General features: G+C 43.9%; 5 protein-coding genes, 1 long non-coding RNA gene and 1 pseudogene across 9 annotated transcripts; 1 reads left to right on the forward strand and 6 right to left on the reverse strand.

Moving 5' to 3' along the window:
- Positions 1-16,208: 16,208 nt before the first annotated feature.
- Positions 16,209-20,421, reverse strand: LOC136459140 (jacalin-related lectin 3-like; annotated as a pseudogene).
- A 1,442-nt stretch (positions 20,422-21,863) lies between these two features.
- Positions 21,864-26,100, reverse strand: LOC136456648 (uncharacterized). Of its 3 annotated transcripts, none has more exons than XM_066456572.1 (7): positions 25,921-26,100; positions 24,649-24,790; positions 23,046-23,193; positions 22,894-22,969; positions 22,624-22,735; positions 22,447-22,538; positions 21,864-22,177 (listed from the first exon to the last, which is right to left on the reverse strand). In XM_066456572.1, exons 1-7 carry the CDS (start codon positions 25,954-25,956, stop codon positions 22,160-22,162), a joined length of 624 nt encoding a protein of 207 aa, XP_066312669.1. In that variant the 5' UTR covers positions 25,957-26,100; the 3' UTR covers positions 21,864-22,159. The 3 variants fall into 3 exon arrangements, with proteins under 3 accessions (XP_066312669.1, XP_066312668.1, XP_066312666.1); XM_066456571.1 differs by having other exon boundaries at positions 21,864-22,204; XM_066456569.1 differs by lacking the exon at positions 21,864-22,177 and adding an exon at positions 22,191-22,299 and having other exon boundaries at positions 22,399-22,538.
- A 4,018-nt stretch (positions 26,101-30,118) lies between these two features.
- LOC136459142 (uncharacterized) lies at positions 30,119-31,317 on the reverse strand. The gene is made up of 3 exons (XR_010760145.1): positions 30,873-31,317; positions 30,689-30,786; positions 30,119-30,596 (listed from the first exon to the last, which is right to left on the reverse strand). It is a non-coding gene; the product is annotated as an uncharacterized lncRNA (long non-coding RNA).
- Positions 31,318-31,844: 527 nt separating this feature from the next.
- On the forward strand, positions 31,845-36,179 carry LOC136459143 (cysteine-rich receptor-like protein kinase 34). 2 transcript variants are annotated; one of them, XM_066459040.1, is made up of 6 exons: positions 31,845-32,946; positions 33,258-33,559; positions 34,484-34,694; positions 35,115-35,352; positions 35,471-35,624; positions 35,716-36,179. In XM_066459040.1, the coding sequence occupies exons 1-6, from the start codon at positions 32,076-32,078 to the stop codon at positions 36,061-36,063; spliced, it is 2,124 nt and encodes a 707-aa protein (XP_066315137.1). In that variant the 5' UTR covers positions 31,845-32,075; the 3' UTR covers positions 36,064-36,179. The 2 variants fall into 2 exon arrangements, with proteins under 2 accessions (XP_066315137.1, XP_066315138.1); XM_066459041.1 differs by having other exon boundaries at positions 34,477-34,694; positions 35,716-35,854.
- Positions 36,180-36,900: 721 nt separating this feature from the next.
- LOC136456646 (uncharacterized) lies at positions 36,901-41,662 on the reverse strand. Its single transcript, XM_066456567.1, has 12 exons — positions 41,291-41,662; positions 41,085-41,179; positions 40,789-40,855; positions 40,444-40,588; positions 40,181-40,318; positions 39,011-39,150; positions 38,822-38,869; positions 38,429-38,539; positions 38,174-38,352; positions 37,982-38,103; positions 37,472-37,548; positions 36,901-37,380 (listed from the first exon to the last, which is right to left on the reverse strand). Exons 1-12 carry the CDS (start codon positions 41,492-41,494, stop codon positions 37,270-37,272), a joined length of 1,437 nt encoding a protein of 478 aa, XP_066312664.1. The 5' UTR covers positions 41,495-41,662; the 3' UTR covers positions 36,901-37,269.
- Positions 41,663-44,063: 2,401 nt separating this feature from the next.
- On the reverse strand, positions 44,064-48,777 carry LOC136456647 (purple acid phosphatase 2-like). The gene is made up of 9 exons (XM_066456568.1): positions 48,386-48,777; positions 46,834-47,034; positions 46,636-46,747; positions 46,318-46,544; positions 46,053-46,182; positions 45,785-45,851; positions 45,146-45,299; positions 44,713-44,834; positions 44,064-44,594 (listed from the first exon to the last, which is right to left on the reverse strand). The coding sequence occupies exons 1-9, from the start codon at positions 48,683-48,685 to the stop codon at positions 44,396-44,398; spliced, it is 1,512 nt and encodes a 503-aa protein (XP_066312665.1). The 5' UTR covers positions 48,686-48,777; the 3' UTR covers positions 44,064-44,395.
- A 5,022-nt stretch (positions 48,778-53,799) lies between these two features.
- Positions 53,800-56,664, reverse strand: LOC136456649 (uncharacterized). The gene is made up of 4 exons (XM_066456573.1): positions 56,326-56,664; positions 56,115-56,225; positions 55,513-55,581; positions 53,800-54,194 (listed from the first exon to the last, which is right to left on the reverse strand). The coding sequence occupies exons 1-4, from the start codon at positions 56,578-56,580 to the stop codon at positions 54,144-54,146; spliced, it is 486 nt and encodes a 161-aa protein (XP_066312670.1). The 5' UTR covers positions 56,581-56,664; the 3' UTR covers positions 53,800-54,143.
- Between the last annotated feature and the right edge of the window lie 13,925 nt (positions 56,665-70,589).

Genomic DNA, 70,589 nt, shown 5'->3' on the forward strand with positions numbered 1-70,589 from the left:
ACTCAAAATCTTCAGGACTTGCGGTGTGGTTCAAGCAATCCACAAACTCCTCATTTAGTTCTTCATTTTTAGTAAGGATCGGTCCAATTGTGCCCGAAAACTTGTCCATGATATGGCACCTGTGATTCCTGTGGGTTGTGTTTAGAAAAACGGTGCAAATGGCGGCTCTCATCGTAGCGTCCTAGTCAATGATTATGTTGAGGGGTGCCTTTCCATCCATTGCCTCCAGAAATGTTACAAACAACCATTCATAGGTAGTTGCCTTCTCATTCCTTATAAAGGCACATCCTAGCTGAAAAGTTTGGTAGTGTTTGTTGATTCCTATGAATGGTGTACAAGGCATCTCATATATGTTGGTCATATAGGTTGTATCAAATGAGACACAGTCGCTATATGCCTCTTTGTAAGCTCATCCTGCAGCGGAATCAACCAAAAATAGAATCTCAACCCTATGGTTGTCATCGAGCTTGATCTTGTAGAAGAAATCAAGGTCTTCTTCTTTCAAAGCTCTGAAGTAATCCAAAGTTTCCCGCATATCTTTGAATTTTTCTGTCTTGTGGATGGTGGAGCGAAAGTTCAAAACTTGTTTGCCCTCGTATGGCACTAGCTGTGCAGAGCCATAGAACTCACTCATCAACTGCATGATTCTACCCGTGCTCAAGTTGCATCCATGTAGCAAAACGATGAAATTCTTTTCCGGCTTCGGTATCCCTTTGTGGGACCTTAGGAACTTCTTGAGCGAGAGCTTTACCACAAGATCATGGTTGTGCTTAGCCAGAAAATAGATGACTTGCCACCTAGAGCCAATCATTTTGACCACCATCCTCGCCTTGCAGTTTGTATATAGCATTTTCTCCTTCTTCCTTTTCTTACATCTTTCAAGCTTCTTGCTCTTCTCCCCTTGATCATCCTCTTCCTCTTGTGTGTTGTCCTCCTCTTTGGCTTCATCATTGTCAAAGTAGCAAGTGATAGCTTTAATAAGCTGAGCAGCAACTCTCCTTTTCTTGACAAAGCCTTCCTTATTGCACACGAACTAGACCTTCTGCATTTCTCTTGTGATTGCAGACCGACGTGACGTGTTTGTTCTAATCGAGAAGCCAGTTCTCTTTGCATACGAGTTGTAGTACTCTTTTGCTTCGTCCAAGGATGCAAAAGACAGCCCATTGTGTGGCATTTGAGGAATAGACCACACCTCTTCCTCCTCTTCTGCTACTTCATTTCTAGCACCATTCAATTCATTATCAGCAACTACAGGATTAGTAGTAGAACCTTCATTCCTATCCTCAATCCTTGCCTGTTCAAATGATAATTTTATTTCAAAAATGATAGGAAGAACCTCTTCTAAAACTGTAGGAGCCGCCTCTGCTAAACTAGCATGACCAACTTCAGAAAAACTAGGCAAATCTGCTGGTTACATACTCATCATTAGGCTGAGGAATTTCAGGAATTGCAGGCACTTGAGTGCAGAAGGTAGGGTTGCCGGTCACATAATCCAAACCAAATGCATCCAAGAAATCTTCATCCAAATATGGTGGCAGCTTGTTAAGATCCATATTTGAGAACTGCATGCAAAATAGTAAGTTACATGAAATTAGGCAACTTAGTCAAACCCATTAGGAAATAATATTGTACAAAATTAGGCAAAAAAGGCCAGCAACTTATGCAGTTTTGTTCAGTACATGCTATCAGTTTTGTTCAGTACATGCTATCAGTTACATGAAATTTCATGATAGCTGTGGCTATTAGTTTTCCACAGTTACAGTGGGACTGAAGACTGGCTAACACTGTACCTAAATGTTACAACCTGTAAAAATGGACACATGAGAGTTTATAAACTTAAGACTGTCCATGGTACAAAATGCATTTCATTCCATAGTCAGTTTTCAACTTCATGAATCTACTCTTCTTGTGTTTCGCTCTTTTTGCAGAAAGTTGAAATTTGAGGCTTGCTTGTCCTCAACTCAGTTGATTTAAACATTTTTTTCTCAGTTCTCACTACCATCTATGTGCTTATCATGTACTTCTATTTAATTGCAGGTGTGAGGCCATCAAGCATCAAAATAAACATGTGCAACAACCATGTGCAGCAGCTAACACAAGAAAGTTTAATGCATAGGAGTAACCATGTGCAGCAACTAACACAAGAAAGTTTAATGCATAGGAATAACCATGTGCAACAGCTAACACAAGAAGGTTTAATGCATCAAGATGTACATCTATAGGAGTGGTGCATACAACATATATCCATATTAACTAGTAAGAACACCATCGGGTAGTAAGATGCGCAGTAAGAAAATTAGTTATTTACATGTTCAAGTTAGGATCAGATCTGCTAATGCAGTAGGAACTGCATTACTATTTGTGATGCAAGAGAACTGGATTGCTTATGCAAAACAACTGAATTGCTTATGCAAAATTAGTGAATTGCTTATCAGTTAGGATTAGATTTGTTTATGCAGTAGGAACAATAGTACTATCTGATATTAGAACTGAATTGCTTTTAGTAACAGATCTGGTTGGTTCTATTGTGTAATTCTAGTGTCTGAGAAGAAGCTGATTATCTGCATATGATAGTATCAAGTTCTTGCATATTTGTACGTACCTGCTGTTTGGATGTATTGGCCTGCCTTATTTGAATGAATATGCCGGGCGCCCGATGGTGGCGGCGGTCCTGAACGTCTCTGTTTTGTGTGTTGAAAGGGAAAAGCAAAACAGGGCGAGGGGAAGAAGCTTCCAGGCGGGGCGTGGACCTGGCCTCTGGTGGGCCTTATCCAGGAAGCGCGCTTGCCGCGCACCCGCCGTAGCGTTTTCGCGCGCGTGCATGGCCGCTGCTTTTCCCACGACCAGGACGAAAACAAAAAGTATATACTATTGGATTTCTTAATATGGAGTGTGCGCGCGGCCTGCTTAATGCATGCACGACCGTGCATTAATTGTTTCCTTTATAGAGCTACTGTTCTGCAGATGGCCATAGAATAACTTATTCTGTGGCCACTTTAAGTTACTATAGTTACTATGTTAATATACGAGAATACAGTAACTCTTTACTAAGTGATTTACTATAACATTATGCTAAATATCACCATGAGTTGTAGTAACACGAGTATCGTAAATGTATATTCATGTTATCGTAAATTGGTACAAACATTATCGTAAATCAAGGTGACTATAGAATAAGTTATTCTATGGCCACCTACAGAATAGTCATATATATATATATATATATATATATATATATATATATATATATATATATATATATATATATATATATATATATATATATATATATATATATATATATATATATATATATATATATATATATATATATATATATAGTACCCCATAGCTAGCTATAAAAATAACTTATTTTGTAGCCACTTTAAGTTACGATAATTACTATGTTAATTTACGAGATTATAGTAACTCCTTGCTAAGTGGTTTACTATAACGTTATGGTAAATATCCCCATGTGTTATTGGAACCCAACTATCGTAAATATGTATTAACATTATCGTAATTTAGTATATAAAATTATCGTAAATGGAGGTGGCTACATAATATACTCTCCATATATATATATATATATATATATATATATATATATATATATATATATATATATATATATATATATATATATATATATATATATATATATATATATATATATATATATATATATATGTGTGTGTGTGTGTGTGTGTTCGCCTTTCCTCTGACTGGCCGGCCGGTGTTGCTTCTGGATTGCACACAGGGCACAACACGCGCTAGCGCGCAGTAGAGGTAGCTAGGTAAGGAAACAAAGGGCCCCTTTTTTACGGTTTTGTTTTACAATGCAGACATGTACGTAAGCATGTACACCACCACAGACGCGCGCAGATGGATGTGTTTCCTTTGACACGTCAGGATATATACTAGTAGACAGTAACTATTATTTATTAAACTATAGTTTATTCCATTTAACTTATTGTTTTTCCTCCCAGCGAAACAAATGTATCAAATGATTCTTTTACCAGTATCTTAAGACGTACATGCACGGACCACGGAGTAGAAATATCGATTTCTTTTAAAAAAATTGAGCTAAAACAACTGTGCGTGGTGCTTTTGACTTTTCAAAGTCAATAAGACAACGACACGTCGGCCACTTGTCTTGAACAATATGGACACATATATACCTGAAAGTCAATACAATATGCAGTCCAACAATATAGAAGTGCTTGGGGATTTATATACGAAACAAATCCAGGAGAGTATCACACATACCTGGAACTGGGATCTCGTCCCTCATCATGCAAATCCGGCCGTGACCGTCCATGCCCCAACTCATGTGATGCCAGCGCCGGCTGGATCCAGTAGCAGAGCACCCGAACCACTGGATCAGCAGTACGTGTGGGTCGGGCCGCCCACTATATATTAATGCAACAACACGTGCAAAAAAAAAAAAACAATTCCAGAAAGACTTTTGTTTCCTAACGCTCCACTTGCACGCACAACCGATTCATGCTCGCATGTCTTCCTCAAACCTTTATGCTACTAGTATATAGCTCGTCGTAATTTATCAATTCAGCTTTATTTCACATGAGCTAGCTAGCTAGCTGTTCGTCGTCTGACCTCCTCGATGGCCTTATTATTGCGTGATGTAGTAATTATTATTTGGATCTGGACCAGATGATCTGCTAATGACGACACGCTTAACAGGTGCATCTGTACCCCTTGTCATACCTTTTTCCAAAGATTTACGTGACTAATGGCCAAATTTGACCGCCTTTTGAGATTTAGGTTATAATTGGTTTTTGATTACTAAGATTTGGAAATCTGATCTCTTCGTAAAACTATATTGTTCTTCCATTGACGATGTACTTTCGGGCCGGCTTAGCTGTACTAATAATTGCACTACAATGATATAATTTTTGGGACCATCCATTGTCTTTAAGTATAAATTTGCTCTCATCTAGAAGTTCTCTCCTTTGTTAGTATATCTTTAATTTTTTTTCGATGAGTGATGGCCAAATTTGGCTTCCTTTTCATATGTAGATAACGATATTCTTTTCCAATTACTATAAGATTTGAAATCTCGTCTCTTGACAAACCAATTCTTTTTGGGTTGAAAAAAAATACAGTCATGGGGCCCAACAAAGAGCTACATATGCTTTTTCCCCCTTGTTGCAGGAAATTTTCAAGGCAATTCTTTTGCAGTGGCGGAGTCAGAAATATGACTTTTACTTTTTCTAGGGGGAGGGGAGCTGTACAAATTTCTTCAAAAAATTTAGTCAGATTAAAAGATTCCAATAGAAATAGTAGGGCCTTATGTGGATCCCTCCCCCCTCCCTGCCCTGTCTCTGCTATTGTTCTTTTGTTAGATGGATTACCGATATGCACTCTAGCTTAAACACCCACGTGCACTAGCGCGCTCTTTTAGTTGAGGTTTCGACACTCAAAATATTGATGTCCCTTATATATATACATATACTTTGTGAGGTTCTATTTAGAACTTAGGAATTTTATTAAAGTTATATAGAGAAATAGTTTAATTTCATAGAAAAACTGAAGATCCAGAAAAAAAAATCCACATTCCAAAAGGGAGCCTTCCAACTTTGTTTCTGTTATATAGTTTTCTCTATGGAAACTTAATTTATGTATTCCCGTATCAGGACACTGCTGGTCCATTAATTCAAGGCAATTTGATCAGCAAAGCAATTTAGTCATGTGTGTTCACACATGCTGAGTACTAATTTCAGATGTTCCCCAGTGAGCTCGACCGCTAGATAGAAGCAAACAAGCAGCCGAGCCTAAACAAACTTTATTATCAGCTTGACAGCTTAGCTTGTACATCATCTGGTCAAAAAGGCCCAATTTGACACGACCAAACTGCCCGGCTCCACGGAAAGTTGGAAAGCGCACACCGGTTTTCGCAATGGGTAATGACCAAAGTGTAGTTAAATATTCGTCATCATCCACGCAAAGAATGTGCTTTAGCTACCTGAGCGAGTTACTACTAATACCTCGCTGTCACGAGTCACGACCGAGTCGTCGCCGAGTCCACAGCCCGGGGCCGCCGCTGCCTTCGTCCCGGGTCAAAGAGTCCACCCGCGTTCGCCCGCCCCGGTCTCCCCAGGTGTATCTATCTGCCTACATGGCGGCTCGCTGACCGGCGGTCAGCGCCCCTGGAGACCGAAAGCGAGGCTTCACTTGCCGCCCCACCCACAGGTCGACGCCACGCGTGGCGGCCAGCCACCGAGCCATCCGACTCGTGTCGTACCACCCCGCCCGTCACGGGGATGACTCATGGCTGTGCTGTGCACGACGAGAGCGAACCCCGGTCGGCGGTCTACGGGGGCCGCTCCTCTCCGACCGTTGGGCAAGCGACAGCCGCTGCCTATAGATGGCCATCGGGCCGTGCCGGCCCGGCACGGCAGCACGGCGGGCCGTGGCTGCCCGACGTGGTGTCGTGCCTCACCGGGCCACCGGGCCGGCCGTGCCGTGCCTATGGCGTGCTCGTGCCTGGACTCCGGCCCAAGGCACGGCCCGTGGGCCGTTTGGCCGTGCCATGCCGCCCGTTGGGCACGATCATTTTCACCGGGCCGTGTCGGCCCATAGCCCGGCTGCAAAAGACACCAGATTCAAAAACCACCAGACAAAATTCAATACCAGATTCAAAACCACCAGACAAAAGACAAGATTATATCATTATATGAATATGAGCTGTTTTGTGCAATGCTGCCTCATTAAAAATCTTTCAGGTAAAACTCACCCTTGTGAGAAACCCTAGAAAGGAAAAAAAATACAGCCAGCTCTAAAGTGTCAAAGTCTTAGTTCTTCTATCCTATTACAGTAGCCAACATCAGTGGCAACTGGCAAAGTCATTGTGACAATGTGACTTAGTGAGTTTACAGCAGCAAAAATTATATCCTATTACAATAGCCAACTGCCAACATGGCAACATCAGTGGCAACATTCATAGTAACTCACTGTCTCACTCTGTCACACCAAAAGTGCCTGCAAAAACGTACAGAAGCAAGCAATGTTAGTGAACTTGAATGTAAAGAAGCAATATGGAAGTTTCAGTTGAGTGAGTGACTACCTCTCCTCTTCTCTTCTTCTTCTTTTTCTATCCACCAGCACCACCAGCAGTACCGCTACTGCCGTTGTCGGTGCCGCTGCCTTTGCCTTGTTCATCGAGGAAGAGGTTCTTGAATGCCTCCTCCAGGTCCAGGTCCTCAGGTGTATGTTGTTCCCTTCTTGCACCTTGCTCCCAGTCCTTGATGCAGGTGAGCATCTCCACATGCTCAGGCAACAAGCGCCGCCGCCGTTCTTCGAGTATCCTGGATGTACAGCTGAAACAAGACTCGAAAGAGACAGTAGATATAGAGATAGACATGATATCTCGAGCCATAATAGATAGGATTGGATAGGTTAGCTTGTGGTCACGCCACCAGAGGATTCCTCATAACATGTGACAGGGTCACTGTCCAAGTAAGCTTTGAGCTCACTGACAGCAGATAGAGTAGATGAAGATGAGGGGGAACCGACAGGGGATTCACCAGGACCTCCAAAGATCCTTCCCCATGCCTGTTTTGTCTTACCAGTATGAGCTGAAGGCACTGAAACCCTCTGAGATCTAACTACACCAAATTTCTGTTCACACTTGGCATACAATCTATACAATTCATCTTTCACATCACCATAGTATACTTGGCATACAATCTATACAATTCATCTTTCACATCACCATAGTATACACTATAAATACATCCAGTTGCCTTACCAAGCAATTCAAGCACATTAAAGAACCCTTTCATCTTAGCTCTAGGATCAAGAATGAATGCATATGAATAAATCAGTAGAATTTTCTCCCAATATTTAAGAAATTTAAGCTTCATAGGAGTAGCAATCATTCTAAAATTAGCATCTCTTTCAGCATTTTGCAAATGTTCAGCCATGTCAAGCATATGGTGCAAAATAAGTGGAGCTGTGGAATAATAAACACCAGACAGGACAACAGTGGAATTATAGAAGAGTTCCATGGAATATCATTATTTGTTCAGCAACATACCAATGATGTGCAGTCAACAAAGTAGAACCATAATTAGAGGTAATGAACACATGAAAGACTTCCTTGTACTGGCAGCAAGTGTTTGAGCATCAAATAAGTAGAATTCCATCTAACATCCATATCCAAGCCAAACTTTCTAGGTCTAAGACCCTGAGCAGTGCAGTAGTTCTTAAACAATGTAATTCTTTGATTAGAGGAATTTAAAAAACTTATTGCAGTTCTGAAATCTTCAGTATAAGGTTTCAATCTCTTCATGCCAGATTTAACAATTAGATTAATGATATGGCATTGCACAGCGCTGATGCACAAGCAAGTACTTCACCTTGTTAGGATCATCTCTTATAGGTGCAGGATAAAAATCCAAATAACCAAAGAACATAGGTTGCAAAATCTCATAAGCCCTAGAATTAGCAGAAGCATTGTACTAGAGACACAGAAAAAAACCTTGTCAATCAAACCAAACTCCTCAACCACACTAGAAATCCTATCAGTAATGTTTTCACCAGAATGTGAAACATCAATCAGCCTAAGACCAACAACTTTTTTCTGTAACTCCCAATCTGCACTAACATAATAAGCAACAACAGAAATATAATCCTCCTTAACATTACCAGACCAAATATTAGATGTCAAAGAAACAGAAGATGCAGTAGGCAACATAGATTTCATAAGCATAGCACATTGTTCATCAAAAAGTTTACACATATCTCTAGTGGTGGTCTGCCTAGAAACCTTCTCGAACAGAGGATTATGAGCACGCTTAATGTAATCCTCCCAAGCCTGTGTCTCACCTATCCCTAAAGGAAGGTCTAGCCTAGCAATCAAACGGCACAACTCAGTGCGAGCAAGCATAGGATCATACACCCAATTTTTTAAACCATCAGGATTCAGAGCAAGCTTAGACTGGACCATACTAGCATGATTACGTTTTCTCATATAGGAATACATGTGCCATCTCAAATGGCCAGTGCCAGCAGACGATCTAGCAGTGTATCACGCCCGACAATGTTTACAGATGGCAGCAACTCAAATTTTATTCTCCTTAATGTCATGGAAGTAATCCCAAACAGCAGAAACTTTCTTACCAGAGGTGGTTGAGGTACCATGAGTGTCAGTGGAGACCTCAACTCCACCATCACCGTCGTCGCCATCGAGATCGATGGGCTGGTTGCCGTCACCGAGGTTGATGCCGAATAGACCGGTTGCATCATCACGTAGGTCGTCGTCGTCCTCGACTTCCAGCTCGTCGTCCGGGTGCGGCGCCTGGTCCTCGCCGTCGCCGAGGGGATGCTGATCCTCCCCCCGCGTTGCGAGGCCGGAACCGCAACTGCCTGCGGACGAGCCGGACAGCCGTCCACGACCTCGACCTCCAGCAGCTCTAGCACCGTCCCTCAACGGGCGCTTTGACGGCCTGGCCATGTCTACTCCAGAGGAGGAAGACGCGGCGTCAGGCACCAACCTGCACGCAAAGAAGAAGAAGAATGAGAGATGACACTTGGGAGACAAAGATCAGAGAGAGAGACAGAGCAGAGAAGAGCAGATCTAGGGTTAGGGAAAGTGACAAAGATTAGAGAGAGAGACAGAGCAGAGAAGAGAAGATCTAGGGTTAGGGAAAGTGACGAACCACGAACCTGCTTTCCCGGAGCCCAGTGCCGGAGATGAAGAAGCCAGCAAGCCAGCCAGAGGATGAGATAGACGCACGCAAAGAAGAAGAAGAGTGAAAGATGACACTTGGGAGACAGAGATCAGAGAGAGACAGAGCAGAGAAGAGCAGATCTAGGGTTAGGGAAAGTGACGAACCACGAACCTGCTTTCCCGGAGCCCGGTGCCGGAGATGAAGAAGCCAGCAAGCCAGCCAGAGGCCCAGAGGATGAGACAGACACCGATTAGAATCGACGGCGAGGTGGGGGAGGAGGGAGTGATATGAACACGAACTCACATGGTTCACCGATTCCGAGCGAGAGCGAGAGGAAACAGGAGAGGAAAAGGAGGGAGGGAGACGGGGATTAGCGAACTCAGTGCGAGGTGGAGGAGCGCCGGCGAGGTCACCGGTGCCAGAGAGGACGGACGACGATGGTCGATGGAGACTGGAGAGCGGCGGCGGCGGCTGGATCGCGAATGCGAATGCGAGAGCGAGAGCGAGGCAGCGAGCGAGAGCAGACGGCGCGGCGGGGGAGGAATGGGGATTAGGGTAGGGACTTAGGGTTAGTGTTACGGATGGAGAGGCCGAGAGGGAGCCAGGGAGGCAGCGCCTGCAGCGGGCAGCGGCTACGGCTTATATATGCGGCGGTCCATCGATGATGGGGGTGGGCTGCCTTGCTGGGCCAAATGAAGCCGGGCCGGCCTCTTTGCAACGGGTCGTGCCCGTGCCGTGCCATGGGCCGGGGTGGCGGCCCAGGCACGGCCTGGTGCCTCGGGCCGTGCTGTGCTCGTGCCGGGCCAAAACGCCAGGCCACAGGCCGGGCCGGCGGGCCGCGGGCTGCATGGCCAACTATACCGCTGCCCACCGGGGAAATGAACGTACTGTTTGCTTAGCTTATAATTTATATTTTTTCGATGAACGAATAATATTTTACTCTCACAGACTTACCGTCTAATCGATAAAGGCGGAAATCCGCGGCCTAGACGCTTGCTGTCAGCGGAAACTTCCCGGGCCGGGTGTCGGTCAGGTAAACCGTAAACGTGATATCGATGGCTAACGCCTGATGGGCCGGGGCAGGATTGCTGGATTGGCCTGCGTCACGACCTGCTGCATAAAAACATTTTTTTGTTTATTATATTACAGTCTGGTCATGTTGACCATATCTTTTACAGTAAGTACGGTGTAGCTTCGGCTCTGGCACATTTTTTTTTTGGATAACAAAAAGTGGTTAAACTGTTGGTGCTGGTGCCGCCAGGGTCCCGGCTCAAGTAGTGCAGCATCAACATGTGGAGTCCCGCCGCATCGCGCGCGGCCGGTTGATCGGGGAGCAGCGCAGGCAGCGCGCGGGATCCGATTATCCGTGCCAGCGTGCCCAGCAGGCCGGACGGCGGGCTCCACCGTGATGCGCCGGCGATGCCGATAAGGCAAGCGCGCGGCCATGGTGGCATGCAAGGAGCTTTAGCTCCGGCACGCGTGCTGCTGCTTTCATCAACCGGCACGCATGGCGCAGCGTGATGCTGCCTCCTGTAGTCCTGTTGCTGCGTAAGTGCGCATAGCTAGTACTCGTACTGAGCCTGCATCATGTCCATGACCTGCACTGCACGTCGATCGAAACGAACCAAATGCCCAAAAGAGCTTTCGACCAAGATTTGGACCCGTATCGGCAGGATCTCGTCACATGTAGTGCTGTGCTACCCGGGTTGCATGCGCGCATGAGGAGTTCGGCGCTCTGCCGGCACGTATTACATGCTGAGAGCGAGGTGGCGATCTTCGTCGAAAGTTAGAAAGACCGGATCAGAGGTTGTATCCAGATCCACCCATTAACGATCCGATCGACAACCAAATGCAGCTAGCGATGGAGATCGACTCACATCGACGTGTCTCTATAGGTTGTAGCGTGGTGCGTGTCTATCCAGTGGAACAATAATCCAGTCCTTTCTCTCGAAAGGCATGCAGTGAGGCAATCGGTAGCGATCGAGAGGATCGGATCGCCGGAACGACGTGTAGATGGATGCATGTGCCGATTTGCGGCCATGAGATGATGGCAGATGAGAATATGCGCGCGATCACCCGCCGCTCGACGCTCCACACAAGTTGAATGCAGTGTGCGGATCCAGAGATATGATCCCAGCGTCGGCCGCAGAGAGGGAGAAGTCTTACCAGGGGCTGTCTCGATTCATGTCCAAAGTTCAATCCGTGTCACGTCAGATGTTTAGATTCTAACCATAGAAAGATTAAGCAGAAGCTAATTATAAAACTAATAACAGAAGCCGCGACTAATTTACGAGATGAATCTATTAAGCCTAACTAATCTATCTTTAGCATATGTTTACTGTAGCACCACGTTGTCATAGACTAATTAGACTTAAAAGATTCGTCTCGCAAATTAGCTTCAATCTATACAATTAATTTTGTAATTAATTTATGTTTAATACTCTAAATTAGTGTCAAACATTCGATGTGACAGAGCTAAACTTTTGCCTAAAGGAAACAAACACCCCGAGTCTTATCCTACCTCCTGTCAGTGCGTCAGCTTTGCCCATTCTCGGAGCCAGCACGGTTTTCGATAGACATAACGACTGTTGGGTGGCTGAATTTATATGCTGCACTACTTCAGCAGTATTTTTCAGTAAACCAATAATATTTTTTTCTTGCAGCATTTCAGCCTAAGCCAAATTTTTACGAAACGAACGGGGCCATATTTATCCATCTTGTCCGTGCCGCCTCAAAAGGTTGTTCAACAGGATTGTACTGTCAAGCTGGTGTTCCAATTGGAGAGCACACGAGCTACAGCGTGGTAGGATGACTCGAATCCTAGTTTTTTCGCGACCATACCCTATGACACATATTTCATTAAACACAAGTGGAGATGGCGATCATCGAGATCCTAGGATTACTTGTAGGTACTATGTAACCTAAAAAGACTCAAATCCTACTTGACTACTCGTAAAAATAACTACTTGACTAGCATTTAAGAGAGATATACTATTAGAACTTCTAATTCTATTACTTCTTCGGTACTCAATTTCTAGAGTTATCTTAAGTCTAAGCTTTTTAATGTTTGACTAATTTTATAAAAAGAGGTACGTATATTTATGACACGAAATGAGTACATTATGAAATATATTTTATGATGTATCTAATGACACTGATTTAGTGTCATAAATCTTGGTGTTTTTTCTATTAATTGGGTCAAACTTAAGAAAAAATTAATTTAAGACAACTTTATAAATTCATTTATTCAAGGGTGGAGTGAGTAGAACTAGAGCAGAGGATCCTATTAAGAATAGGACTGTACTTGCATGTACGGGCCTTAGAGGAGACTAAAAAAAGGATGGAGACCATACATATCAACCAAGCTAATACAAGAGTCTCATCTAAAACTTGTAAGAAGCAATTAGAAGGATTCGAAAAAAATTAGACTAGACAATTCTATTGCGCTAGATTCATATATAGGACAAGAATTAGAGGGTTTTAGAGGGTCAAAGAGCGACAATCTGTACTCATTTGAAGTCAAGTAGGGTTGTGATAAAGCGACAACCATTTGTACTCTTTTGGAGTTTAGGGTTGTGAGAGAAGCAACAATCACTTGTACTTTTTTAGAGCTAATGCTTATAGAATTTGTGGTTGGTTTCATTAAAATCCTAATCTCTTGTCACAGTTGTTTCAACATCGTCATCTACGATTTTCTACGATATTTGTCTACATTCATCTTGATATGATACAATTTTGTGTCATGCTCCCAATGTCCTTCAAGTAAATCTGAGCAAGTAAGAAATTTATCAAGTACACAATTATAGATTACATTGACAACTACAACTCTTGTATAGACCGTGTCAACGTCCAATGCCGTTGAAATAATCTAAATTTTAAATTTTAAAAGCTGAGAACTTATTTTGAGTACTCTAAATAATTTTAAATAAAAAATTGTCAACTAGAAATTGTAGATCTTATTAAGCTCTATAATTTTGATATGAAGCTATCTTCATCCTACTTCATGTGCCAAAGTTATAAATGATGACTATTAAAGGTTGGGATAGAATAGCCAGAGACATAATAGCCACTTTAAGTTTCTCACTCTCCTACACTTTTGAAAAATAGCAGATAGGATGTTCATCAACAAAGACAATATTAAATAGTATCCATCAACAAATATTAAACATTAAATATGTCTACAACAAAATTTATCTACTAGTATATGCGAGGTGCAAAAGTACATCCATAGTTTTGCGGTCACGGGCCATTCTGCCGATCCTGCCTTTCTCTCCCGTCTTTTGAAACAACCAAGGAAGATACGGCAGCGGCGTCATCGCAATCTCGTTCCAAAAGGTGGGACTGCGGCAGGGAGACGGGAGAGATGTCACTGTGTCAGCGTGCGCCGGCAGTACGTGGCTCCGGATCGGCTCGCGGCAGGCAGGCTGGCTGGCAGGCAGCCGGCGAGACCGATGGCCGCAGGCAGCCGGATGGCAGCACAAGGAAACTAGCACGCACCTCCGCGCCGCCCGCTCCTGGCCCCCTTCGCTTTCTCTCTGCAAGATCAGAAGGCGAGATCGGCAGGCGGATCTCGTGCCGTCACGCTTGCGCACGCGCCGAGTTCCCGATTGGCAGGCAGCGCAGCGCGCAAAGAAAGGCGGCCCAAAGACGATAGGCTCCGGTCGCCAGTTCGTGGGTGCGTACGCATGGGCGGTGCGCTGCGGTACGACTGCGACTGCGAGCGGCGGGCAGGAACACGGCGTCAGCCTTCAGCCATGTTTGCTCAGTTGCTGCCGGCGCCGGCGACTCCGTCCTACTCCTATACCTGATAAGTGACGGGTGGAACTCGCTCGCTCGTTGGCCCGACCCGATCCTACGGCGACCGCCGAGATCCTGTTAGGGGAGCAACAAAAGCAAGCAACGGAGTTGCACTGCCGGGTGGTGCTCGTGCTCTGCCACGCAAAAGCGATCGCCCCGATACCTAACACTGATCCACCTCGTACATTTCTTTCCCTAGACAAAAGTTTAGCCCTGTCATATCGAATGTTTGACATATATATGAAATAGTAAATGTAGATTAATTATAAAACTAAATGCACAGATTTAGACTAATTTGTGAGACAAATTTTTTAAGTCTAATTAGTCTATGATTTGACAATGTAACGCTACAGTAAACATGTACTAATGATAGATTAATTATGTTTAATAAATTCGTCTCGCGGATTACTGAGCACTTTTATAATTTATTTTTTTATTACTATCCGAATACTCGATGTGACACCCTCACGTCACCGTCCCTGGACTTTGGCCCCTGGCCTGGCCCGCGACAGAATGAGACGCGAGAGCACAGCACAGGCAGGGCACATGCAATGCGATAGAGTTGACTCCCCACTTCGATACTAATGGTTCCTCCCACGATTACCAGAGGGCAAGTGTGCATAGGCTAAGCGCAGTGTGTCCGTTCCGGCAGGGACGGACAGACACAGCCCTGCAATTGTTTTTGCCGTCAATCGTGCGTCCTAATTATGTCCCTCTGGCCACCGGCCCCAACCAAAGTACCCACAGGGCATTTCCAGAATCTTATCTCCAGGGCGGTTCGCATGTCTCTGTTTCCATTAGCTGGAAACACACCGACGAAATCACCGGCATTTCGCTAGTTAAAACACAGTTGGGGCTGAGGGGCGGCACCGGCACGTCAATCGTCCGCCACTCGTGTCATCTGATTCATTCAATGGAACATGGGTTTGTATATATCTTGTTGGAGAAACATGGAACATGTATGGTCCTATATGGATTGAGGGGCTCTGCTGTACAGGCTTTCTTTCAGCCGTGCAATTTGCTTGCAGCCTTTTGAGTTCAGGCTTTCATTCAGGTTTGCAAGTTGCTTTGCACCAGTTCAGACTTCAGAGAGAGCCTGCCACTTGGTACATCGCTTGGGCTAGAGAGACACTTGACACTTGACACTTGGATGGATATTAATGTACTGCCTGTTTGTTCCTCGCCCACTTCACAAATTGGTTCTCTGAATCTCTCCGGCTAGAGTCACAGCCCGCAGCAACTACGCGAATCACTAGTCCTTTGAACACTTGGATGGATGTTAATGTACTGCCTGTTTGTTCCTCGCCCACTTCACAAATTGGTTCTCTGAATCTCTCCGGCTAGAGTCACAGCCCGCAGCAACTACGCGAATCACTAGTCCTTTGAACACTTGGATGGATGTTAATGTACTGCCTGTTTGTTCCTCGCCCACTTCACAAATTGGTTCTCTGAATCTCTCCGGCTAGAGTCACAGCCCGCAGCAACTACGCGAATCATTAGTCCTTTGAATGTTCCCCGGCTAGAGTCAAGCCACAGGGCGAAACCTAGCCATCTGCAGAAAGAACCAACCAAGCACTAGTTCTGACAGCAAACACCTCATGTCGTGTGCTGGTCTGTCTGAAATCTGAATACGGAGCACTGAATGATGGCGCACTCGATGTCTCGTGACAGACAGATGTACCTCGGGACACAACCGAGATGCGATGGCACAAATCTGTTTAACAGATCGTGTTCAATGTATCAATTCAGAGACTTTGACAAGTTTAAGGTGACCAGATACCGACAACGCTCAATCCTCCAAACCAGACAAACAAATCACTCACCAAATCACCAACACAACACACAATGGCTCCTGAAGAGCAAACTACTACCAGTAATAATAAGAATAAAAAATAAATACACCATGATATGATTACTCATCATTCAGAAATGCTCATCAGTGAACTTCTTTCCGCATGCAGAGAAAACACTGCAAACTGTACTAATTCCACAGCCTTCGGTTGGCATCAGACCACAGGGTAACCACCAGCCAGGATCAGAACAGATACCTGGAGATGTAGTACTTGGAGTTGGAATCGCTAGTAGTTTTCACGTCTCCCAGCCAGTGCTGCATGTGCACCCCAATGGCGTCCAAGTACAGGCTGCTCCGGCCATGGAAGCCGACCACCTTCCCCTCCGTCGTAGCAGAGCTGAAGTAGGTCCCGATCTCGTCGCCGAACGGGCCGTACTTCCCTCGGCTGCTGACGAAGGTGAGCGATCTCAAGACCCTGGGCCCTTCTTCCACGCAGGTGTTGTAGTACCCGTAGATGCAGGTCAGGACCTCGTGTGGATAGTCAAGCTTGATCTGCGTGCACAATGTGCGCTTAATGAGAAACCATACATCATTTTCATAAACGTGTTAAATACTGAAAAAACTGCACTGCAATTGCACTTCATGATTTGGAGAGCTTGTGTGAGTACTCACAAGTCACAACTGAACTTACCCTGTGTGTTATCTGGCCACCATTTCCATGCTTGGTAGACCAGATGGACTGCCCACTCCTGTCATACTCGATCTGAACAGACCCGATGAAGTCGGTTCTCATGATGTAGATTTGTTTGACAGCCAGTGTAGACGCCATCATCCCACGGCTTGCCTCCGTCCCCACCCCATGGTCCTGGACCTATTGGTATGGGTTCTTTCACCACACCGTATGTAACCTGCAGCAGAATTAATAAGATCCAAACACATTTTTTGTCATATATCAGTGCTAACACACTGCTTGCATTAGCATCCCCAGTTCATGGAATTGGTTACCTCGTCTCCGATTTCCCTTCGTGCTAGTGCAAGCATGTCAGACTGTCGAGACTGGCTTGCATCGGTCAGTTCTGTGTCAACTCTCTGTGACAACACCTTCCCTTCCAGAACATGAACTCCAATGCTGTCGATGTACCACCCTGCCCTGCCATGAAATCCTACTATCCTTCCATCAGTCAAACAGCTGGAGAAGAAGGTGCCATGTTCATCCCCAAATGGTCCATGGCTCTTCTTTGTTGTGTGGAATGTGAGTGACTTGATCACCGTCGGGCCCATGATCATCGTCGAGCCAAAGTAACCGGTTATATGAGTCAAGATCTCTGATGGAAAATCGAATACAACCTGCCAAACAAAATTACCATGTTATCATGTACTAGCACTAGTGTCGATATGTAACTGAGAACCAAATAACACTGATGCTGAAACTGCATCACCTTTTCAGGTCTAGCACCCCCACTGACTCCACGCTTGTCACCCCATATGGCCTGTCCGTTGCGATCATAGAGAACCTTCATGGAAGATATCCCTAGTCCCCGCGTTAAATTGATTTGCCGGACACCGGTGTATATTCCATCATCAAATATGGTACCACCTGTTTCCACCCCAGGGACCAAATCTCACTGGAGTGCTTATAGTCATGGTCCCATTATCCGAGTAGAAACTAGGAATCGATACCATCTGCAGTGTAAAATTCACAATCTGAATATGGCTTCTGTAGCTACAATTTCTATAACTAGAAAATGAATATCCTAGGAATTGGAGCCATTTCAAAAAAAATTTAATAACAATGCACTGTTGGTGATACCTTGCTCATCTGAGATGGATTAGGATACTGCTCCTTTGGAAGACTGCTGGTCAGGACATTGTAGTTGTCACCTCTGTCCTTCACTGCAAGAACCATGTCATACCCAGCACTGCTATCTGCATACCTGTGACCGTTCCTGTCATAAGATCTTGTGATGCTCCGAAGCGCAGATGGCGCATTTTTTGACAGCTTAGTTGTGTTCTCTTTGTTCATATGGCAGCCTATGGAGTGGAGGCACGTTCCAGATCGGCCGTGAAAGCCGACGATTTTGCCGCTGAACACCGGGAGTGAGAAGGATGTCCCTTGCTCGGTGCCAAAAGGCCCGTACTTGGAGCAGTTGCTCTCAAAGGTAAGTGATCTTATGACAACTGAAGCTCCCACTGCACCATAGCAGCCACTGATAGATGTGAGAACTTCCTCAGGGTAATTAAGTTTCACCTGTTGGAAACGTACACATTTTTAATGGTAGCATTACTGTAGCATTGTATCAGTATTCAGTAAAACTAACATGGTGTGCTCAACTATTGACCGAATTGCAAGAACTGTCCAATCAAAGATTAGTTTTGTCTAACTGTACAAAAACGAAGGTATATTTTATTAGCACACCATAAGAAAACTGAATGCATATCTACTCTTCCACAAAATCAATTGCAGCTTGTTTGCACCTCAAATGTTTTATATCACTGTCAAATATCCAAACAACAGAGTTCACTGTACCAACTTGTGCAAGTAGATATTTGACAGTACTGCCATCTTATCTTATATTATATATAATAAGTGCTATTATTTATATGTATAGGCTTCAAATATCACAGCAGCCTAATAGTAATAGGAAACTAGTCAACCGAACCTGATCAGTTTTTGAGCCTCCACCACTAGTCCCATGCTTCTCTGACCAGACTAAGCCTCCTCTCAGGTCATACTCGAACTGTATGGAATCAATGGCCGCACCATGACTGATGATGATCTGGCGCACTGCGGAGTTAACACCATCGTCCCATGGATCTCCTCCTAGACCTCCCCATGGCCCGACCGTCATTGAATTCTTCCCGGATGAACCTCTGAAGTTCTGTTGAACACAAACACGTTGAGATTTGCATCGAAAGATAAGGGGTATCTAAAATCAGAATGTTCAGCTCATGATGCATCATCAGAGCAAAAATATTGTGCCATCCTTGATCACTCTAATCAATATATGCTACTCTTCTAACCAAAATTAGATGAAAGGACAGGAATGCTTTTAGCACGCTTGCCTTGTCAATGTTGAACAAATATGTAAGATCTATGGTCTGACTTCTCCCAAACATTGCGAGCCAACTATGGTCTGGTGGAGCAATAGAAAACTTTTGGATAGATTTTTCATATTTTATATATAAGTATAAGATGTCAAGTTGACGAAGATGTTAGACATAGAATCAAAGCAGGGTGGATGAAGTGACGCCAAGCATCTGGTGTCCTACGTGACAAAAGGGTACCACAGAAGCTAAAAGGCAAGTTTTATAGGACGGCGATTAGACCTGCTATGTTGTATGGTGCAGAATGTTGGTCTACCAAAAGACGACATGTTCAACAGATAAGTGTCGCGGAAATACGTATGTTGCATTGGATTTGCGGTCATACAAGAAGGGATCGAGTTCGGAATGATGATATACGTGATAGATTAGGGGTATCATCAATTGAAGAAAAGCTTGTCCAACACCGGTTGAGATGTTTTGGACATGTCCAACGGAGACCTCCAAAGGCACCGGTGCATAATGGAATCCTAAGCCAGGATAGTAACGTAAAGAGAGGCAGAGGAAGACCGAAGTTGACTTGGGTTGAGGCAATAAAAGGAGACTGGAAAGTCCAAAGACTTAATCTTAGATAGGAGTGCTTGGAAAATAGCTATTCACGTGCCTGAACCTTGATGGCTTCTGCTGGGTTTCAACTCTAGCCTACCCCAACTTGTTTGGGACTTAAAGGCTTTATCGTTGTTGTTGTATAAGATGTCAAATTGATCCCATAAGCAATAGCCAATTGACTCATTCGAAATTTAAGCAATCCAGATAGTACAGATATGCAAAAGCTCTTCCCGACCAACAGATTACATCAAAGGACCTTCCTTCACTTGTTTTCAGCGTATGAACGGCTAACAAAACATGCATACAGGTAAAAACAGTCTAATCGTCCAAGAAACAGGAAGGAGGTGGTACCATGTGCCGCTGTCGAAACAGAGCCCAAACACCTGACCGAGAGAATTAACACTGTACCAAGTGGTTCGTAGTGATGGCTGATGATGAGCTTACCAGGAAGACCAGGAACAAGTCATCCGTCTATTTATAGAGGAACACGCAGAACAGAGTCCCCAGAAAAAGAGCAGGCACGGACACGGAGCCGTCACAATTTCACAAGCTGGCAGCAGCACTAACGGTTGAAGAAACCTGAAAGCTACCGAAGAACTCGATTCGCTGACATCGGTGATCGCTGAAATCTCTTGGGTTCATTCACTGCCGCCGTCACAAGTGGCAATCTGTTTGCCACCGCTCGCTCTCAGATAGTCAGATCTCACTTTTACCACCAACTTTGCATCAGTGCTGTCCTGGCGTTCACGTTCGCGACGCACAGCCAAAGCAGCCCGCCGCACCCCTTTATTCTGTTTCCCCCAACATGTAGTTCTCTTTTCGAAATTCGGGTTTTAAATACACTGAAAATGGTGAGCAAGGCAGTACAGAAAGGTTAAGGGATCATTCGAGATGAGGGGAATTTGTTTTGGAATTTTTAGTATTTATTATCACTACAGATTCCAAATTTAACAAACATTTCAAATATAGTTTTGGAAAAGTCGATGAAAAAGGATATTCGTAGGCCATATGATCGAAGCTTGAATCAGGCTTCACTGCCAGCAAGGCCACACTAATGATGTTATTAGCGACTAGCGAGTGTCCAATCTCCAATGTCTATTGAGCGCTACTCTCCCAGTTCCAAACTATAGTTGACTTTGATTCCCAGTTGCAAATTAGAGTTGACTTTGATTCAAATTTCTCTAAGGGGCTGTTTGGATCTCTTATTTTGGAGAAATTGAAATCTACTTAATGGATTAGGCTATTTGGCTTGAAATTTGACATTACATAACTTTTCCAAGCTCACAGATAAGCCTATCTCAAATTCATAGAGTGGGAGATGAAAATGGATTCTATAGATCACTATGTTATAATTTACTCTTCAACTTATAGCACACTCTTCAACTCAATTTTCCTACAATAGAAATGCAACATTCTTGTATGTCCTAACAATAAATATACAAATATATTTCATATACAACTATATTAGCTTAATAATCTATGTCTAAATTATAATTATTAGAATGAATTTAATTCCAAAGATCCAAACAGGGCCCTAAATGTTTTTTTTATCAACATCTACAAGTTAAATAAATACTTTGTTAACATATATTTGATGAAGAATTGAATAAAACTAATTTGATCTTCAAGATGTTTGAAAATTTATGTATAAATATGATAAAAGTTAAAATAAATTTAACTTAGAATAAAGCCAAAGTGAGCTATAATTTAGAATTTGGAAAGGATGTAGTATCAGAGTAGTATGTGAATTGATGCATGTTTGTAGTTCGTTTAAGATCCACAGCTTTACTGCTTTCATCGCAAATACCATCGACCGAATAACCGTTACAAACGCATCCATTCAGAGTTCGGACTACCCTTAGCCTCTGCACAGCCTGCATATGCGGACATGCGGTAGACCAATTACAACCCATACCACACAGCAAACCGAATCGAACTGAGCTCACAGAACGAAAGCACAGAATAGCTCAACAGGTCATATGTACATGCTTTTGCCATGTCTAAGGCAGAGAGACACGTGAAACAGAATGTAAATCAAGGAAGCAGACCACATACAGTATCCTCCTTTCAAAGTACCACACCATTGCAACTGTATAAGTGGTGCCAAGAACACGTTTCTGTGAATTGTATAAACTGCTTCATCGTTTATGCACTCCGTAAGGGTACATGTGCCTAATGGCCTGCAGAGGTGGTACCCTTTCTGAAGAATTGACCATTTGCGCTTTTACTTGCTCAGAAAGGCCTTCAAAGAAAATGGTGGGTAAGAATCCTGCTCGAAGAGTTCCAAATGTCATGTATGCAGCAAGATGTAGAATACCAAAACTAAATTTTGAATTCAAGTGGACTGGTGAGCAGGGAGAACTTCTGAGAACAAAAAGATATGTAAGCAGCCCTCTCATTGAACATCATATAGATCACCAGAGGACATTACACAATGAGCACAAACTACAAGTGAAAACTTACAAGATATGATACTGAACGATTTGCTGACAAGTACTTTGCAATGTTTACCTTGCCAACTTCCTGCTGTAGGTATTGTCTAACCACAGTCGCTTGCTGCACCACTCTCTCCAACGATGAATATGCCGGAAGATTAGCATGTGCTATCGTTAATCATAGAGGAAGATAAATCAGATCATGGGAAATAACTTATGATGGCAAGAGCTAAACATGATATCTATAGCATACCAAGGACAGCCCGATTCAAGCTATCTGCAACATTCTGCCTGTGCTCTGAGCTTAGTAGATGAAACATAGGTGACTTCTCAGGCTCTTCATAAGCCAGGAGGGCCATAAAGTCCTATACAATGAAAACATGGATTTTAATATCCTTCTATAATAATAGTAGCAATTAAACATCTGAAACAAGTAATCAATCCATTGGTCTTCTATGTTAAAATAAAATTCGTTTTAACTGGCAGAAGGGTCCTAAGACACGTAGGTTTAAGGGAAAAGTACCTCTAGTTTCTCAACATACTTGGGAACCTTCCCAAATGATGTCAATTTTTTCTGGCCAAACTCAAGAGCTTCTGTGCTGTCAGCCAAAATAGCCAGGTTAATAAAAGAATGTAAAAACAGCTTTCCCTCCTAATTAAATTTCGCAAACTCACCATTTTCTGGAACGAACTAGCTCAATGAAGTGGAGACTTAGAAGATCAAAATGTAGATCCATATCATTCTCTAGCAAGTTAGGTGCCATTTCTTCTGTCAGCTCTATGGCCTTAAGGGCATTCCCTTCTAGCACAAAATTAAAAATTGCTGAAAGGAAATCAAGGCTATTAGAAACAAACAATGCCATCATCAGATAACTGGGGATATAAATACTCAATTTTCAAACTTTTGTGATTTTATGCATTCATGACCTACGATGAATTAAATGGAAGACATCAAATATCCATTTGAATCACAGCTATTGCATATAATATCCTTTTTGAAAGTAATGGCAGGAGCTCTGCCTTTCAATTAAGAAGAATAGAATTGGCCTAGTTTATAAGGGAAACTAGGCCTGAAAACCTTACAGAGGCACAGATTAGAACACAGGAAATACCCACAGCACCAGAACACGATTGCCCTGACGACTAACACACAGAGGTAACACACCAAACCAAACGACGCCCACCACGTGTCCTCATTGCCGAGCTAATCACAAGCAGCGAAAAGCAGCTCCGGCTTCCCATGGTGAACAACAGCCAAACGCCCAGACATCCTCCCATGAAGCCTTGGTTTCCTCCAAGCAGAAAATGGTGCTTCCGGTATCTCTGACACGATCATGTACCGAGTCTCACCTTGCGCCATCATTTACTCCCCTCTATAACAGCTTGGCATGGCCTGGCGTGAACGAATCCTCGAGCAGCGCAGACAGTGCAAGGAAGCATTATGTCACGATTTGCCAATTAATTTTAAAGTTTCAAAAAAAGCAGTTAATTATATGCTGAGATAAAAAAAATGGCCAGGAAAAATTGAAAAAAAATGCAAGAATATTATATGTATGAATCACCCATTACTCAGGTCTTTGCAAGGAACACAGGACAACCTTACCTATTGAATGAACATTAGCAAAAGATTAAAATTTATAAACCACTTTTGTTCGTTCAATACAGTTCTATTATTCTGGTAAAATTTGAACAGAACTGGCATTTTGCACAGGTGTGCAACAGATCAGATCCAATCACTAGCGTCAGTGATAAAATGCAATGAATATCGGTAAACTATAATCCTATATTGAATGGAGATGGCTCCAGTTGTTAATTAGGCAAGATCATTTCAATTGGATGAATTACTGTTTGACAATAATAACCGTAGTGAAGTGATAATATTTTTTCTTCCAAGCACACATACAAGTGATCATAATACTACTAAACATCTACCATTAACTTCAAAACCATAAACAGAAGGGTACAAAGGAATATGAAGATCTAAAAGAAATGCTCCGATTTTTTTATAGGATTAGACCCTCCTTTAACTGCTGGTGTACCTCTTCAAAGATGAAATGAGCATTCACACTTAATAATGGGTTCACTTCTAGTTTTAGCTTTGGATGGAATGTTCGTAATTTTCTTTTCTTTCCTCTTTTTTTCCACGTTCATGTTAGTTTAGTAAGTTGGCCTTTAGTTTCTTTTTCAGTTTTATAGTTTTCAAGATGCAATATGACAAGTAAAGCGCACCCCAAAACATAATGTGGAAAAGATTCAGTATTGACCTGTAAATAAATACCTTTACGCTTATCCACATCCACCGTATAGTCGACAGGTAACTTCAACCCAGTGCTAGATAGGAATGTCTCTGCTGTCTCTTTAAAACAGTTGTGCATAAGATAAGATAGAACTATGTTTCGGACATCGTTGTCGCTGACAGACTGCAGCAGGGAGAAATTTATGTCAATAGCATACTACAGCTTAACAAAGACGATGGTACAGTTTGCATTAATCCAGTTATCCAGCAAAAGGCAGTAATAATTAATCCCCTTAATTGAAAAGGACGACAAAGGGTAGAACATGAAGCTGTTGGTACAGTTGGCGTAGAGCATGGCTATGCCATAAATATACATGGTTGGACCAACACTAAGGGCAGAGTCATATGCCCATATGAGCCACACGTTGAGTGACATAGGATGAAAGTGGTAGTGACTTTGAGGTAATGCAAACTAGTACGGTGACAGCTTGGGAAAAGGTGGTGTGGATGAATCATCTTATGGTGCTGGAAAAGATAAACAAATGCAAGGACATCCATGAGCAGGTGACATGGACCAATGCTCAATTTTAGGCCAGCAACACAATTCAGATAAGACATTTGGCACAGGTGTTTGGCCAGCTTCGGATGCCATATAGATTTGTTGATTGTGGGGAAAAAAAATACTAGTAATATGATATGGCTCATCAGCCTTGGTGATTAGGCTCTTTTGTCTTCTTTGCCACAAAGGAATAACAATTGACCTAACTCCACTCCTTCCTTAAAAAAGAACAAGATTTGTGAAGTGGTTCAGCTATTTGCGCTACATTGTCCAACAATTGGGTTGCCTGCAGCATTGCTCCCAATATAGTTACCCACTAAACACCAACTGAGCTTGCCGCCCCCATGCCATGAGCCAGAATTGCCCCTTAAGACTCTGCTGGTGGATCCCAAGTCACAACCTACCTCAATGACAAAGCTTCAAACTTCTCTTCATTACAAAACCACGCAACGACAATACCTATCTTTTCCCACTGGAAGCCAGCTACTGAAGAACTCCCAATCTAATTTGGAAACCCTAACACGAGCGCATCCACAAGTCCAAACACTAAAAAAACCAAGGTAACCCGTAGCTCCGAAACATAATCAAGTAACCCATTCACCCTCATATACAGCAGATGAACACAGAGGACAATAAATTCCCACGCCAAGAAGAACAAATCTAATCCCTATATAATGAGGGCGTCTGCCTAATTAAGGAAAACAAAATAATTGCACCCTCGACCGAAGAAGGCAGCGCGTGGAGAGTGAACGTACGACGTTCTCGTAGAGGCGAGGATCCAGTTCCATCATCAGCAGAAGAGAAGAGAGCAGGGCGGCGTCGGACACGAGGAAGAGGCCGCGGCCCGGAGAGGAGGACGAAGGCTGTTGCTGCCCGCTGCTGGACCCTGGGGAGCCGAGCGAGGCAAATACCCGGAAGGAGGATTTGACCCTCGTTTTTTGGGATTGGAATTGGATTGGGAAAAAAAAGCTAATGTACGCTTGTTTGTTTCTCTGGTTGCCGTCACGCGAATTCGTATCCGTCGGATGTAGCAGTCGAAGCATTTCTGTCCGTTGGATCCAGCAGTTCCCCCCCCCCCCCCCCCCCCCAGTTAGAACCATGGCCTGGCCCGGGCTAGCCTGTCTCGTGGCAGCCTGGCAGGAATATGCTGTATGTTTAGTTTGTTAGCCCTACTTAGACTTGTGTAAACAGCCCTATTTGGCCTAAGACGATGTTGTAATTGTGATCAATTTAAATCCCATAGTATATATAAGGAGTGATTTGAGATAACCATTATGCTGGCTTCATTCCTCGAGAAAAAATGTGTAACTTAATCTGAAGTTGGTCCTTAGAATTTCATCAATTTAATTATGATGTAACGAGAGCTTGTTCGGCTGAGCAATAAACCAGCTTGTTTTTTCCAGCCGGGACAAAGTTTTTCTCTCACGACAAACCAGCACGAATAGTGTTTTCAGCATGAACAGTGTTTTTTAGTCCAGCCGAACAAATCCCTTGTTTCTCACATGGTTGGCTTGCATAGGTTTTATTGTTGATTGGTTCTTGATTCTTGTGGGACAATTCTCAAATAGGAAGATGTTGATTAAGTTGTTGTGAGATGAGATATGGAAAGATATAAGTATTTCATCCCCTCTTGATTAAGTGTTGCTTAGATATTTTTATTTTGAGCAAAATGTTAAAACCCTTAAATTTACTTCTCCTCAATGGTTTATATGTCCTAGAGCCAAATGCTCTGCACGATGAAACCTCTACATATGCCACCTTTTGTTGTTTTGAGTTTAGTCAAATTTGGAGACCTTATGAAGTAGTGTACTACAAAAATCAATCTATCTCCTTCATGTTTGCCTTTGATTGCTAGCCTATTCTATGTCTGATTATGACAAAGTTCTCATTGAATTTAAGCATGCTCTTTATCAGACATTCCTCCACTAACCTAAATCCATATTCGTTTCACTTATCCTATCTAGCAATTAGTCTTTCAAAATAAATACTCCATTCATCATTTTGTGAATCCTCCTCAAATTCCTGATAATATGGAGACATGGAGCTATAAAAAATGTTAGACACATAAAGGTCCAAGTAAAAAAGAAAAAGAAAAAATGGACACATGAATGTCTTAATATAGAAAAAATAAATAATATATATAGCTCCGTGACCTCAAGAGTTTAAATGAGATTTCTAAGCATGGATCCATCAAATAAGAAGTTTCATTCAAGACCATATTCTGCCTAACCACATTGCTTTGGTATGATGAATCACATACATTCAATGTGAATACATTATATATCTCTCCATCATATATCCATACTTCCAGTGATCGGCTTGAGAAGTGTCATGACCTTCACTAGGACCATATATGCCATAGGTTATGCCTTCTTTTATCTCTACTTGAGCCCCACATAATCCTATAGTTTGTCGGGAAAGAGAAAGGCCATTGGTCCTGGTGGGGACATACATAAATCGCTTGAGAGATAAGAGAGTACCATTTGAGGAGCATGATGAGCTAGGATTTTCTTTTTGAAAATTTATCAACTACTACGAGCAAAAATTGAAAAAAGGAGGCGAGTCATATCGTCATTCGAGTTGTTCCATCACTCAATCGCCAAAGTCAAGCATCGCAGGCACTACAACCCCCACATTAGTTTTTGCTCAATCCTTTGTCCTTAATTCATATCCTCTACTTGGGACGAGCAAAGATCTAAGTACGAGAGAGCTTGTTGACAGTCCTTAACTTACTAATCCGACTACCAATATAGTATAAAAATATGGCTTCCATATTTAACTTAATAAACATCATATCTCTAGGGATTTAATCTAATGAATTCCACAAGTTGTATACCTGAATTCAGAAAAGACTTGGAGGCGGGGAAAGGGGGGGCACTGTCGGCCGACCACTACCATAAACCTGAATTACTTTAAGGGACGAAACTCGCCAAGGACATACCCAAAATCGGCAAGGGAATAAATCTGTCCAAGAGTCGCCAAACAAAATCTGCCAAGGCAAGAGTAATAGGGAAATCCACTTCATTTGCGGTTTTGGCCCTCAAGAATTATTTTCGTGGAGGCTGTCCGCAAAAAAAACTAAGGCGATGACTAATTTTATCAATATGTCAAAGTAATGTTCCAATCGTCAAATATTTTATTTTCCTTGTGGGCTAGTAATCTCCAAAGAATTCTAGACCACTAAGATAATCTTTGTTTCATTGGCTGCCTTCACCTCAAAAAAATTATGGATTTCCTTATCTATTATTAACCGTCAAGGTAATTGTTATTTTCTTGGAGACCAACCCCAAGGAAATGCATATTGCCAACAAAAAAAAATGATTGCCCTAACCAATAAACTTTAAGATTCTAGTCACTAAATTAATTAACACACGATAACATGCATATAAGAAATTTATTATGGATCCCAACCATGGTATTGTCTTACAAACATATCCATAAGAATGTTACAAGTCCATTCATCATGCATGCTGGTATGAAGTCCATGCATCAACTCTTACCATTTCCAGACTCAACATTGCCATTCTCCACCTTCATCTTGCGAGTTAGCACACCTCAAACCAATGTTAATGGGGACGTGGTTCCTGATCTTCCGTCAGGTTCAAAATAACTATCGATTTGGGCGAAAAGCGACACACCGATCTGGCTTCAGATCACAAAGACCCGAACCCTGCAACTTTAGCACCACGTCTTCTCTGGTTATCAACCGTGTCACAATCCAGTTGACCTCACCAAAAAGGCTAATCTCTGCTGCGAATCGAAGAACACAAGCAAGAACAAGATAAAATGCAACTCAATTGAAGTGACAATTGCAGATGAATGATTAAGCACTCGAAGTTGGGGTCTTGTAAACCGATAACGATGATTGCTCAATGACAGATTGATCTAAAGCAAAACCCAAACCCTCACGATGGCAGCGATAGCTGAATATAAGGTCTAAGGGTCGTCGCTCCCCCTAGACGCCCCCCTAACGGGCTCAAAGACGATACACGAACCAACGAACCAAAAGCGATGGCGCAGCACCTGACATATTATGGGCGTTGATTTGTTTCGACCAAAACAAATGACTCCGGTGGAATTTGGGCCTCAAACCAAAGCCGTTGGTTAGATTATGAAATTATCTTTCCATCCATATGTGGATCATCGAAAACAAAGTTTGAATGCGTCATGTGCATCCATTTTATTGCAGACTGGTCTTGAAGGCCGAGGCAGACTCGAATTCGAGTTGGACTGGGCCTCCGGCTTGGCTTGGACGTCCTTGCTGGCCTCCTAAGGAGGTGGCCAAGGAGGAGGATGTCCAAGAGCTTCCTTGGTGAGTTCTCCATCTCCTTGGGGCATGCTCCCACTTGGGCCAGGGTCCCAAGGATGAATAACAAGCCCATGACGATGATGTAGCTCCTGGCAGAAATAGAGACATAATATCTTGATGATTTGAAGGCCTTGCCGACGTGATATTGTGGTGGGACCAGATCTATTTGAAAGCTTATCAAACAAGCTTTCCATTAAGTGCTCATTGACCTCGATCGCACTCCGGATGGAGAAGTTATGGCCTTGCCAATGGAGTATTGTCGGGCCGCTGATGAATTGAAAGTTCAACTTTGATGGACTTACACTTTGAGACACATTTATTCCTACAAGCAAATAATGACATGTACATGTGGAACCAAGTGAATTGTATCAAAAATCACTATGCAAATGTAGGAACGAGCTCACCTTATAATCAATGGTCGTATCCGATGGTGTCATGTCCTCATCAAGTGCCTTATAATGTCAACCTACATGTCAAAAAGTTAGCAATTTATTGCGGCGATCCCTTGAGAAGTGGAAATGTTAAAAATGAAGATGCAATGCTACGCATAGAAGTATTGCATCAAGTATTCTAGCAAGTAATACAAATTTACGCATGTAAAGAAGTATTACATCAAGTGCCTGCTTCTCAATTTTTCATAAATGTACATGTACATAAATTTAAGAAATGACGTCTAAGTTCTAAATTCACGGGTACTAAAGACAAATTAGTTCATAAGCAAAAGCTTTTCCCAGGAATCACATGATCATAGCAGGTTATCACTCATCAATAGAATAAAGACAAATTTTGCCGTGAGACACCGTTCTTTAGTGTTATTGGCTTATCAAAAGTACAATATTTTGCACTTCCCAAGTCCCCTCGCTCTCTGCTGACACTAAACTGAACACGTACATTACAACATGTCCTTGTATTGTCCTTTGATGTCTGATTTTCTCCATGTCCTTGGCTACTATACAAACAATATATTTTTGACATATACTACCATCTCCTCGACGCCTTGTCTGGCTCTTTCTTATACTGAACCCAACAGTATCGGCATAGGCATTATACATCTCATAGGTTTTGACCTCTAATTCAAAAGTCATACCAACTTCAGGAATTATTCCAACTTTAATCAACCACCTGTTGTGCAATCGAATGAGAATTAAAGCTATATTGCCACAGTGTATTTATAATTTTATTCATCCTATTCAGAGAACAAAAAAGAGCGTTACCTTATCTGGTACTCTGTCTACCACTTCTTCATGTACTACATGACGGAGTGCGTTGTCATATAAACATGAGTGTTATTGTCGATAGCTACAGCAGTGTTCTGTACAGTAACATGCACACATTTATACATGATGAAACTACACAAAAGATAGAAGAGGAAGATCGAAGACCAAATGATGACCATACCTGCATTATCTGCTCTCAGTTGACTCCACGAACAGCTTTGATCGCGCCGTCATCATCTTTGCGCGAGTGAGAGCAACTGTTCTCCGGCCATGTTGTGCGCTACAGCAGAGGGAGAAACCATGGACGAGGACGACTGTGTTATCATGGGATGGTGACAAATTCTCTTCCTGACCTCCTTCTACTATCATGCCGGCTGCGTCATCCACGAAGATGGCGGCGCAAGTACTAGCACCTTCCTGACCTCCTCGTGTCATGCCGGCTGCGTCGTCCATGGAGACGACGGCGCAAGGACTAGCACCTTCCTGGCCTCCTCCTGTCATGCCGGCTGCGTCGTCCATGGAGATGGTGGCACAAGGTCTAGCACCGGCGGTTGGCAAGATCTAATCGTGACGTGTGTGATGAGCAAGCTGACGTGGACCAAGGAACCGAGATTACTTAGGATGGAGCCAAGTGCCTGTTTAGTTCTCAAAATTTTGCAAAATTTTTCAAGATTCTCCGTCACCTCGAACCTTTAGACGCATGCATGAAGCATTAAATATAAATAAAAAATAAAACTAATTACACAGTTTAGACGAAATTTACGAGACGAATCTTTTAAGCCTAATTAGACTATGATTGGACACTAATTGTCAAATAACAACAAAAGTGCTACAGTATCATTTTTCAAAAAATTTCGTCAACTAAACACTACCCAAGCCGACTGCCAAGCTCAACGTAGCATGGGAGGAACCGAAGCTTAGTAGCCAAAAATATGGAACATGGCCACGTTCTTTGACCCAGAAACGTCGTTCCGGAAGTAACACCCCAAGTTCTGGTTCTAGTTCCAGGTTCCCGTTTCCTCGTGGGAACATCTCTGCTAATAGCTGAAGTACGTTAAGGCCCCGTTCGGCTGGCAGCTGAAACTGACTAAAAAAAATACTGTTCTGACTAAATTGTTATGAAAAAAAATACTATTCTAATTAAAAAAACTGAACAAATTAAATATGAGGTAAGCCGAACACAGCCTACCAGCCGAAGAGTCGACGAAGCCAAGCCGAGCATCCGTCCCTCGTGAGCGTCCACGCGTCGCACGCTGAGGATATGTATGTAGCTGATGGAGTCTACGGACGCGCTGCAGGGAAATTTTTTCCCCTCGTGATCTCCCCAAGCACGCTGAGATGAAGTAAAACTCTCCCACAGTACTTGTTGCAGAGCTCAACCACCATGGCCACGCCATCTCTTCTCCGCCTCCTCGTCCTCCTCACCGCAGGCGCCGCCGTCTTGCAGGTGGCCGCATGGGTGGACTGCGGCGACGCCTCGCCGTCGCCTCCTCCTTCGTCCTCCACTTCCCCCTCACCACTATCGCCGCCCGCCAACGGCAGCAGCAGCAACGCGCCGTTCCGCGCGAACCTGCTCACGCTCCTGAGCGCACTCCCGCGCGCCGCGGCGCCCACGGGGTTCGCGTCCCTCTCCCTCGGGGCCGGCCGCGACCGCGCCTTCGTCCGGGGCCTCTGCCGTGGGGACTTCCAGCCTCCCCGGTGCCTCGCGGACCTGCAGGAGGCCGTGCGCACCCTCGGTGGGAGCTGCCCCAGCAGCCGCCGCGCCGCCGTGTGGCTGGACGTCTACGTCGCCTACGCCGACACCAACGCCTCGACCCCCCGCGAGGACGACTTCCGCATGCTCCTCTACGACACGCGCCTGGTAGCCGAACCGGCCGCCTACTTGAAGGCGTACGGCGCGCTGATGAGGAACCTGGTGGCGCGCGCGGTGGGCGTGGGTGGCGGCGGCGGCGAGGCAGGGACGACGGCGAGGCAGTTCTTCGCAACCGGGGAGGCGCAGTACGCCAGCGACGATCCCAACGGTACCATGTACGGGATGGTGCAGTGCATGAGGGACATCACGGCGGCGGACTGCCACCGTTGCCTGCAGGCCTCGGTACCGCAGCTGCCGTGCTGCAAGGGGAATCAGGGAGGCGTCGTGCTGGCCTACAACTGCTTCCTGCGGATCCAGGTGTACACCTACTACGACCTGGCGCTCGACGCGCCGCCTTCAGCTGCTGAACCGCCGTCGCCGACGCCCGCTGGGGAAACAAGCGGTGAGTGTGTGAACTCTGGATGTGTTGACTCTTGACTTTCTGTCCATTGCCCGTCAGAACCGCCACGGCCCCGTCCGATGATGCGACAAAACAGCATGAGCGGTCGTAGCTGACCCAGTCACGCATGTCAAACCTTTCCGTGTCAGTACATGTGTGCCGCAGTTCACCACGTTGCTCCTCGGCGAATGGCGACCCAGTCACGCGTACCTCTCCCCGCGTCGCGTTCGCGTCAAGCTGTGGGCATTGACTGATGTGTCTGACTGCGCTGCACCCATCATTAATGCTGGTCCTGATCGCCGGCAAACATGCAGGAACGGGGAGACCAAGAAACACCATCATCCTTGCTGTCGTCGTTCCACTTGGAACCATACTCCTCGCGTTCGTGTGTACTACTGGTGTTTACTTGCGAAGGAGAAGAGGTGTAAACGAGAGGAGAAGTCGTCCACCGGATGTGCCATACTCCCGGGCCCCGCCCAGGGGGAGGGCCAAGGATGACCGCAGCGCAACCTACGTTCACCCGGAGAAATTCACCCTGCCGGTGCTGAGGGTGGCAACCGGTAACTTTGCTGCGGAAAACAAGCTGGGAGAGGGAGGTTTTGGAGAAGTTTTCAAGGTACTGTCAGTCTGAAATCAGCAATTTTGAGTTTGTACGCCCTTCAGCATTTTTCTGATTGATGCCTGACAAGTAAAGTAGTGTTTGGTTGGTAGCACGGGTTGAGATGGGGTGGTATGATCCCTCTTTTGTGCTCTTTGGTTGGGAGTCGATGGAGGATGGGACGGTCCCTTTCAGGAATATCCCAAGTATATTCATGTGACTCCCGTCCCTCCAAATCGAGGGGACGGACGGGGTCGTCCCCGATTGACGACGTTGCGAGCGAGGAGACGGAGACGAAATCGTGCAGGCAAGGCGGAGAGTCGACGGCGAGCTGCGCGAGCGAGGCAGCGTGATGTCGGAGCATCTCCCGCGCCGCCGCCTGTTGCCATGGCCAGCAGGCCATGGGCCGCCTCCGGCCAGGTCAAGGCCACCTGGGGTCGCGGCCTGCCGCCGCTGGGCCGTGGCTCCACTCCCCACGCCCCGTCGGTGACCATATCCCCCGGCCAAATCGAGACTGCCCCTGCGCCTCTGTTTCTGCACAATATCTTTAGGCTGCAGTTTAGTTCCTTAGAACCCCAGGGTCCCCGGTAAAAAATGGTCCTTTTTCTGTTATCCTTCTCTTTTATACAAGAAATAGGCTAAAAATTCTAAAATGCATAGTAATTAGCACAAAAATTCTAAAATAGCAAACAATAGCCAATCCATCCCATTCCTATAACAGTACAATCTTGTTTATATTAAACAGTAGCTAACGGTGTCAAATGCACCATCTATTCTATTCTTATTTATCACTTCAACCAAACATAAAATGGGTCGATCATGTCTCTTATCAACCAAACAAAAAATAGAGCCGTCCCGTTCTAAAATTCAGAGACAGGACCGTCTAACTCCACTTTAACTCTCAACCAAAGTCTAAAGTTTGCACCTCTTGCAAGTTCGCAGGGCAGGCTTCAGGATGGACAAGCCGTTGCAGTAAAAAGGCTCTCCAAGGGCTCCTCTCAAGGCTTCCACGAGCTGAAAAACGAGCTCATTCTCGCCGCCAAGCTGACACACAGGAACCTGGTCCAGCTTCTTGGGGTTTGCCTGGAGGAAACGGAGAAGCTGATCGTGTACGAGTACCTGCCAAATCGGAGCCTGGACACCATCCTTTTCGGTAGGCGCGCGGTCCTCTGCAGTCTGCACTGCACTGCTCTGCTCTGCAGTCTGCACACAAGTTGAAGTTGAAGCTGAAGCTGAAGCTAGGCAGCTAGGGCCTTGTTTAGTTGAGGCCAGAATCGGCGCCGCCGTAGCTACAGTATCTACTGTAGCATTTCGTTTGTATTTGGTAATAATTGTCCAAACGTTGACTAATTAGCCTCAAAACGTTCGTCTCGCAAAGTACAATCAAACTGTGCAATTAGTTTTTGATTTCGTCAATATTTAGTACTCCATGCATGTACCGCAAGTTTGATGTGACGGGGAATCTTCTTTTTGCATAGTGCCAAAGTTTGGATTTGGGGTGAACTAAATAGGACCTAGCTATCCCACTGAACTATGGATCCATCCCACTGGGGTCCTTCTCTGTGTGATGCAGGGAGACGGCAGCAGCAAGCTCTGGACTGGAGCAAGAGATACACGATCATCAGCGGGATCGCGCCCGGCCTGCTGTACCTCCACGAGGAGTCCCGGCTGCGGATCATCCACCGGGACCTCAAGCCCAGCAACGTCCTGCTGGGTTCCGACATGACTCCCAAGATCTCGGATTTCGGACTCGCCAGAGCGTTCTGGGGAGACGAGTCCAGAGAGGTGACCAAACGACCTGTTGGAACCCTGTGAGTATCCTCTCGTAGCAGGCCATTGCAGCTAGCTCCATCTCGTTAACGAAGCTCCAGTAGCTACAACTCAGCACGACACGCACACACGTGTGCACCTCTTGATGCATGCATGCAGCGGGTACATGTCCCCGGAGTACGCGTACTACGGGCACGTCTCGACCAAATCCGACATGTTCAGCTTCGGGGTCATCGTCCTCGAGATCGTGACCGGCCAAAGGAACAGCAGCCCGTCGGTTGAAGATGGCAGCAACAGGAATCTGCTGAGCTACGTGAGCACCTGCCGCCACGTCACGTCGTCACGTCAGACCAAACCAAAGCTTCCTCGATGGTCAACGTGCTTATACCATCTTTCTGCTGCAGGTCTGGGAGAAGTGGAGGCGCGGATCCGTCGCGGAGACCGTGGACGCGTCGCTGGGCGGGCAGTACGCCAGGACCGAGGCGCTCGCCTGCGTGCAGATCGGGCTCCTGTGTGTGCAGAAGGACCCCAGGTCCAGGCCAGACGCGTCGGAGGTCGTCCTGATGCTGGACGGACGGTCGGCGATCCAGCAAACGCCGTCCAGACCGGCGTTCTGCTCCGGGTCCATATCCATAAGCGGCGCCTCAGCGCGGCGTGCTGCCCGCGGAAATGCAGCGAGCTATGGGCGTCGTTCTGCGATCGGACCTGTTTCCGAGAACAGCGTCACGGTTTCGGAGCTCGAACCGCGGTAGACCGTAGAATGGTTTTATTCCACTACAAGAGTCAGGTGCAATTGGTTCTGTAATCTGTACTGCCCAATTACTTGTCGCCCAAAGCTCTGGGAAACAAGAAGTGAAATGCTCCATTTGAGGCCTTGTTTTAACACATCAATTTACATGCGTCGATGTGGATTGGAGTGAAACTTGAACCAAATCCAACCTCCAATCAATCCGACAACATCCAAATAAGCCTAAGAGGAAAATCAACGCACAGAGAGTGTACATGGTTTGTCCACCACAACATAGCACACACACATAGAAACAAACATTAGTTTAGAAGTTTGTCACACACATTAGTCTTTTTCATATAAAATTAAAGTTTCATGTTCTATCTAACTAACTAATTTTATGTCATAGATTTATGTCATAGACATTAGTCCTTTTCCTATAAAATTAACTTCGAACAACTCTAGAAGTTGATTTATTCAAGGAGAGAGAGAGTAGTTGAGGTAGCAAGGATATCTATTTTTACAATTAAGAGTGCAAAAGGTAGTAAGGACATACATTTTTATAATTAAGAATGCGGAAGGTAGTAAGGATATCTATTTTTACTATTTTTACTGTAGGATTAGACTAGGCCGATAGTTCAAGGAGGTTAGATGGATTTTTTTTTTCTACGCAACTGGGGGATTCATTCTAAGGCGAGACAAGGGTGGTTTGGACTAAGCCCACCATCTGGCCCAACCGCGTCAACAATACGATGCGTCAATAATCAGATAAACACGCCCTGCTCCTCACTGTACCTCACCCAACAGGCCTGACGCTCATTTTTCTCGGAACGAAATGAAAATTCTGTTGATCTCAAAGAACTAGACAACTCCAATCCGACTCATGAGTTTTGGATTGGAAAGTAAATATATAATGTAATGCACTGTACCTGTTAATCCTAACCGAGTATAATATATTTGGAGGACAAAATCATGAATGATACAAAGATACAGTCCTAAAACAAATGACGAAGGATATACCGCCACAAATGCTTTACACTCTACATGGAGACCTATACTACAGTAAATACAATCAAGGCCGGTTGATCTTTGCCCTTGCCTTGTGTAGTTATGTTACAAACAACATCATGGAGGTGCAATGTACAACAAAACAAAAAATGCCTTCGTTGGAATCATCAAACAGCATCTACCCTTCGTTCTATAAAAGCATCCTTCATGGCGTGGAATCGCTCTAATTAGTTTTCGATCGCTTCCATACAATAACTGTGCCATCTGAATCAGACGAGGCCAGAAAATTCTCCCCATGATTCCAGGCAACCCCAATTACTGGAGAACCATGTCCCTTCAGGAATACACATGAGGTCTCATACGTGTCTTAATGGTGGAACAAAAAAGTTTTAAGATGTGGCAAACACAGTAAGGATATCACATACCTGTAGTTTATTCACACATGAGTTCTTTGGGCGTGCCAAATCATAGAAGTAGACATTTGCGTCCTCGCTTCCAGTAACTTCAAGTTCAGAACAAAATATGTCAATGTTTTTTTTTTTTTGGAAAAATCCAGCTGTGTGTAACCAGAAACCATGAAGTCAAAGAATGGAACAAAAGATAGCTGATACACCTATCTTTCACAGTCATCCATCATTTTTTTGGGGTAAATCCAATTCAACATTTAAATATATTGATTAACATTTGTTCAGAAAACTTAAAATCAAGTTTTACGTGTGCTTGTCAAGGTACTTCTGTTAATTACAATGGAACTTTACAAGTGTTAATAATAAAACATATATGATAATAAGTAGTGCAAATAAAGAGTGCCAAAATTAGTGCTAGCTGCAGGAAAATTGCAGAAATAAGACACCATGATCACCAATAGCTTCAAATTTTAGGTATTTAACAGCTTCAAACATTGGAACCAGTTTTAAGTTTTAACTCCCACATACCTATGAACTCTCCTTTCTCAAGGGAAAGAAGTGGACAGAAAGAAGCACGGATAGTCTGCAGCCGTGAGGCCAGTTTTAGGGAGCATATGAGAGTCAAGTATCCCTTAGCATCTGTCATGATGCTGAAAAGTAAAAAATATAAATGGTTATGTAAAGTCTACCATATAATAAGCTATCATTAAGGTAACACACCTGAAGAAAGAAAGGTTTCCATCTTGAGCACAAGAAAGAAGTACTGGGCAGCGCGCCACCAGAGAGAAGGTCCGATACTGGATTGTTGTAATAGGAGATTTGCTCTTATTACTTTTGTTCTTGTGAGTTCTAGATAATGACCCTGTATGTGAGTTCACACTAACAGTATATATGTAACCCTGCATTTCAAGAACCATTTCAAAAATATGAACAGCATATATCATGTCAAGTTAAACAAGTTCAATTATTGGATACCTGTGCATCACCAGCGAAAATAAACTGCCCAGTGTGATCAATATCCAAAGCTGTAACCGCATCATCAAAGTTAAGTTTGCTGATTACTCTCCCAGTGCTAAAATTTATTGCCTAGTTTACAGAGATAAATGGATCACAAGGTGGGAAAAACAAATGGGGGCAAGGAAAAAAGTGCTGGTCACAGTTTTACATGATTTTTGTTAACCAATTACACAGTAGAGTACATCATCCATATCAAAAGAAATAGCAGAAGACAGAAACTTTGTTTTCCACTGTTATTGACCCACGGATATTAGATAAGAGGCACAAGCAACAAGCAACAAGAAACATATTGGACAGAGAATAACAGTATATAAATTTTGGACTTCAGGAGCAAAAGGCGAAGAAGTTTACATTGATTTCCTTGTTTGCATTGCCAACTAAAAGCAAATTATTGTTCACCTGCAACAAAGCAGTCCATAAGAGAACTCATAATGATTCCCATACAAAGAAATATTAGCAGCAGAGGTATAGGGGGATAGCACCAATGAAATAAGTAAAGGGTTAGAAAGAAATTGTAAATTGTGCTAAGTTGGAACTTACAGGATGAAAACAGATACATAGCTGGGAAGAAACTCCATAGACGACCCTGATGCACGTGCCTTTAGAGATTTCCCATACTCGTACAGTTTTATCCAGAGAGCATGAAGCTATGTACTGGTTATTAGATGAAAAATCAAAATCTGTAATGTGGTCAGAATTTGAAAATCACGAAACACAAGATAACTAGATAAGTAATGAAGGAATAGATAGGAAACTGAAGTTTGAATTGATCATTTCTAATGTATTTCGACCGAGTGCGGACTTCCTCATCCTGCTGCCAGTCCGCTTGTGACCAAGCCAATGAAATGAATGATATAGCATGTTCTTATCTCTTGCGTTTTCTCACAGCAAGTCTGGGCCATGATTCTTCATAAACTCAGCATGGCCAACCTTGCGCCAAGCCTGGATGCAACTATATTTTCTAGCTGGTGTGCAGTGCTGCAAAGGGGTTCCTAAGGAAGTGAGAGAAGGCCTTAATTCTCTAATTATCTTAGTTGCTTGGGAACTTTGGAAGCATTGGAATGCTTGTGTTTTTGAAGGAGCAAGCCTGAGATTAGAAGCTGTCCTGCAGGCTATTGTGTATGAGAGCAGCCTATGGTGTTCTGCTGGTGCTTTAGCGCTCCAAGAGTTGCTTTCGAGGTCACTTCCCCTGATCCAACTAAACCTTTTATTTAATTGAGGGGCTGTTGGTGGTCGGTTTTTTGTTTTGTGTGGTGCATTTCTGTGTCACTGTGTGTGTGTTGTTTTTGGGGGGTCTCGAAAAGGCACTTCGCCTTTTCCTTTGTATTTCTATCTTCTTATTAATGAAATGACATGTAGTTCTCCTGCACAGTTCAAGAAAAAATTATAGAAAAGTTTCCATATCTTCTACCTTTTCTAGTTATGGCAAAACCCACATTCAATTAGCAAATGTATTACTTCTGTAAACCAATTTATATGCTCAGCGTTCAAGAAAAAATATGTATATGCTCAGCAATACGCGAGTTTCCTCATGACCAGAATAGCAGTTATTATTGATACTTGGAAATCAACTTTAACAGAACTAGTGATTTTCTGAAATAGGAGGGAAAATCTTGGTAATATGTAGCAACTCTTTGTTGACTTTCATTGTGACAAATGAAGGTAGATACAAAAGAATAGCTTTACTAGCAAAATTATGTGTAGTCTAACCTGTGATATTTTTAGAATGCCCTATCATTTTTTGAAGAACAGATGGTGGCTCAGAAACCTGGCAGACTGTCAAGCTGCCATCTGCTGCACCATATGCAAGCAGGTCGGAACTTGCACGGCCAAATTTCAGTATCGTAACTGCCAAGAATAAAATCAGTCATTAATGAGAAGACTGGTATACTAACCAAATCAATCAGACAAAAACACTTGATCGCAGAAAGAGAAGAAACACATGGCATGACCATGGGTTGATAAGAAAAAACCTGAGGCTTTGCAGTTGTCAAAGATGCAATGCATTCCAACAAATGAGTATGCAGGCTCGGCAAATCTGACATGCCGCTCAGTATCACTCTGCTTTGAGCCAATACTTACGGTGCGGCTTAACACACCGCTGTTACTTCTCAAGTCCTGCATCAAACATGTTACACAAAAGTTTAAAGCAGCATGAAAGTAAGCATCTCTTGCATAAAATTTCCTTTTTGCATCAGTCTCTTGCGTAAAATTATCCACAAAAGCCTCTTCACACGATTAAAAAATATGCAACTTGAAAGGATGAGGTAAAACAGAGAGAGAGAGAGAGAGAGAGAGAGAAATTAGATGAAACATACCCGCATATAACTCCAGCTGTCTGCCTCGGAGAGTGTAGCATGTACTGGAGAGGGAGCCCACCTTCCACTGATCAATTACAGATGTTATGATAACTATCATGGTTACATTTCACCTTAACTTTTCGGTCACACTATGTATTCAAAAGATTAAGGTTGAGAGCAAAATACTGCCAGTGAACTAGCATGGCCAACAAACTAACAACGCAACTAGAGCAAGCCACGCGAGCACAGCAACATTGTCTCATTTTGTTGGCTGCAGGCAGCGACACACGAAAAAAGATCTAAGGCGCACCAACCTGTTGCTGGGCGTGCTGTGGGCGCTGCCGCCTTCGATGCGCCGGAGAAGAAAGTTGCGGTAGGCGACATAGCCCTTGCCGTTGCACCGCCACTCCTGCACGCAGGAACGCCTCCCGCGACCACCAATGAGTCGAATTCATCCATTCCCCAAAGCTAAATGCGATACGAACGAGGGGATCTAAGAAGCGGGGGTACGCCTACGTACCATTCGGTGCTGAAGGGCGGAGGGGGGCTTGCGGCAGAGAAGGAGGCGGCGGAGGGCAGCGTAATCGGCGTCGGGGCGGGACGAGGAGGCGGCCGGTGGCTGTAGGACGCAGCTGAGGAAGTCAGGGTCCGTCGGCATGCAAGGGGCGGCGGGGCACTCCGGGGAGGAGGAGGAGGAGGCCGTGGCCGAGTCGGCGGCAGCCATCTCCTCCGTCTCGCCGGCCGCGTGGCCGGTCGTTCGCGCGCGTCCCGGGGAGAGATCAGGGACGAGGCCGGGCGGGGGCTTGGATCTCGGGGACTCGGGCACTTCAGGCGGTCGTACGGGCGTGTGCTGGCAAGAAGTGGTTTGTTTCGTGTCCGTGCCCACGACGGAGTTTGGATTGTTTGGCCTGCATACAGTACTCTGTAGTGTCTGCTTCGATGTTGGCAGATTCCAAGATTTATAAAAAATAAAAAATATTAGTAACATTTATATATTTTTAATTCAACAACTAATATAATATTATTATCTCTAAATAAGATTTTAGAATTTATTTTTTAAAAAAATTAATGACCTTATGCTGACACAGTCTACAATAAAATTGTAGTCTCTAGCAAGATCTCTAATTTTGAAATTCAACTTTAAAAAACTCAAATGACCTCAAATGTTAACATGGTCTACATCAAAATTGTATCTCTCAATACGTTCTGTAACTTTGTAATTGATGATATATATCTATTGTTGTTTAGATGTCCAAATATTTGTTTAAAATTCTCATATTTTGAATTCAATTTATTTGTTTTTTTAAACCACAAAAAAATTGAGCTGTAAATGAACTCAAATAAAAAATTTGTCAACTACAAGGTTAGATCATGTTGAGAGCTATAACTTTGGTGTAGACCATGTCAACTTTAGGGGTCATTTGAAAAAAATGAATTTCAAAATTAGAGAACTTAAAATTGTCAACTGTAAAGTTATAGACCTTATTGGGAACTATAACTTTGTAGACCATGCCAATATCCAAGGTCAGTTGAAAATTCAAAATTTTGAATTTTAAGATTTAATAACTTAAAACAAATACTTAAGCCTCTAAAATATACTAAATAAGAAACGTATTAACTATAAAGTTGTAAATCGTGTCGAGCTCTACATCTTTTGAAATAAAGCATCCAACTTCACGTGAAAAAAAATATATTTTTATATAAGAGAGAGAGAGATAAATGATAGGCAAGCCCCACTACCATGTTATAAAAAAAAACGCTCAAGAAACCACTTTAAAATGGTCAAGTGGTATATTTATATGATTTTAAGAATTATGTGGTGCATATTGTCCAGTATTGAAGTTCGAGTATGTCCTTCAAATTCAGCGACTAGCTCAAACGGGTAAATCAGACTTTACTCTATTAATTAATTAATTGGAGACGTTTCGATGATTTCATGATCTTTGAGCTAGAAGGGGAGAACACAGACAAGAATTGGATGGGAAAAAGTTTTCTAGTCCATATCTCCAGGTCCTTCACTGTTCCTACTATATTTTGCATTTTAGTTCCTAAATACATATATGGTATTTAAACCTCAACAGGAAGAGTGCTAGCCAGCTAGTCGCGGTGCTTGAACAAAGAGACTATCACGGCCAGAATTCCCTCAGGGCATGTTCGGTTAAGCTAAAAACCTGGTCAGGAATAATTTCAGTTGACACATCTATTCAAATTAGAATACAAATCTTGCCTGGTATATTTCCAGGGAGCCATTCCCCTTCGTCCGATCGGCCCTCAGATTAACGCTGCAATTTGCAATGCCGTGAAAGCAGGGTGTTATTGTTATTTTCTGAAGGGTAAAGTATAATTTACACCCTCCAACTATTGTCAAAGTATAGATTTCAACCTCGAACTTTAAAACCGGATAACTTTGGCCCTCCAACTCTTGAAAAAGTTCAACTTTCAACCTTTTGGGCGGTTTTGTGTATGAACAGTATTTTTGATATTTTTAGGAGGCGTCGAAATTTTATATTATTTTTAAGCATCTTAACGTCCTCAAATGAAAAAACTCAAAACTACAAAGTTGTAGATCTCATCAAGATCTACAATTTACATATAAAAATTATCTTCATCCGACATCGTATTGAAGGGTTTTCTATTTTTTGAAATTTGAGTCTCATCACGCGACAAAATATGGTGCTGAAATTTTATATTATTTTTTCGAGCATCTTACTGTCCTCAAATGAAAAAACTCAAAACTACAAAGTTGTAGATCTCATCGAGGTCTACAATTTACATATAAAAATTATCTTGATCCGACATCGTATTGAAGGGTTTTCTATTTTTTGAAGTTAGAGTCTCATCACGCGACAAAATTGTAGTTTTGAGTTTTTTCATTTGAGGACAGTAAGATGCTCGAAAAAATAATATAAAATTTCAGCACCATATTTTGTCGCGTGATGAGACTCAAATTTCAAAAAATAGAAAACCCTTCAATACGATGTCGGATGAAGATAATTTTTATATGTAAATTGTAGATCTTGATGAGATCTATAACTTTGTAGTTTTGAGTTTTTTCATTTGAGGACGTTAAGATGCTTAAAAAAATAATATAAAATTTCGGCGCCTCCTAAAAATATCAAAAGTACTGTTCATACGCAAAACCGCCCAGAAGGTTGAAAGTTGAACTTTTTCAAGAGTTGGAGGGCCAAAGTTATCCGGTTTTGAAGTTCGAGGTTGAAATCTATACTTTGGTCATAGTTGGAGGGTGTAAATTATACTTTACCCTTTTCTGAATAAGGAAGCAGGGTATTATTCACCAGCACCTAGATGAGTACACACGCTGCTTAGCAATTTGCACACCACGTCCACAGTCAACAGTGTCTTTACAGGTCACCACTGCGATCGGCAACGTATGCTGTGCACGTGAATTCTGTACACAATCAGAGTAGAGCCAGTCCGTTTAACGTAACGCTTCACACGTTATTCTCTCTCTCCAAGAGAGCACGACTGCACGAGCAACGACCAAGGAGAGCTAACTAGAACTGACAGAGGCTGCATCGGAGCTTCGGAGGCTTCGTGTATTCGGGGCAATGCTTTTATTGGTCGTGAGGGACCGCAACGAATAAACAGCTGCAGTCTCTCGTCCTCACTGGAAATCGTCGGCCGAATCGTCCGTCGGCTCCCAGTACCGGTTGGTGAACCACATGGAGTCGGCGGCCACCGCGCTCCCGTCCTGGTTGCGGTGCCACGTGTAGTACGCGTGTGTCCGGTTCTTGATGTCCAGGATGGCGTGCCCGAAGCTCGCCTCCCTGAAGGCCGAGTAGCTCGGCTGCGGCTGCGACATGCTGCGATTTTTTTTTCCGAGCAGAGCCAACGCATTGTTTGGTCAGGAAATGAGGGAAATATGAACAAGCCATCTTCGCGAAGCTCAGGAACTGGAAATGAAGTAGTGTCTTATCTTACTTGGTAGCCAGTCCTTCCTGGTTCCCTCCATCGCCAATGGTGATGTAGACTGGGGCCGATTGATCAGGGATTGGAGTGCACAGGCCATTCACAACGTTGTACGCCACATTTGATATCCTGTGCTGCAATCAGAAAATATTAATCTGCGTTACGGAACTCAGGATTATGATAATGTTCTAACCAGAGTATTGACGCCTAGCAAATTGAACTGAAAAGCTTTCATTGAAATGGAGACAAAGATATACACAAATAACTCTCGGTTGTTCTTTTTTAGAGGTTCAGTGCATATATTCATTAGGTTTACAGCCGAGGAAAGCCTCACCGGCGCACAAACACTAAATCCTACTTAGTATAACTCCCAGAAGTCCATAGCAGAGTGAAAAAAACAACAACCATTTGCAGCAGAAGAATTTGATAGTACAGAGCTGCTTACTGTGCGTTCGTAGGCGTGGACATGTCCTGCAAACACAGCGTCAACTTTGTACTTCACGAACCACGGTTCATACATCACCCTCATGGTTTCACCTTCCATATAGTGATAGTTGTAGCTATTGTACCATGGAGCATGCATGAGGACAATCAACCAAAGCCAGAAAAAAAATTTAGGAGGGACTGAACAAAAGAATATATGCTTTTTTATCTTCTCTTAACCTTAGCCCCTCCTACCTAATACATACAACAACAACAACAACAACAACAAAGCCTTTAAGTCCCAAACAAGTTGGGGTAGGCTAGAGTTGAAACCCATCAGAAGCAATCAAGGTTCAGGCACGTGAATAGCTGTCTTCCAAGCACTCCTATCTAAGGCTAAGTCTTTGGGTATATTCCATCCTTTCAAGTCTCCTTTTATTGCCTCTACCCAAGTCAACTTCGGTCTTCCTCTGCCTCTCTTCACGTTACTGTCCTGGCTTAGGATTCCGCTACGCACCGGTGCATCTGGAGGTCTCCGTTGCACTCCTACCTAATACATATACATAAAATTTTAAGAGAAAGCTTAGGGGAGCTCCACATGCCCAGGATCGGTAGGGGGGGCTAGAGCCCCCCTAGCCCCACCGCTGGCTCCGTTGCTGATGGTGTTTCACTCCTGTTGACCTTGGGAAATTCAGCTTCAAGCCACTTGTACTGAGGAGTGTATTTTCCTGGAAAAGGAACAATAGCATTTATAGATAACCCTAATTCATTCTAGCTAGTAGCAACCAGAACATATGTGCATATTGACAGTGTATTATTTTACCCAAATGAAGCATATGACCAAATTATCTTATATCAAATACTCACTGGCATAGTGCATACTTGCAATAAAAGGACTAAAACACAGCATCAGTCCAACATACACATACCGTATGCTGAGTATGATGCCAAGACAATAATGTAGGCTGAGGCCCTTTTGATGGAATACCAGTAAGGTGCCGTGCTACCAGAAGCCTTGTAGGGTGTGGGATACCTGTGACTGAATGGCTTTGTTTCACCCTGCAAATGTATGCAACTGAATGAACATTTCAATGCCTATAACATGGCTCTAGTGAAATATCTACTTTTTGAACTGCCAACACACCCATTGAGACATATAGCATATGAAATAATGTAGAGGATAATACTACATACAAGTTCTGGAGCGAAATCTATCTCATGATTTCCAGCAGTCCAGATCCAAGGCTGGTATGCGACATTCCTCTCTACAAATCTTGCCCATGTATCCCACCTCACATTATCATGGTATGGGTAGTTATCTGCATATGATAAATCCCCAACAAAAAGCACCGCCTGTGCTTTTGCATTGGACTCATAATGAGTCAGCGTAACATTGGAATCGAAGCTCTGACCAAGATCACCTGAACAGAATTGTCAAGTTTCAGTAATATAATAAATCCTAGATTTCAGCGATGATCAATAAAGTCATAGCCTCATCATATTGGGAAGCACCTATGAGACCAAACGTATATGGAACATCTGGGCCACTTTCTGGAGGAGTCATAAACCAAAACTTCCTCACCGTTTGTCCAATCCCAACAGCATAGTAATACTTTGTGTCAAACTGAAACAAAGATGGGTATCCAAGTGAGATTCTATATGAGGAAGAAACAAACATACGTACGACCAAAATTCTGATGAGATGGTGACCTCCAACTTTTTGATTGTGCAATGATGAATGTATCCTGAGGTGTAGTTGTAGAAAGTATACTGAGTATGCTTCCCATTTGCAGTATAGTTGAGGTTGTCCTCTGAAGTCCCGTAGATCACAGTACTCGAGCCAGGCTCACTTGTTGTCACCCATGAGATTATCATGGCTGTGCCATCATGATTGCCTTGTGTGATGTGAACCTTTGACAGCACAAAATCAATCAGCATCAGAGTGGAGATACCCCACTGACTATATGTGAGCACAACAGCATAGAAAAAATAAAAAGGAATGGACGTCAGCCTTGTGCAAAAGGCATTGTAATATTTAATAATTCTATGGAGTAAGATGAAGCAAGAACAAAAAGGTTAGGACAAAAGTAAACACAAAGAAGTCCACAAAAAGGTGTCCTACAGCCTATAAGTAACGGTCAAACTCGAACATAAATATATATGATGGAAGGCTACTCTAGAAGTTCTTGGTAACTTTAAGAACGACTAAAGCAAAACAAATTAGCAAAAAGGTGGTAGGGAACCAGTATTTCTAATTCAAGAGCACTGAACTCTTAACGTTTAATTTGTGGCCTGGGATTAAGGATGCAAAAGTAGCCTGAAAAGCGTAAAATACATATAAGAAGCACAGAAAAAGACCCTACACTTTCATGGTTGCAGTATAAATCTGTAACTTGCAAATTGCAATCATGAAGTAGGTTCAATCAAAACGTGCTAAGAACATAGCACAGGCCAACGAAATACTACAACAGATAAATGGTCATCTAAAGAGAAAACTAGGGAATTAGAAGATAAAAACGGTACAGATTTTCTAAAAGGCAGAGCTCAGCATTCAGTATAAAGGAAACCACAGGAACATCGTCTTTTTTTTGGTGATAAAGGATGTTAGATTAGTATGACAAAATGGACAATGACTAACTGTTGTGGTCTATGTGTTCTAGAAATAACATTCTAAAATGGTCCACAAACTATCTTCAAACGGCTTTTCAGTAGGATAGCTGACAGGAGCATATGCGGGCAAACCATGCAAGTCCACTAAAAGGACATAGATTTTCAGATGGAAATATTTGAATTCAAGAAAACAGTGTGACTAATCGGAGGGAAGTTCCAAAGGAACCAACAGTAAAAACTTCACATGTACTACTGGGAAAGAATTTTCTTGTCTCAGGCTAGGCGCCTAGCTAGTATTCACATGGGAAGCATGTAACTAGCATGGATTTAAAATGACAAGCATACTACATACAAACGATCGGGATTAACGACAACTGCAGAATATAACCAAACAGACGCTGACAAACAAAATACAGATTCCCTGGAAGCACCAAAGATTCTGCAGAACATGGCAATCCACTATACCGACTCTGGCCACTCGTGCCTTTCACGTCGCAGCGACCACTACGGAGCAACAAACCCGTGTGCTACCGGACGCGAAGTCGCGAACAGTTTACATACTCTGAAAGGAACGATTACATACTCTGAAGTCAAGAAAGCAGTCGTGAAGAGCATAACGCGGGGGCCATCCTATTCCTATCGAGCGGTTTACCTGCTCGGGCGCATTGTGGCCCGGGGGAGGGCGGAAGACATCGGCGTCGAGTGGCATATCGATGGCGGAGCCGAGTTGGCGCCGGTACTCGCTTGTCTGGCCGGCCTGGGCGCCCGGGCACACGACGCCCACAAGCAGCAGGGGAAGGAGCGCGACCCAGGCGAACGCCGCCACGGCGCCGAGCTGGTCCACGCCGTGCCGCCCCATTCTTCCCCGCAGCGGCGGCGCGGGGACGGCAGTGCCTCCTGCGTTCCGTGCTCTGCTTCTAGGCTTGGCGCCGCGGCTTGCTGGAGGTTGCATTGGACGAGAAAACGGGAATGGGATCGCGTGTTCGACTTCGTGCTCGGAGATGGATCGACTTTTCTGGGTCAAAGCGTGCGGGGGAACGGAGCGGGGGGTGGGGGTGGGGGGTGGGGGTTGGGTGGGGTGGGGGGGGGGGGGGTTATGGAATATGCTGAAAACACTGTTCTGGCTGAATTGTTGTGAGAGAAAAGCACTGTTCCGTTTGAAAAAAGAAGTCGAACAAGTCGAATATGGGGTAAGCCGAACAGGTGACTGTGACGACCAATAGTGACTACTCCTTCCATTTCAAATTATTAGGCGTTTCGTTTTTTCTAGATATATTAAGTTTATTTTACTATGTATAGTGTATTTTTCCTACTCCCAGGAGTAGTTACTCTTATCTTCAATAAACCACGTTACGTATATGCGCAAACTCATTTATCGGTTTGAGTATGTTTATATACTCATTTTATGATACTCCAAATCTTACTATGTGAAATTTTATAAAAGAACCCATATTGTTTAATATATTATTTTAATAATATTATAGTAGTATATAAACTTGGCATACATACTACTCTAGATGGTCTGGTATGATCACATACTTCGTCTATACACTTCATCGGGTCATATACACCCTAAAGCTAGAGATATGGACATGGGAGTAATTACTCGCTGGGAGTATGAAATAATTTCCCTGACTGTTTATCTAAACATAGTATATATATCAAGTACATAGCAAAAGCTATTATCTAGAAAAGTCAAATATCTTGTAATTTGAAATGGATGGAATTATACTACTGTGTGGCACTACAAGAAGATTTCTTTCTTAGCGAAATGGCATGAGGTTATATCTACACCCTGGGTCATGAATAAATCACTTTTTAAAGTTGTCTTTAAGTCAAATCTTTTTATATTTAACCAGATTTATTGAAAAGAGTACAAACATTTGTGACACCAAATGGACATATTATAAAAATATATTTTATAATGTATTTAAAAATATATTTTACGTCTTATAATTTAGAACGGAGAAATTAGCTTTTACTAGGCGGTGTTTAACAAAAACTATATACTAGTAAAATCAGAACGACTTGCCATTTAGAATTGATGTAGTATTTGAAGACGTCATGATAGTGATTACGGACGAGGTGCCATCTCTTTCTCTGATTGTCACTTCTCCTGCTTGTATATATAAAAAAAGCATCGTACCATTACCATTAGAAGGTGATTACGATGGTTTTTGAGCTAAACACGTTGGCATGCAGTTTCTACGTTTTATTGGTATATTATAGAGAAAACGCCTCTAGCTACTCCACTTCAACAGATGCTGCTTATTCGTACTTGGAACGGGCGTACACGCAACTTCCAAGTTCAAACCGCGTACATATGCTTACATGATCGGTCCACGTCGGTGTGCACAGAAGATGGTACTATCCATAACATAGTGTGAAAGGGAATTATCTGCGCTCCCCGATCGATCGTTATGACTCCCATGTTTAAGAGACTCTCCATATCCTTTTTAATTACTAGGAATATAGTTTTTTGGTAAAAAAATATATTCAAATAGCTTTTTAAATTGGTTATTCAAATATAACAATCTTCTATTCCGGAATTCTCGCTAGCCAAAAACACAAAACCAGAATAGCTCTATAAAGTGCACAAGATTAAAAAAACTATTAGAGAGTAAAAAGATATAGAAAACGATTTTATGCAAATAACTCTTCAAACGATAATTTAAAGAGTGAATTTCAGAAAGACTCTAGTTTCTTTGGATCTAAACGAGCTCAACTAATTGTTAACTAATACTCCTACCTAACTGACAACTTCCTCACTAGTTGAGCCAAACTGGCTAAGGCCATGTACAACGCAAAGATGCCTGAACAGGCGTTTAAAAAAACATAATTTGTTTTTCTACAAGAGTCCTAACCTACAATGGAGTAAATTAAACTGTGGCGCTAATCTAGGCTATATAACCGTTAATTTTCATACTTAATCACAGGTGCCAGCTGCTTAACTTGGCAGCGAACGCAAACACAAGCACCCTATGAGCCTCCATCGTGGTAAAAAAAAAAGCACATACTACATGCAAGCGCCCGCACTGTATGTGCCCTAGCAGCTAATAATTACCTGGATCTAAACATGACCTTATTAATTTTTAAAAGGTCACGTACAAGTGGGCCTCCATCACGTGCCCCGTCTAAAAACTTCATTATTCGCTTGCCTCTCTCTCCCGCGCTAATCCATTTTTTTTTCTAATTGTCGGTTGGCGCCACGAAAAGACTTCATGTTGGGCGGCTGCTTTCATGGGCGCTGTGTCGCGGATGCAATCCTACTGCATGGTCGTTGACTTCGTCGCACAGGTCAACCGCACCGCCGATTGCGGCGGCACAGCTGCCACCTTCCATTCCATAATAAAATGGGGGGTGATCACAGAGGAGTGTCGATCTGTGGAAGGCGGAGACCACGGTGGCCAACAAGAAGAGCTACAGGGAACAGGTGGAGATGTTCGTATGTGTTCTTACAGAGTATTTGACGAGGTGATCATGGGAAGGAATGATATGCTGGGATCCTAGACAAGGCTCTAACCTGATGATGAGGTGAGTTTTAGACTAGCCATTGGATCAATCAATTAACTGACCTAGCTTGTGCAGGCCAGAGATCTTTAGAATTAATGTTGGGTTTTATGCTAATTATGTTTAATCAGTTGAGGATTTGTTTTTGCAGATGGTGTAAGAATATAACAAAATGTTGACATGTATATGTAGATGTACATATTTGAGCTCATTGTTCATACTTCGTGAACACTTATGTAATAGTGACGATTGACTAAAAATATATTACGAAAGGTCACATTTAAAACAAGATTTGTGGTAACGGTACAACACGCGTCCAATCTCAATTATCAGGCCTTATATTGTGTTATTGTACAACACAAGAACATAAACACAGTAGATTGATATAAAGGTAGTCCCAACCTAGGAAGTATGATGGTTTCTATGGTCATCAATTAGGGTGCCAACTAAGCAAAATAATAGATGTGCCATTGGAATAAGGAAGAGAGAGAAGAAAATGATTTCTTGTACAAGAAATTATGTCTACATGGAACTAATATATGAAAAAGATGTGATAGGCAGGTGATAGATCAAAGAAAGAAAATATATGATTGGATAAAAAACATTTTTCAAAAATATTCCATTACGAATATGGTTTATGACTGTCTTCGTCCAAAAATAAGTCTCCGTCTCATATTTTGAGAAGAATCTCAACTTTGACTAGGTTTAAAGAAATTAACATATGTATCAAACATATTTTTTTTAGATTGTTTGACTCCTTGAAATATGAAATAGAGACTTATTTTCGGACGGAGGGGAGTACTATATGTTGACGACCAAAACATGATCTAAGAGTTGAAGATGGACTGAAAAATACGTGAACAAGAAGGGAACGAAAAGCATCAAATTTGGATTGAATTCGGCGAAGTTTGCAACACCCTGGAAAAATAGGACCAGAACGGTTTTGGAAACAAGCCCAGGACAGTTTGTGCAGACTAAACAAGTCCAAGCCGGTTTTGCCTGAGTCCTCGCTTTGCACTTTGGAAACTGGCTCAAGCCGATTTTGGCGGTCTGATAAAGTCATGTTTTTTTGGAAACTCATCGGATCTTGTGGTAAACTTGTAAGTTGTGTGTGGACACGTTTTTCTACTGAGACCACCTCTTTATATGAAAAGATCAGGACTGATTGAGAATCCATCTATCCAATTGACAAAAAGAAGACATGTACTACACATTTTACCCTCTCTTTTCCTATCTACTACTACTCATTCTTTGTTGCTGCTGCATGGTGGCGGGTTGTCCACCGATGACGAAGATCTAGAGTGGTCAAGCTGACTAGGGTAGCTCATCACCGCCACATGCCCCGACAGGGTCCCTTTCGGGAATGTGGGGTTTCAGCCTTTTGGGTTTTAAGAGACCTCGTCAATGTGTCTTGTTTATCGCACTCTCCATGAGACTCCTATGGAGAGGTGTCTTGCATATCGGGCTTGAGGCACCAGATAAAGTGTTCATCTACGACTGTGAGCACGTTGTAGATGAAAAATGACCTAAAATTCAGCTAGACCGGTCTTTAATCTCTCCTATACCGAGCGATCTACTCCTAGCTCTTTATCCATGTGGTGGCCTAGCATCAACACCTAGGAACGGACCATGTGGACCAAGAAACTCGATCGTCTTGCCTCCGGCCTCGTCTAGACTAGCAGTTGTAGCAGGGATGGACCAATCGGCGTGCGCTCGCCTTCAACTCCCGTTGTCCGCTTCCGAATCCTAAGCTCGTGGAGACCTAGACCTGTATCCTAGCCACGCCGACTCTGCTGCTGCCATGGACATCACTACATCAGGATAACATCGAATTTTCCTCAACGTACACGCACCGAGTGTCCGAGTCTCAACTTGCTGCGTTCACTTCCTCGTTACGATAAGAAAAACACCGGCGGACTTTAGCCCCTTTTTTGAAACGAGACTTTAGCCCTTTACCAGGGGGCAAAGCACGTTGAATGACAGCTGACTCTTCAAATCCAGAAGCTCAAACAAAACGAGGGGTGCCAATATTTTCCGTGGATTCGCGCGCCGGTTTCAACATTGGCCCGTTCGGCTGGTACGAAAAATACACTGTTCAAGCTGAAATGTTGCTCGAGAAAAATACTGTTTTTGTTCAAAAAAGAAGCCGAACAAGCCGGCTCATTTGAGTCAAAACAAAAGCAATGGGCGTGGAACATACAAATTTTATCCGGCGCCTATCCGTGACGGGCACTGCCATCTTTGCTCAGTGCCTCGGTTTCGTTCGTAAGCAATGGATTCCATTCCATGCTTGTCACCATCGCGATCCGGGCGGCGATACCATGCGTGAACGGTGAACCGACAGGAGGGATTGTGTGGCCCGAAAGAGTCCAGATCCTACACGGACATTGAGCTGAAAACTACAGGAAAACACGGCAACAAACAAGCTCACAACTCTCCCGCTGAACCAAACACGCCTCACAAATGCTACTAACTCGGAGGAATTCTGACTTCACCACCACATGTGGCCCGCGCCCGAGAAACAAATAAATTGATCTAGCAACAGAACAGATCAAATGGTAGATATTCGTAAGAATTTTTTTTCCAAACCGATCCCTTGGCACCTGAAGATATATTTTCTCAGTGGATCAATGTTTCATGAACATATAAAAAATGTATAACACGTAGAGAACTTATACTGGCAGAGGCTGCGCCCAGGCTCCACACAGGACTACTCACTAATCGTTACTGCACTCCCGATGCCATATCTTGTTCCATCAGGTGACGGTGGGCAAGATATGCAAAAGAATGTGGCTTCTCTCCATGGCTCTTCTTCCAATTTCCTGTTTTTCGGGTCTTGTAACTTCAGCAAACAGGTGGATACAACAGCTTGTATTGGACAGAACCGATGTGCCATGTGCCTACTTGTTTGCCATAGATGAGTCCATAACACTGCACGACTTGTCCATGAACTGCAAAAGTGCAGAACAGTAATATTAGAACAGGAAGCATGATATTTGTGAAAGTAACTTTCTAAGGAAGGCAATAATGAGAACGAGAATCAAAGATTCGGTCTTCACAACAGCAGAGTAGCTAACATTCTAACACTGCAACTATCTTCTGCTTAGGTCTCTTATTGAGCAGAGCATAAGAACATATATGATCTAAGCAATTCAATTATTGCACAATTGATTAGCAAAAACAGCTCGTGCATCTGCATATACTCTCCAAAAGCTAAGAGGATACGGATCAAGGTCTAAACAGTCAATGAGCCGGAGACCATGGGCCCAACAGAGCCAAATCCCCTCTCCAACACCACTAACTACTAAGAGGACCTGAACTGGCATAATGGCTAGTTCATTGCCTGCCTGACATAAAGTGTAGAATCATGGTTACATGTACAAGACCGGATCCTATATGATGTCTCTTCTGACAAGGTTAAATGCAGCACATATCAGTATATCACTGCTCTAGCACTACCCTGGTCTCACACAAGTGAGACTCTTCTCTAAAATTACATTCATTTTAGAAATGAATCCAGTGAACTAGGATCTATGCCTGAGTAAGAAATCTTAAACAGCAAATTAATTATCCTCTTGATTTCTTCAAATTACTCGGATAAAAGTTTGCTGGACTATATAAGTAGAACTTTCAAACCATGCTCAATAGTGGACAAATTCCCTGTACCATTAGGACCACTAGATAAGGGCGGGCCTGGTGCAAGCGGTAGAGTCTTACCGCCTGTGACCGGAAGGTCCCGGGTTCGAGTCGCGGTCTCCTCGCATTGCACAGGCGAGGGTAAGGCTTGCCACTAACACCCTTCCCCAGACCCCGCACAGAGCGGGAGCTCTCTGCACTGGGTACGCCCTTTTTTTATTAGGACCACTAGATTGTCCTCAAATATTAGGTAAGAGGGACACAACCAGTTTATAAATGGCTGCACTTAGCAATTTTGCACTATATAAAGGAAGAGTATGATGCCTACTATGTTTCCCATGTTTATCATGACCTAATGGTGTAGCTAATACATTGATAACTGCATATCCTGCTTATCTCTCTCAACGTAGTGCAAACAAGTCTGGCAATGGCTACACATTTGTGAAACCTGTAACAATTACAGGAAAACACTGAACAGTAGTCCCACCTGATGATTGCTAGAACCCTACAAGGTTATATTGTGACCTAACACATATTATTGCTAACTAGTTTATAACTGAGTGTTTCATAACTCAAACAAACAGTGATTCATCAAAGGAAAACATGTAGACAAGTCTAATGCTAAAGACTCACTTTTTTCATTGATTGTAATTCCCGTCCAAATGGCTCTAGGAACTTCATATCTATATCAAGGGGCCAAACCTGCATACAAGGGAAAAGCATTGTTAAGTTTTAAACAAGATCATATAATTCACATTGACTTGCTTCGAAAGATGACCAAATTATCTAATAAACATCAATGTACAGCATAGAGTATGAAGCCAAGCCCTGCAGGTGTGTAATAAATGTAAAAAAAAAGTGAACATGTGATGTATTCAAGTACACAATCACTATGATGTGAACTGATTTAGAGAATAGTCTCTTATTTATACTACAACTAATACAACAAAATCGACCACACAACCTGTCCAATAGCAAGCGAGGGATGGCAATTGATGATATAATCAATGACAGTTTATGCATGAATGGATGAATCAAAGACGGCTTATGCATGAATGAATGAATCGATGATCAACCACAGGACCGGGGCACATATAGTTGAACGAAATCAACCACGAGTACCATCACGAAACGGCCTTAACACCATATATAGAATAACTAAAAACTACAACAACCACATATGAATCACGATGGAATTCCTAACATACTGGAGAAGGAAACGGATTGATTCGTACCTTGAGCCCCATGAGCCTTAGAGGCGCTTGTTGTCCGGGCACGATGCACTCCGGCCCGGCGGCTTCAGCGAACGCCTCCATGGCCAGCCCCTCCCCAATCGGATCCGGATGCTGAGGAGCAATCAACCAACCTCCAGAATTAGCCTTCCCCACCAAACCAACCCAACCCAACCGCAATCAAGCCAGGGGAGGGGGAAGGGTGCGTACGTACCTTCATGATGGCGAGGGCGTAGGCGGCGGAGTCTTCCTGCGTGGCAACGCGGAGGACGGGGGCGTGGTGGATGCGCGGGACGGGCCGGATCCCCTGCCCCGCGGCGGTGGCCGCGGTGGCGCGCCAGGGCGCGTCGTCGCCCGCGAGGAGCGGCCGCTTCGAGCCGGCGTGGGGGGATATGGACGAGGCCGCGGCGGCGGTGGTGGCCGCCGGGAGCGCGGGCGGTGAGGAGGTGGTGGTGGTGAGGGACGCCATCGGATAAGGCGGAGAGGGACGAGGAGGAAGCGTTCCGTTTGCGTGTTGGGCTCGCTCGCGCGGGGGAGGCGAGGCGAGAGTCGGGAGAGGCTGGGGGAGGGATCTTTTATTAACCGCGCCGCGGGGTGTGTCTGTGTGTGGCGTGTGGGGCTGAGTTGGTCGGTCCGAACCAGCCGACGCGGTGCGTGTGTGGCTCTGGGAAGGCGTGGGTGTGGCGTGTTGTTGAGCTGCTGGATCCATGACAGGCGGGGCTGGAGCTTTGTACTGTTCAATCACGCGCTGGAACGATTCGACTTTGCTTGGGTGCCTGGCAAAAAGGGTTCATCTGTCAGTCACTCAGTCACGTACCGATATGGAATGGTCAAAGTTTTGATGCGGCTTAACTTTAACTGTCTTAAGTAGGAGGCTGTCTACCTCTGCAAAATCTAAACAAAGTTCGTATCTTGACGTCCTTTTTAAAACACCATATTTAATTTTAAGTTGGCGTTGTATTCTCTTTACTATGATAATATTTAAATGCTAGAATTGTATTTTTTTCTAGGAGGAAGTACATATTTTCAGTTGAACTTTTGAAATCAAATTGCAATATCTTTCCATGTACCATGTACTCCCTCCATTTCAAATTATAAGGCGTTTTGGTTTTTCTAGATACATTAATTTTGTTATACACTTAGATATATACACTATGTCTAGATACATAGTAAAAGAAAATATATCTAGATAAGTCAAAACGCCTTATAATTTAAAACGGAGAAAGTATATGATAAAAACAAAATTATATGTTTAGATCCCCCCCCCCCCCTCTATGAACTCACATTCATAAAATCTTACGATCTCCGGTCGAGGTACCTACAAGATTGGGAAAAAACTGGTCTCCCACGACACCCTATCTAAACTCTTAACCTTTTGTACGGGAAAATCGATCCAATCATGTGGAAATATACGCGTGCGTATTGATCGGCCAATCTAAAAGTGGAAGGACGTGGGGGTAATAAGGAGTATGATAGGGTTTCCAATGTAAATGTATAAGAGAGAAAGGAAATATAAAAATAGTTAGGTGATTTGAAAATAGTTCAAAATTCCTAGTGCAAAATTGTAGCAAGGAAGTTATGAGCAGCCAGCCAACCAAACTTTCTTTTTTCGTTCTGCCTCAACACGTGCGTGTCACACGTGCATTGTCACTGGTATATATAATGTCTGATGTAATTTGAGAAATCTTTTTGTTCAAGGTTGATAACGAGGTGAGTACGGTAATTTTTTCAAACTCAAGATATACTGATTTATTCTCTCATATACCGCATCGCAATGATAAAATGTATTTTGGCACGTTGGCAATATGATAAACGTGGTGACTTCGTAGTAAATCTCAAAGTGTATTAGCTTAGTCTCTCGTATATACTATTCATTCACAAGGATAAGATGTACATCGGGGCGTTTAGGAAAGGAGATTTTATATAACTAAAAAAAATCAATAAATCATAGTAGTACTTTTTTTTGAAGGAAAATCATAGTAGTACTTGCTTGAGCACATACGTGCCAATTCAAATTCAATATTCCAGCAAATATGTTTATAAAAAAAATCCAACAAGGCAGCAACTATGAATCATAGCAGTTCAACTATTGGTCTCAGTTCTGTCCACGTGCAGGGGCGAAGGTAAGGCTGCGTTTAGTTCACGAATTTTGGGAATTTGGGCATTGTAGCATTTTCGTTTTTATTTGGCAATTAGTGTTCAATCATGGACTAATTAGGCTCAAAACGTTCGTCTCGCGATTTCCAATCAAACTGTGTAATTAGTTTTTTTTGTCTACATTTAATGCTCCATGCACGTATCGCAAGATTCGATGTGATGGATACTGTAGCATTTTTTGGAAAAACTTTTCGCGAACTAAACAAGGACTAAGTTATGTGTAGGGGTGCAAATGCACCACCAAAAAAGAAGCCACATTCTTTTGATTTTCCTTGAGAGAGAGAGAAGAGTTGCCGGATCGGAGTTCTTGCAGAGCACGAGTCTCTTCCTGCTATATATATCAACAAACGAGATCAGGCCCCATCCTTAGGCGAAGCAATAATAATCACCGGTTAATTATTGGCGCATCGATGACCACCGGCGACAGCTCCGGAGATGAGCAAGGCGGCGGCGAGAGGCCACGTTCGCTGCTGCAAAGGTACCCGCTGGTGGGCTGGTGCTTGACGTGCGTCATCCTGGTGGGCTTCGGAGCCTTCGCGGTCTACTTCTTCGGGGACGTCTTCTACCACACGCCCAAGTTCAAGGCGATGGTGTCCGCGTACGAGGGGCTGGACGACCCGGCTCTCACGGACGCGGCGCCCACGTTCCGCGTCGCGCTCCGCGTCAACAACGAGCGCAACATGCGCCAGTTCTGCGCCGAGCGGGGGAGCGTGGCCTACGCCGGCGTGCCCCTCGCGCGCGCCGCCCTCCCGGCGTTTTGCGTGCCAAGGTGGAGCGTCGGGACCGTGCCCATCGTGGCCACGGGCGAGGGGATGCCGGGCATGCCCACGGGGCTGCACAGGCTCATGGAGGGCCAGCGCCTGCAGCAGGAAAGGGTGCCGCTGTCGGTGCAGGTAACCATGGACAGGTTCACCACCGACTCCTTCGAGCCGATGCTGGTGGGTGCAGAGCCATGCTGGATGGGCAGCCCGTGAGGCCGCCGTCGCTCTGCTCGCGCTTCTCCGTTTTTTATCTCAGGCATGCTCTAGGTGGTTGGGTTAGCTATCCCAGTTTGTAAGCACTTTTCTTCAGGTATGTATAAATAGTGTCCTGATTGTGCGTGCTAGTGTGCTACACCAGTTCGGCATGTCCATCTGTGTAAATTTTCTGGATTTGGGATGTCCTTTTTTGTTCGTAGACATTCCTGGACTTAGCAGATTCGCTAATCAATGTATCACAACTGAGTACTTCGAAACACACGTCTCGTTTCTACTCTAGGTACAAACGAGATCAACCCATTTCACTCATGTCGAGGGGTCCAGGTCCTCGTCCAAACTTAGACTCCAAGCCCTCACATTTAAAACCCGGTCTCAGTATGGTGCTTAGACCTCCATATTTTCCCGCCTTCGATCAGTCGGTCCGAAAAGAGCCGGAACCCACGATAAGAGCGTAACGAGCCTTCTCGCTCCCATAAGCAAGTATGTGCTCAGGATAATAAGTCTGTGACCTGACTACCATTCACAACAACAGACGGTCCTCAATCGATACGGACAGAACAAGTGCAATTCGAGCCTCGCTTGAATGCCTAACCAAGTCCAGATCCAAAGTACCATTCAGCCCGGTCTTTAATTATCATCTATATATATTTCATATGATAGTAATATAATAACAACAATAATATCTTTCATATCTCTCACAAGTGACAGATAATCACTCGACTTCTACCGGATCCTATAGCATAGCAATCTACACGATCTTGACATACTAGTAGAACTCATAGGATAAGGATATATATATATATATATATATATATATATATATATATATATATATATATATATATATATATATATATATATATATATATACTATGCTATAGGATCCGGTAGAAGTCAAGTGATTACCTGTCACTCGCGAGAGATATGAAAGATATTATTGTTGTTATTATATTACTATCACATGGTGTGTGTGTGTATATATATATATATGCAAATGGTTTTTATTCGACTCCTTAAAACTTAATGCACAAGTATAAAATAAAAGTGCAAATTAATAGGGGTTATGCATCGGAGTTTGCCTGGGTAAGATGTAACCAAAAGTAGTATTCCATCATGGTGACATGATCATTAAGGCACCATCTTTTCCACTACTTTAGTCGACTCCATGATCCATCGTGGTTCCTATTATGATATACGTGGATGCAACATAGAAACGTAAATAATCAATGGCCACTACAACTCTAAAATACGATTAGGCTCCGCAAGCTAACGAGCTAGCTTTAATGACTAACGTACTAATCTACGTATCCACGTTGTCAAGTAAGGCTTTGCCTCCGAAAAAATATTTTAATTCTAAAATCCCAAGGTGTTTCGGTATTTTATTGATTAAACAAATATTTTCAAACTATGGCTCATTTTAGCTACCTTAGCAAACTAATTATTATGGAGCTACAAAAATTACAGTGAGCACCTAATAATGTTAAAAATTTACTGTGAAAATTTCAGAACCAACACTATCATCAATTTATCACAACAATTCATTCAAGTTTATATCTTAACAATATTAAGCGCCTCAAATTAATTAGATCACTTCTGAAAATATTATAAGACTATGTGAATAAAACATACTAGCAGATAGATCATGATTTTAGGAACTTAACAAAATTAATTTCATAATTTTTGGTTAACTACACAATTTTATATTGAATCTACCTTAGAAATTAAATTAGAAAATGCATTAGAAAAAGGAAAGGGCTGGCAACAACACCCCCTGGATAGACAGCCCAGCGCGGCGCCGCTGCGCGCGCGTCACGGCAGCCCAAGGCCAGGGGCGCCCGCGCGCTGGCCGTTTTGCAGAAGGCACCTGAGCTTTCAAAGCTTAATACGACTACTATGCGCATTATTTCTACCGTCAGTAACTTTGCAACCATACCCTCGGATGGTTTTGCCTTTACCACGGGCGGGTCCTTGGGATCCCCGCGCGCACTGGCGCGGCGGCCGACGGCACAAGACGGTTACGCCGGGCAAACTAGGCTCGCTACGACGGCATTAAGGGGCTGACCACCATCTACAGCTAAATGCGCAAGGTGGGTGGCGGTTAGGGACTCAGAGGCGTACTGTCGCAGGCTGCAGCGGCGAGTGGCTATCCGCGGTGGCAGCGCGACTATTCCGGCGAGCCTACGTACACTTGGCAGAGTAGAAGTGGCGGATAAGCATCAATGGCTCACCGTGGTGTACGCCCTACTAACGGTTGAAGCAGGGGAGCACTGCGATGGTCTAGCCACGTGCGACCGAGCGATGCGACGACGCTCGGTGATGGACACCGGTGCGTCACCCCACCGACAACGTGCACCCTGGCCAAAATAACACGAGCAACGGATGGTGGGAGTCAAGGCGAACTCAGGGTTACGAGCAATTGAACTGTTACCACTCCTACAGGCCTTACCCCCAACCCTCTGGTCACGGCGGTGCATATGACCGGCGGTGAGGAGAAACCAAAATTGATCATTGATAGACCACGGCTAGGCTCGATGAGAATGCGACCCCTAGCTAACTTGCTAAGCTACCCACCGGTGCGAGGAATTAGACTAGGAAGCCTCAGGCTAGTGATTAAGAAAGGGAGAGGGAGAGCGGTTGAAAGGTCCTAATGGCTAGAGGGGGGTTGAATAGCCTATTAAAAAATTCTACAACAACACTTAACAAACCGGTTAGACAATTATGAGGCGAAGCAAGTGTTGCGCTAGCCTACTAAAAAGCAAGCCACCTACCACAATTCTAGTTTATATAGTTTCTATCCACATAATAGCTATGACACTACACTAAGTTAGTGTGCTCTCAAAAGCTAACTAAAGAGCCACACTAACCAAACTAACAAGCTCTCACAACTAGCTATACTAAAGAGCTTGACAACTAGTTTGGGTAAAGTAAAGAGAGTGAGCAAGAAGGTTATACTGCCTTGTCGAAGAAGGAGCCAATCAATCACAAGAATGAATAATAATGAAGACCAATCACCTCGGAATCAAATGATGACACAATAATTTTTTACCGAGGTTCACTGGCTTGCCGGCAAGCTAGTCCTCGTTGTGGCGATTCACTCACTTGGAGGTTCATGCGCTAATTGGCATCACACGCCAAACCCTCAATAGGGTGCCACACAACCAACACAAGATGAGGATCACACAAGCCACGAGCAATCTACTAGAGTACCTTTTGGCTCTCCGCCAGAAAAAGGTCAAGAACCCCTCACAGTCACCACGATCGGAGCCGAAGATAATCACCAACATCCGCTCGATGATCCTCGCTGCTCTAAACCATCTAGGTGGCGACAACCACCAAGAGTAACAAGCGAATCCCGCAGCGAAACACGAACACCAAGTGCCTCTATATGCAAACACTCAAGCAATGCATTTGGATTCTCTCCCAATCTCATAAAGATGATGAATCAATGATGGAGATGAGTGGGAAGGCTTTGGCTAAGCTCACAAGGTTGCTATGTCAATGCAAATGGCCAAGAGAGTGAGCTTGAGCCGGCCATGGGGCTTAAATAGAAGCCCCCACAAAATAGAGCCATTGTACCCCTTCACTAGGCACAACATGGGGTGACCGGACGCTCCAGTCATATTAATCGGACGCTGGACCTCAGCGTCCGGTCGTGCGATGCACACCACGTGTCCCCTCTCTTTAAAAACTGAGCGCCTGATCCCAATGGTCAAGTGATGACAGGACGCGCTGTTGCAATGTGACCGTATACTGGACCTGAGCGTCTGATCGTTTCCAGTAAGCATCCAAAAATGATTTTTCACGACCGGACGCGTCCGGTCATGCACCACCGGACTCACCCAGCGTTCGATCACTCGGCGTCTCCTCTGTGCACTACCACGTCAGCAGGACTAGACGCAACCCTCTAGCGTCTGATCACTAAGTGACCCAGCGTCCGGTCAGAGACCGACGCTAGCATCTTCGCTGCTTCTTCTGACTGGACGCGCCGGTCCTACTGAGACCAGTGTCCGGTCACTTACAGTGACCTCCATCTTTTCTATCTAGGGCGCCGGTGGCACCATCGGACTGTCCGCCAGTGAACACCATGACACTCTACCGGTGAAGTTCCTAACCCTTGCTCAAATATGCTAACCACCAAGTGTATCACCTTGTGCACATGTGTTAGCATATTTTCACAAACATTTTCAAAGGTGTTAGCACTCCACTAGATTCTAAATGCATATGTAATGAGTTAGAGCAGCTAGTGGCACTTTGATAACAGCATTTCGATATGAGTTTCACCCCTCTTAATAGTATGGCTATCAAACCTAAATGTGATCACACTCTCTAAGTGTTTTGATCACCAAAACAAAATAGCTCCTACCATTTATACCTTTGTCTTGAGGCTTTTATTTTTCTCTTTCTTCTTTTCAAGTCTAAGCGTTTGGTCATCACCATTATCATGTCATGGTCTTCATTTGGTTCATCACTTGGAATGTGCTACCTATCTCATGATCACTTGATAAACTAGGTTAGCACTTAGGGTTTCATCAATTCACTAAAACTAAACTAGAGCTTTCAGCGGTGCACTGCCACCGCCACATCGCGGGAAGCGGCCCCGGCAGAGATGGACCGGCCATGACCCGATGAGGCACGACAGCGTGGGGATATGACCGCTCGAGCTAAGGATAGGCGGCGTGTCGGTTAGCGCTTGGATAGAGCCATTGAAGGTGTGCCCGCGTGCGGCCACGCACACATAGTAGCACGGCGTCGCGATGCAATAAACTATGTACGACGTCGAGCTCGGGCTCGGTAGGTGGGTTGTGCGGCTGAGGGCAAGCGCTGTAGTAACCAAAACAATAAGAGGACAAGGAGCAACCCTGCAGGTGTGCTTGGACATCGCCATGGTCGGCACCTTCCCACGCATGGCGGAGAGCGGCTGCAGCCATGCCAGGCCCGGTGGGCAACCGACGCCACAGGGCTGGTCAGCGGGACAACGGTCACAGCCACAGAGTACGACAACCAACGCATGGCGCAGCACGTGGTAGCAGTGGCTGGTAGCGGTGCAGGTAGCCCATGACGGCGCGACACCGGACACGGTGACTGTGTCCCCGGGTCTGAACGGTCGAACCACGTGTGAAGCACCAATTTTAAAAGCATAAAAACCAACCGCTTAGAGCCAGTTGAGATTAAAACAAGAGTTCAAGATTCTAGTAGCCACTAAGTGCTTCTCATCCGAGCAACGAGCATGGCCGGAGACTGAGCATCAAGGGAGATGGAGAGGTGCCAACAGGAGCTCGTCGCGCTGAACACCAGTTCACGACCGAAGCCCGAAACAAGATTGACAGCGTGTTCTAACAAAGTTAGGTCAATTTCTGCGATGCCACGACAACTTCTACTAGTCAACAACATCTATTTTCTAAAAGTTAAAGTTGCGTTTGATCCTTGTTCACGGAAATTGTTTTCGCCTCACGTGCGTTATAATTTTTTAATACCCGGAAACTTGTTAGGCTAATCCTTCTTGGACCTAAATCTTGGTGCTAAGAAAGCTCGTATCACCAGGGGTGTTACAAAAAGCCGTGTCAAACACGGTCTCAAGCATCTCCTACAGGTGGACTAAATGCATCCGTGAAGGCTATTGTAGCTACTGTGGCCCAAAAAAGTTGTCCAACAACCTTTCTACCCCGTCTTCTATTTTTCACCGTTGGCCATCCTACAGTCATCGCTGGTCAATTTTCCCCGGCGAGACTCGCTTGCTATCCGTGGCGCCAATGGAATCCCATGCGCGGGCTTCGTCTCTTCCGCGCTCGATTTCCTTCTCCACGTGCCAGCCTCTCCTGCTCCCACGTGAGCCCCCTTGTCGTGCTCCTCTTTTTCTTCCCATCCCGCACTGCTTCTTCTCAGTTGGAGCAGTTGCCGTCGTTGCCTTGGTTGCAAAGTGCAGGGGTACCTGGGCTGTGGCGTGGAGTTCTTCCTCCCAATGCTGCCCCTGCTGCGTCAGTCCCCTTGTCAGGCATGTATTCTGGTGAGATTCAAATAGCTAGATCTATTTTTTTAATAATCAGGCCAACTTGAAATGTACATGTGAGCTCAGATGCAATTTGTGAATAGCTATCTATTGTGAGTACTTGTGAATAAAAGCATTCTTGGCAATTATGTTATGTAAATAGCTCAGATTTGGCGAGCTCTTAATCATGAAAGCATTCTTGCTACTTTTAGATAGTACAATTCAACTAGTTGCAGTAAAGTGAAGGTAGGTGATTGTGCATATTACAAATTTATTTATTGAACTAGAGTTTATGTATTTCAGTAAGTTTAGTATTTTTTCTGTGAACAGTATGTTAGCCTATTCCCTGTGATCATCCAATTGAGGTTAGAGTTTTCTTAAACTTGTTCAAGTGTCGGTCTAATTTGCTATCAATAGTAGAGTTTTATTCTTCAGTTTTTTCAGTTGAAACTCTCTAGCAGTATCATGTACATTAGGCATTCTCATGTAATCATGCCCAAATATCTAAACAACAGCTTCGACAAACTTTCTCAAACTCTACAGAGCAGTACTCTCACCAATACGAATATAGTCATCCGTAGCATCAGCCGCTACTCCATAAGCTATCATCCAAAATGCCGCCTCAACCTTCTACAAACAAGATAGTCCTAGGGTACTAGTTGCATTCCTCTTTTTGTACAAAATAGTCGTCATGCTGCTTGACAACATTTATTATACGGACAAACACATGACGCCTCATTCGAAATCTATGCAAGAAAACAAATTAATTTGGCGAAAATCGAACGCATATACAAGGTATAATTAAAAAGAAATACGAGGTACGTACAAACCTGCGCCTAAAATAGTTTGGCCCATACGTAGGATCATCTAAAAAATAGTCTTGATAAAGTCTCACGTTCCCTGACTGTCTTTCATGATTTAATACACGATGTCCCTCAACGGAACCATGATGACGTGGTTCATTGCCAATATCCGTTGCTACTATGTGGGCAGCAGCAATATATAATTCATCATCATTATCATCATCATCCGAAGATGATGAATCCACCACTTCATTCAGTAGATTGAACTCAGCTTCAGAATCCACATTACACACCTATGGCTCTAAGGCAAAGCTGAGGCAGGTGTGATCGGAAACAAACGATGGGTTGACCTAACAAATGCTAAATGCATGAAGTGCTCGCCGCCGTCGACTACTGCTCGGCACCGCTATCGCATCGAGTGGCCAGGTAGGGGAAAACCGTACCAAGTGGTGCACCGCCAAGGGGTAGCTGTGCGTTGCGACTTTGCGAGCAGACCTGGTAGCTTAGCCGTGCGTTGCGACTTTGCGAGCAGACGTGGCACCGGACGTATATTGCGAGCTGCCAAGGACCAACCGTCAGGATGATGTGGCCCATTTAAATATAGAAAAGGACCATGTTTAGCCAGGCAGCTGTAGCACTCATTTTTTTGAGGGACTTTTCTATTTTACATGATAGCTAAATCAAGAGATTTAGCATTTTTTTAGGGAATGCCATGTGGTGCACTTTATTGATTTGCAAACATGGTTACATCATTTATCATACTCTCTAAAATAAAACTAGGGGGTTCATTGACCCAAATACAAGAGAGTTTTGAAGAAATAGCTTCCCTAGCTAGTATATATTTGCGCTTAGAGCCTAGTTGTCGTGGCATCGTAGAAATAGCTTCCATAGCCACCGCCACATCGCGAGAAGCGGCCCTGGCAGAGATGGCCCGGCCATGACCCGATGAGGCATGACAGCATGGGGATATGACCGCTCGAGCTAAGGATAGGCGGTGCGTCGGTTAGCGCTTGGACAGAGCCATTGAAGGTGTGCCCACGTGCGACCACGCGCACAGAGTAGCACGATGTCGCAATGCAATAAACTACGTACGACGTTGAGCTCAGGCTCGGTAGGTGGGTGTGCGGCTGAGGGCAAGCGCTGCAGTAACCAAAACAACAAGAGGACAAGGCGTAGCCCTGAAGGTGTGCTTGGACAGTGCCATAGTCGACAGCTTCCCACTAAATGCTCTAGTTTAGTTTTGGTGAATTGATGAAACCCTAAGTGCTAACCTAGTTTATCAAGTGATCATGAGATAGGTAGCACATTTCAAGTGGTGAAGCAAATGAAGATCATAGCATGATGATGATGATGCCATGATGATGATCAAGTGCTTGGACTTAGAAAGAAGAAATAGAAAAAAAAACAAAAAGCACAAGGCAAAGGTATAAACCATAGGAGCTATTTTGTTTTGATGATCAAGACACTTAGAGAGTGTGATCACATTTAGGTTTGATAGCCGTACTATTAAGAGGGGTGAAATTCATATCGAAATGTGGTTATTAAAGTGCAACTAGATGCTCTAACTCGTTGCATATGCATTTAGGATCTAGTGGAATGCTAACACCCTTGAAAATGTTTGTGAAAATATGCTAACATATGTGCATAATATGATACACTTGGTGGTTGGCACATTTGAGCAAGGGTGAAGAAGTTAGAGGTGAAAAGGAGTTAGTCTTGTTGGTCACTATGTGACCGGACGCTGGTCTCAGAGGGACCGGCATGTTCGGTCAAGTGTGGCAGCAAAGACGTTAGCGTCGGTCAAATGACCGGACGCTGGGTCTTGGACTGACCAGACGCTGAGGTCCAGCGTCCGGTCCTGTTGTCGGACAGCGCTGAGGAAAGTCACTATATGACCGGACGCTGTCAGGGTCCGGTCAAGCATGATCGGACGCGTCCGGTCAAAGAAAATCATTTCTAGAACCTTACTTGAAACGACTGGACGCTGGAGGCTGAGCGTCCAGTCAGTTTGTGCGCAGTGTCTGGTCAGCTGATGACCATTGAAATCTGACGATCAGTATTTGAAGCAGGGGACACGTGGCATGTAATCACATGAGCAGACGCTGAGGGCCAACGTCCGGTCAATCGGACCGGAGCGTCCGGTCACCCCGCGTTGTGCCCAGTGAAGGGGTACAATAGCTCTATTTCGTGGGGGGCTTCTATTTAAGCCCCATGGCCGGTTGAAGCTCACACCTTTGGCCATTTTCATTGACATAGCAACCTTGTGAGCTTAGCCAAAGCCCTCCCACTCATCTCCATCATTGATTCATCATCTTTGTGAGATTGGGAGAGAATCCAAGTGCATTGCTTGAGTGTTTGTATCTAGAGGCACTTGGTGTTCGTGTTTCGCTGCGGAATTCGCTTGTTACTCTTGGTGGTTGCTGCCACCTAGACGACTTAGAGCAGTGAGGATCATCGAGCGGAGGGTGGTGATTGTCTCTGGCTCTGATCGTGGTGCTTGTGAGGGGTTCTTGATCTTTCCCCGGCGGAGAGCCAAAAGGTACTCTAGTGGATTGCTTGTGGCTTGTGTGATCCTCATCTTGTGTTGGTTGTGCGGCACCCTATTAAGGGTTTGGCGTGTGAAGCCAATTAGCGCGTGAACCTCCAAGTGAGTGAATCGCCACAATGAGGACTAGCTTGCCGGCAAGCAAGTAAACCTCGGTAAAAATCATTGTGTTCATCATTGATTCCAAGGTCATTGGTCTTCATTGTTATTCATCCTTGTGATTGACTGGTTCCCTCATCTACATGGTGGTATAACCTTCTTGATCACTCGCTTTACATTACCGTAAACTAGTTGTCAAGCTCTTTAGTGTAGCTAGTTGTGAGAGCTTGCTTGCTTGGTTGGTATGGCTCTTTAGTTAGCCTTTGAGAGCACACTAACATAGGGTAGTGTCATAGCTATTGTGTGATTAGATATTATCTAAACTAGAATTGTGGTAGGTGGCTTGCATTTTGAGTAGGCTAGCGCAACACTTGCTTCGCTTCATAATTGTCTAACCATTGTGTTAAGTGTTGTTGTAGAAATTTTTATTAGGCTATTCACCCCCCTCTAGCCATTAGGACCTTTCAAGTGGTATTAGAGCCGAGGTCACCGTGATTTGAGGCTTAACATCCTTCGGTGTAAAAATGGCTCAAATCAACAACACCAAGAAGCCACCCCAATTTGATGGCATAAATTATCCTTATTGGAAGCCAAAGATGACCACACACATCGAGTCAATCAATAGAAAGGTGTGGAAGGTAGTGCAAACCAAAATTGAGATTGGTGATCCGGAGAATCCCACCGCTGTCGAAGAAGTGCTTCTCCAAAACAATGACATTGCTCTAAGTGCAATTCATGATGCAATTGATGAAAGGACATTTAAGCAAATCAAAAATATTAAGATGGCTCATGAGGATTGGAAGAAGTTAGAAGAATCATTTAAGGGCACTCAAGCCATGAAGGGTGCAAAAGCATACATCTTCAAAGAGAAGTTTGTAAGCTTTAAGATAAAGGAGAATGAGAGTGTGCCGGAGATGTTCTATAGGCTTCAAGTGCTTGTCAATGATCTTAAAGCACTTGGTGAAGAGGTAAAGGACAATGACTTCTTAGATAAGTTCTTGAGATGTTTGCCTTCAAGATTTGGCACATTGGTCACCATTCTAGTGAGAAGCGGTTTGGACACCATGACACCAAACCAAGTATTGGGGGATATAATGACCTATGATACATATAGAGATGATGATGAGAAGGAAGAAAAGAAGGAGAAGAAAGATGACAAGAAGGATGACAAGAAGAAGAGTATGGCATTCAAAGCCGCATCATCCAAGGGCAAAGCTAAGCAAGAAACATCAAGTGAAGATGATGATTCATAGGATGATGATGATGAGAAGATGGCTCTATTTGTCAAGAGATTTGGCAAGTTCATGGTGAAGAAGGGCTACCGTGCTAGAAGAAAGAAGTCTTCATTCAAGAACAAAGAAGAATCAAGAAGGTGCTTCAAGTGTAGAAGTAAAGATTATCTTGTTGCTCAATGCCCTTACAATAGCGAAAATGATGATGACAACAAGAAGAACAAGAAGAAGGACAAAAAGGAAAAGAAAGAGAAGAAGGACAAGATGGCCTTCAAGAAGAAGAAGGGTGGTTCATATGTGGTCACTTGGGATAGTGATGCTTCCTCAAGTGATGATGATGAAAGTGATGATAACAAGACCACCAAGAAGAAGGTTCTTGCAAGCATTGCAATCAATGAGAAGCCTTCTCTCTTCGAATCTTTATCTTGCTTCATGGCTAAGGCCACTAAGGTACAAACTAGTGATGATGAAAGCGATGAAGAACATGATGATGAAAATAAAAATAAAAATAACCATGATAGTGATAGTGATGATGATGAACCCACTAAAGATGAATTATTTGACATGCTAGAAGATGCTAGAGAACACTTTGACATCAAGAGAAGGGAATGCAAAAGCTTGCATAAGGAACTAAAAGACCTTAAGCAAGCCTTTGATGAGCTCAATGCATCTCATGAGA

The sequence above is a fragment of the Miscanthus floridulus genome, chromosome 6 (assembly GCF_019320115.1).
Source record: "Miscanthus floridulus cultivar M001 chromosome 6, ASM1932011v1, whole genome shotgun sequence".
Classification (NCBI taxonomy): domain Eukaryota; kingdom Viridiplantae; phylum Streptophyta; class Magnoliopsida; order Poales; family Poaceae; genus Miscanthus; species Miscanthus floridulus.

Coding starts and splice junctions, on each gene's coding strand:
- LOC136459143 (XM_066459040.1), top strand. CDS start 32,076: ATGGCCACGCCATCTCTTCTCCGCCTCCTCGTCCTCCTCACCGCAGGC. Junction 34,695..35,114: donor CCTGGACACCATCCTTTTCG/GTAGGCGCGCGG, acceptor TGTGTGATGCAG/GGAGACGGCAGCAGCAAGCT. Junction 35,353..35,470: donor AAACGACCTGTTGGAACCCT/GTGAGTATCCTC, acceptor GCATGCATGCAG/CGGGTACATGTCCCCGGAGT.
- LOC136456648 (XM_066456569.1), bottom strand. CDS start 25,956: ATGATGGAACTGGATCCTCGCCTCTACGAGAACGTC. Junction 22,970..23,045: donor CTAGTTCGTTCCAGAAAATG/GTGAGTTTGCGA, acceptor TTTGGCTGACAG/CACAGAAGCTCTTGAGTTTG. Junction 22,736..22,893: donor AGTATGTTGAGAAACTAGAG/GTACTTTTCCCT, acceptor TTCATTGTATAG/GACTTTATGGCCCTCCTGGC.
- LOC136456649 (XM_066456573.1), bottom strand. CDS start 56,580: ATGGCGTCCCTCACCACCACCACCTCCTCACCGCCCGCGCTCCCGGCG. Junction 56,226..56,325: donor ACGCCCTCGCCATCATGAAG/GTACGTACGCAC, acceptor ATTGCTCCTCAG/CATCCGGATCCGATTGGGGA. Junction 54,195..55,512: donor AATTACAATCAATGAAAAAA/GTGAGTCTTTAG, acceptor GCACTTTTGCAG/TTCATGGACAAGTCGTGCAG.
- LOC136456646 (XM_066456567.1), bottom strand. CDS start 41,494: ATGGCTGCCGCCGACTCGGCCACGGCCTCCTCCTCCTCCTCCCCGGAG. Junction 38,870..39,010: donor TATGTATCTGTTTTCATCCT/GTAAGTTCCAAC, acceptor GCTTTGTTGCAG/GTGAACAATAATTTGCTTTT. Junction 38,104..38,173: donor GGAAACCTTTCTTTCTTCAG/GTGTGTTACCTT, acceptor TTTACTTTTCAG/CATCATGACAGATGCTAAGG.
- LOC136456647 (XM_066456568.1), bottom strand. CDS start 48,685: ATGCAACCTCCAGCAAGCCGCGGCGCCAAGCCTAGAAGCAGAGCACGG. Junction 46,183..46,317: donor TAGATTTCGCTCCAGAACTT/GTATGTAGTATT, acceptor ATACATTTGCAG/GGTGAAACAAAGCCATTCAG. Junction 44,595..44,712: donor CAGGAAGGACTGGCTACCAA/GTAAGATAAGAC, acceptor AAAAAATCGCAG/CATGTCGCAGCCGCAGCCGA.